General features: G+C 41.4%; 1 protein-coding gene across 1 annotated transcript; it reads right to left on the bottom strand.

The window, feature by feature from the left end:
• Positions 1-27,156: 27,156 nt before the first annotated feature.
• On the bottom strand, positions 27,157-62,072 carry elovl4a (ELOVL fatty acid elongase 4a). The gene is given in 8 exon segments (XM_055636081.1): positions 27,157-29,368; positions 29,370-29,612; positions 32,924-33,051; positions 34,484-34,655; positions 36,122-36,202; positions 42,640-42,827; positions 55,434-55,533; positions 61,709-62,072. Coding segments are annotated over 7 exon segments (921 nt in total). The 5' UTR covers positions 55,501-55,533; positions 61,709-62,072; the 3' UTR covers positions 27,157-29,326.
• Positions 62,073-62,413: the final 341 nt, after the last annotated feature.

Raw genomic sequence — 62,413 nt, 5'->3', positions numbered from 1 at the left:
ACTGACACACAATGAACTGCAGATGTTGGTTTACAAAAAGAGACACAAAGTGCCGGAGTAACTCAGCAGGTCCCTAAACATTCCCCCTCTCACCTTATAGCTATGCCCTCTAATGTTGGACATTTCCACCCTGGGAGAAGGATTCGGACTGTCCACCTTATCTATGACTCTAATAATGTTATATTAGACAAAGACAAAGTGCAGACCCATCTGCAAGATTCCACCACTCACCTGTCCCCCTCAACGCAATATTGCAGCACCAAGCATAACCCCCAACTCAGCAGGCGTGGCTCGTTTCTCCTCATCCCCCAGCACTCACTCCTCCTCCTCTTCACCCTCCCTCTTCATCCCTAGAGAGGGAAGGGGGCTGAGAGGGAAGGGATAGAGAGGGTGGGAGTGAGGATAGATAGGGAGCGGGCATCTCCCTCCTCCATCCCTCCCCATCTCCCTCCTCAACAACCTCCTTCCCCCTCCCATCTCCCTCCATCACCCCATCTCCCTCCTCCTCATTTCCCTCCTTCCCTCACTCCCATTCCCTGCCCCGGGACCTATCCAGGTCAAAGAGCAGCGCCAGGGCCTAGAACTCGGCCTGGTTCTCGTACTCGACCTGGCCCTGACTGTAGACCCCAGCCGTCAGCTGGGCCGCCACCTGGGCTATAGTGCAGGCAAGTTAATCTCCGGGCTTGTCCCTGCTCACGGACCCAGGCTCGTCCTTGGTTCCAGTGGCGGCTTCTTTCTCGGCCTCGTGTCACAGCCCCATCCCAAGCCCCGAGCTCGGCTCTCACTCCAGCTCCAGCACCAGGCTCGGCTCCAGCCAGGGCCCAGCGGCACCATCCTCACCTCCAGATGTCGGGTGCAGGCAGCCGCCGCACGAGCGCTGGAGTGCCGTCCCTCCCGGAGCGTCCCGTCCTGCATTGCAAGTGCATTGTGACATCAGTTGGGGTTTTGTTCCGAAAAGGGTGATTTTTCGGGCTGTTTTTAAAACTTAAAACTTCAGATATATAGGTGGGAATCGCCTCCACGGGAAAAATGTGAGTAGAATATGTGAACGTGGGAAGGCTGTGGCCTAGCGCTTGGAAGAAAATAGGAATTAACCAGATATTGACACACACACACACACACAACCACAAACAAGACTAAGAGTTTTAGTATTATAGAGATATCATGTCTCCCCTCAACCTCCAATGTGGCAGAGAAAACATTCCAAGTGTATCCAACCTCTCCCTGTAGAAACTAAGAACTGCAGATGCTGGTTTAAACCAAACATATACATACAGTGCTGAGTGACCCGACACATCACCTATCCTTTTTCTCCAGAGATGTTGCCTGACCTGCTGAGTTATTCTAATACTTTGTGTCAACCTCCCCCTGTATCTGAAACCCTCTAATCTGATAAATCTCTGCACACCCTCCAAAGCCTCCACACCTTTCCTGTAATGGGGTGACCAAAATTGCAAGTAATACTTCAAATGTGGCTTAACCAAAGGCCTATGGAGCCACATCATGACTTCATGAAGGCAAGTATTCCATATGCCCTCTTAACCACCTTATCTGCCTGTTTCCCTGATTGCAGGAATCATTGCACTTGTACATTGGTCCTTCTGCTCTATTCGGATGCAGGGCTTGATGTATGAAATTTGTTCTCAGTCTGCAAGGAAATGGGAGGTTAATTTGTCAACTTAAAGTCTTGATCCATTGAACCGTATACGTCAGCTCAGAGGGAAAGCCACCTGGCACAACGTACCCCCTCATTTCTTCACAGGACCAATCCAAAAGTAGTGTGCAGAGGTCACCCACTCCTCCCATCCTCCGTCATCCTGCTCCTTTCCCCTCTCCATCGTACACTTAGTATTTTCCATCCAAGTCCCTGTTTAGAATACTACCAGGGGCGCTGCACAATTGGCAGCCCCGCCAACACTCTTGTTTTTTCATCTTTTTTTAAACATTTTTAGTGTGTGTTAAAAGTTTGTGTAAATGTTTTCTGATTTGTTTTATGTGGGGGAAGGGGGAGGGGACAGGGGAAACGTTTTTTCAGGTTCTTACCTTGCCGGAGATGCGATTAATTTTCGGATGGCATTCTCCGGTCGCTCTGCGGCCTACCATCGATGGAGCTGGAGGGCTCCTCAGACTGACTTTTGGGCCTCACCGCGGGGCGTGGACTTACATCGGAGCCAATCCATTGCCTGGGATCGCTCCTGCGGATTGGAGCATCAAGAGCTCGCAGTCTCGGGAGAGGCTAGTCGGGAGCTCCAACGACGCAGAGGTTCGACCAGCCCGGACGCGGGGTCCAATCGTCCGACGCAGGGGAGCTGACATCCCCCCGGATGCAGGAGCTGATCGCCTCCATGCGGAGGGCCCAAACGCAGCGGGCTACTGGAGTCAAGATCGTCCCGTCAACGGAGGGCTCGAGGCCCCTGACCACGAAAGAGCTAAGGAAAGAGATTTGAATTTTTTTTTGCCTTCCATCACAGTGAGGAATGCGAAGGAGGCATTTCATTGTCTCTGTACTGTACACTGACAATGACAATTAAAATTGAATCTGAATCTGAATCTGAATCTGTAGTGGATGTTTATGTTAAAATGTATTTTATGTGTTCCGTTGCTTTTTATTTGAATGACTGACTTGGCAAATGAAATCCCTCGTATATTACAAAACATACTTGGCTAATAAAGGATAATTGTGATTGTGATTGCACAAGTTCATGTGATAGGAGCAGAATTAGGCCATTCGGCGCAGCAAGTCCACTCCGCTATTCAATCATGGCTGATCTATCTCTCCCTCTCCATATAACCATATAACAATTACAGCACGGAAACAGGCCATCTCGGCCCTTCAAGTCTGTGCCGACACTTATTTTCCCCTAGTGCCATCTACCTGCACTCAGCCCATAACCCTCCATTCCTTTCCCATCCATATACCTATCCAATTTATTTTTAAATGATAAAATTGAACCTGCCTCCACCACTTCCACTGGAAGCTCATTCCACACAGCTACCACTCTCTGAGTAAAGAAGTTCCCCCTCTCAACCCCATTCTCCTTATTTCTCCCCATTACCTCTGACGCCCGTACTAATCAAGAACCTGTCAATCTCTGCTTTAGAAATACCCAACAATTTGGCTTCCACAGCCGTCTGTGGCAAAGAACTCTACAGATTCACCATTTCCATTATATCTCTTTCTTTTTCCTCCATCTATATCCCTCTCTATACCCTGTCCCCTTCCACCTATATCCCCAATATCAGAAGTTTCCCTTTCCCGTGACTTTCGGTCTGAAGAAGGGTCTCGATCTAAAACGTTACGCATGCCTTCTCTCCAGAAATGCTGCCTGTCCCTCATAAGTAACTCCAGCATTTTGTGTCTCCCTCCCTCTGACTTTACATTTCACACCTCTTTTCTTATATTTTATTGTTTCCTTTTCACCTCCAGCCTTTGTCATTTAGTCCACCCATCTGCCAAATCAATGCACCACCTCACTGTATGCACCTGCCGCTTGCCAGGCCTTTGTTTCACCCACACCCTATCTGTTCCAGCTTCCTCCCCATTACCACAATCAGTCTGAAGAAATAATCTGTTCAATTTCCCTCCACCGATGCTGCCTGACCTGTTGAGTTCCTCCAGCACTTTGTGTTTTGCTCAAGATTCCAGCATCTGCAATTCCCTGTAGCTCCAGGTAATCCTATCGCTCTTTAGTTGGTAATGAGATTGGCCAGTGGATGTCTCCCTTCTCAAGGAATTAGCGTTAAAGTCCTGCTATTTTACGCGAGGATGATGTTGCAAAGGGAACTCCCCTTTGGTGTAAAGAGGTTTCATATTTTAAAATCCACATTTCATTGGATCTAATTAATCAAAGTCTTAATCATACAATGTGGAAATAGGCCCTTCGGCCCAACTTTCCCAAACCATCTAACATGTCCCATCTACAATAGTCAAACCTGCCTGCGCATGGCCCATATCCCTCAAAACCTATCCTATTCATGTACATCTAAATTCCTCTGAAACATTAGACAATAGATGCAGGGGTAGGCCATTCGGCCCTTTGAGCCAGCTTTGATCATGGCTGATCATCCCCAATCAGTACCCCGCTCCTGCCTTCTCCACATATCCCCTGACTACGCTATCTTTAAGAGCCCTATTTGGCTCTCTCTTGAAAGTATCCCGAGAACCGACCTCCACCGCCCACTGAGGCAGCGAATTCCACAGATTCACAACTCTCTGTGAGAAAAAATGTTTCCTCATCTCCGTTCTAAATGGCTTACCCTTTATTCTTAAACTGTCGCCCCTGGTTCTGAACTCCCCCAACACCGGGAACATGTTTCCTGCCTCTAGTGTGCCCAAACCCTTAATAATCTTATATGTTTCAATAAGATCTCCTCTCATCCTTCTAAATCCCAGAGTATACAAGCCCAGCCGCTCCATTCTCTCAGCATCTGACAGTCCTGCCATCCCGGGAATTAACCTTGTAAACCTATGCTGCACTCCCATTGCGATATTACCTGTCTCAACTACCTCCTCTGGCAGCTCATTCCATACACCCACCACCATTTGTGTAAAAAGGTTACTCCTCAGGTTCCTATTAAATCCTGCGCCCCTCACCTTTCACCTATGTCTTCATATTCCCGTTTCCCTTACTCTGGGCCAAAGACTCTGTGCATCTACCCCATATAGTCCTCTCATGATTTAGTACATCTTTATAAGATCACCCCTCATCCTCCTGTGCACCAAGGAATAAAGTCCTAGCCTGCTCAACCTCTCCCTATAGCTCAGACCATCGAACCCTGGCAACATCCTCGTAAATCTTCTCTGCACCCTTTCCTAACATGATGACCAAATCTGAATACAATATTCTAAATGGGGCCTGGAAATGCCTTCTGGAACTTCACCAATGCCTTATAGAACTTTGATATAACTTAATATTAAGTTAACAATGTTTGATCAGGCATTGATTAGTGGTTTCTACTGATGAACAGAACAAAGACATTATCTATGAAAGTATGTTCCAAAACCAGCAGTATTGCAGCACCAACCCACAGCTCGTTTTATTTATTAATGAAGTCAATTTAGTCAGTTGCATTAATTATTTAGTTTATAAATAATTAGTACTTTCCAACTTCTGGCTGTGTCTAATAGATGATTTAATAGGAGCACTGGTGCATAAACAGAATGAGGTCCTACAAAATGGGATGAGGTCCTACAAAGTGAATTTAGGGAGTTAAGAGATCAATTAAAAAGTAGGACCTCAAAGGTAATAACCTCTGGATCACTACCAGTGCCACGTGCCAATAAGAGTAGAAATGACATGATATTTGGGATGAATACATGGTTTGAGAGATGGTGCAAGGGGGAGGAATTCATATCCCTGGGGCATTGGAACCGGTTCTAGGAGAGGTGGGACCAGACGGTCTTCACTTGGGCTGGACTGGAAACGATGTCGTCGGGGGAGTGTTTGCTAGTGCTGTTGGGAAGAGTTTAAACTAATATGGCAGGGGGATGGGAACCAATGCAGGGAGACAAAGGGCTGGGAAATGAGGGCAGAAACAAAAAGGTAGAAGGGAGAAAAGTAAAAGTGGAAGGCAGAGAGATCAGTGGCAAAAATCACAAAGGGCCACAATACATCATAATTGTATAAGGGCTAAGAATGTTACAACAAACCTGAAAGCTTTGTGCCGTAATGTGAGGAGCATTCGTAATAAGGTGGATGAATTGAATGCACACTTAGTTGTTAACGGATATGATATAGTTGGGACTACGGGGACATGGCTCCAGGGTGACCAAGGCTGGGAGCTAATCATGCAGGAGTGTTCAATATTCAGGAAGGATAGACAGAAAGGAAGAGGAGGTGGGGTGGCATTGCTGGTTAAAGAGGTGATTAATGCAATAGAAAGGAGAGACATTAGCTTGGATGCTGTAGAATCGGTATCGGTAGAACTGAGAAATAGCCAAGAGCGGGAAATGCTTGTTGGAGTTGTGCACAGACCACCAAACAGCAGTGGGGAGGTTGGGAATAGCATCAAGCAGGAAATTTGGGATGCGTGCAGCAAAGGTACAGCAGTTATCAAGGGTGACTTTAATCTACATATAGATTGGGCCAACCAAATTGGTAACAACACTGAGGAGGAGGATTTCCTGGAGTGTATACAGGATGGTTTTCTAAGCTAAAATGTAGAGGAACCAACTAGAGGACAGGCCATCCTGGACTGGGTATTGTATAATGAGGAAGGATTAGTTAGCGATCTTGTTGTGCAAAACCCTTTGGGCAATAGTGACCATAATATGGTGGAATTCTGCATTAGGATGGAGATTAACACAGTTAATTCAGAGACTAGGGTCCTGAACTTAAAGAAAGGAGACTTTGAAGGTGCAAGACGGGAATTGGCTAGGATTGACTAGCAAATTATACTTAAAGGGTTGACGGTGGATATGCAATGGCAAAGATTTAAAGGTTGCATGGATGAATTACAATTGTTCATCCCTGTCTGGCATAAAAATAAAGCAGGGAAGGCGGCTCAACCGTGGCTAATGAGGGAATTAGGGATAGTTCCAAGGAAGAGGCATATAAATTGGCCAGAGGAAGCAGCAAACTGGAGGACTGGGAAAAATTTAGAACTCAAAGAGGAGGATTAATTAAGAGGGGGGGTAAATAGAGCATGAATGAAATCTTGCGGGGAATATAAAAACTGATTGTAAAAGTTTCTATAGATATGTGAAGAGGAAATGAATAGTGAAGCCAAATGTAGATCCATTTCAGCCAGAAACAGGTGAATTTATAACGGGAAACAAGGAAATGGCAGACCAGTTAAACAAGTACTTCGGTTCGGTCTTCACTAAGGAAGACACAAACAATCTCCCAGAAATACTAGGGGGGCAGGGATCTAGTGGGAGGGAGGAACTGAAGGAAATCCACATTAGTCAGTAATTGGTGTTAGGTAAACTGTTGGGACTGAAGGCAATGTTGGGACTGGAGACCTGATTGTCCGCATCCCAGAATACTCAAGGAGGTGGCCCTAGAAATCGTGGATGCATTGGTGATCATTTTCCTATGTTTTTTTCCTATGTTCTATAGACTCTGGATCAATTCCTGTGGACTGGAGGGTAGCTAATGTAACCACACTTTTTAAGAAAGGAGGAAGAGAGAAAACAGGGAATTATGACCAGTTAGCCTTGCATTGGCAGTGGGGAAGATCCTTGAGTAGATTGTTAAAGATGTTATAACAGCACATTTGGAAAGCAGTGACAGGATCGGTCAAAGTCAGTATGGATTTATGAAGGGGAAATCATGTTTGACTAATCTTCTGGAATTTTTTGAAGATGTAACAAGTAGGATAAGGGAGAGCCAGTGGATGTGGTGTATCTGGACTTTCAAAAAGCCTTTGACAATGTCCCACACAAGAGATTAGTGTGCAAAATTAGAGCACATGATATTGGGGGTAGGGTATTGACATGGATAGAGAACTGGTTGGCAGACAGGAAGGAAAGTGTAGGAATTAATGGGTTCTTTTCAAAATGACAGGCAGTGACTAGTGGGATGCCGCAAGACTCAGTGCCGGGACCCCAATTATTTACAATATATATTAATGATTTAGATGAAGGAATTAAATGTAAAATCTCAAAGTTTGCAGATGACACAAAGTTGGGTGGCAATGTGAGCTGTGAGGAGGATGCTATAAGGCTGCAGGATGACTTGGATAGGTTGAGTGAGTGGGCAGATGTATGGCAGATGCAGTATAATGTGGATAATATGAGGTTATCCACTTTGGTGGCAAGAACAGGAAGGCAGATTATTATCTGAATGGTATCAGATTAGGAAAAGGGGAGGTGCAACGAGACCTGGGTGTCCTTGTACATCAGTCACTGAAAGTAAGCGTGCAGGTACAGCAGGCAGTGAAGAAAGCAAATGGCATGTTGGCCTTCAAGGCGACATGATTTGAGTACAGGAGCTAGTACTACTGCAGTTGTACAGGGCCCTGGTGAGACTTCACCTGGTGTATTGTGTGCAGTTTGGGTCTCACAATTTTGCGGGACTGACATATGATTAAATAATAGATCAACTGGGCTTATATTCACTGGAATTTAGAAGGATGAGAAGGGATCATAGAAACATAAAATTCTTATGGGATTGGGCAGGCTAGATGCAGGAAAAATGTTCCCGATGTTGGGGGAGTCCAGAACCAGGGGTCACAGTTTACGAATAAAGGATTGGTCATTTAGAACTGAGTTGAGGAAAAACTTTTTCACCCAGAGAGTTGTGAATCTGTGGAATTCTCTGCCACAGAAGGCAGTGGAAGCCAATTCACTGAATGTATTCAAGACTTAGCTTTAGCTCTTAGGGCTAATGGAACCAAGGGATATGGGGAGAAAGCAGCAACGGGGTACATTTTAGATGATCAGCCATGACCATATTGAATGGTGGTGCTGGCTCGAAGGGTCGAATAGCCTACTCCTGCATCTATTTTTCTATGAAGTAGGGTTTCGGCCCGAAACGTTGCCTATTTCCTTCGCTCCATAGATGCTGCTGCACCCGCTGAGTTTCTCCAGCATTTTTGTGTAACTTCTATTTTTCTACATGAAAATCAAAAAGGGCCACTTTTCACCATAATTGTATAAGGGGTAAGAGTGTTGTAAAAACAAGCCTGAAGACTTTGTGTCTCAATGCAAGTAGCATCGTAATAAGGTGGATGAGTTGAATGTGCAAATAGCTATTAATGACTATGATATAGTTGGGATCACGGAGACATGGCTCCAGGGTGACCAAGGCTGGGAGCTGAACATCCACGGATATTCAATATTCAGGAGGGATAGACAGAAAGGAAAAGGAGGTGGGGTAGCGTTGCTGGTTAGAGAGGAGATTAACGCAATATAAAGGAAGGACATTAGCTTGGAGGATGTGGAATCGATATGGGTAAAGCTGCGAAACACTAAGGGGCAGAAAATGCTAGTGGGAGTTGTGTACAGGCCACCTAACAGTAGTAGTGGAGTTGGGGATGGTATCAAACAGGAAATTAGAAATGCGTGCAACAAAGGTAAAACAGTTATAATGGGTGACTTCAATCTACATATAGATTGGGTGAATCAAATTGGCAGGGGTGCTGAGGAAGAGGATTTCTTGGAATGTATGCGGGATAGTTTTCTAAACCAACATGTAGAGGAACCAACGAGAGAGCAGGCTATTCTAGACTGGGTATTGAGTAATGAGGAAGGGTTAGTTAGCAGTCTTGTTGTGCGTGGCCCCTTGGGCAAGGGCCCATAATATGGTTGAGTTCTTCATTAGGATGGAGAGTGACATTGTTAATTCAGAAACAAGGGTCCTGAACTTAAAGAAAGGTAACTTTGAGGGTATGAGACGTGAATTGGCCAAGATAGACTGGCAATTGATTCTTAAAGGGTTGACGGTGGATATGCAATGGAAGGCATTTAAAGACTGCATGGATGAGCTACAACAATTGTTCATCCCTGTTTGGCAAAAGAATAAATCAGGGAAGGTAGTGCATCCGTGGATAACAAGGGAAATCAGGGATAGTATCAAAACAAAAGATGAAGCATACAAATTAGCCAGAAAAAGCAGCCTACCAGAGGACTGGGAGAAATTCAGTCCAGAAGAGGACAAAGGGCTTAATTAGGAAAGGGAAAATAGATTATGAAAGAAAACTGGCAGGCATCATAAAAACTGACTGCAAAAGTTTTTATAGATAATTGAAGAGAATAAGATTAGTTAAAACAAATGTAGGTCCCTTGCAGTCAGAAACAGGCGAATTGATCATGGGGAACAAGGACATGGCAGACCAATTGAATAATTACTTTGGTTCTGTCTTCACTAAGGAAGACATAAATAATCTGCCAGAAATAGCAGGGGATTGGGGGTCAAATGAGATGGAGGAACTGAGTGAAATCCAGGTTAGCCGGGAAGTGGTGTTAGGTAAATTGAATGGATTAAAGGCCGATAAATCCCCAGGGCCAGATAGGCTGCATCCCAGAGTACTTAAGGAAGTAGCCCCAGAAATAGTGGATGCATTAGTAATAATTTTTCAAAACTCTTTAGATTCTGGAGTAGTTCCTGAGGATTGGAGGGTAGCTAATGTAACCCCACTTTTTAAAAAGGGAGGGAGAGAGGAAACGGGGAATTACAGACCAGTTAGTCTAACATCGGTAGTGGGGAAACTGCTAGAATCAGTTATTAAAGATGGGATAGCAACACATTTGGAAAGTGGTGAAATCATTGGACAAAGTCAGCATGGATTTATGAAAGGTAAATCATGTCTGACGAATCTTATAGAATTTTTCGAGGATGTAACTGGTAGAGTGGATAAGGGAGAACCAGTGGATGTGTTATATCTGGACTTTCAGAAGGCTTTCGACAAGGTCCCACATAAGAGGTTAGTATACAAACTTAAAGCACATGGTATTGGGGGTTTAGTATTGATGTGGATAGAGAACTGGCTGGCAGACAGAAAGCAAAGAGTAGGAGTAAACGGGTCCTTTTCACAATGGCAGGCAGTGACTAGTGGGGTACCGCAAGGCTCAGTGCTGGGACCCCAGCTATTTACAATATATATTAATGATTTGGCCAAGGAATTGAATGCAACATCTCCAAGTTTGCGGATGACACTAAGCTGGGGGGCAGTGTTAGCTGTGAGGAGGATGCTAGGAGGCTGCAAGGTGACCTGGATAGGCTGGGCGAGTGGGCAAATGCATGGCAGATGCAGTACAATGTGGATAAATGTGAGGTTATGCACTTTGGTGGCAAAAACATGAAAGTAGACTATTATCTGAATGGTAGCCGATTAGGACAAGGGGAGATGCAACGAGACCTGGGAGTCATGGTACACCAGTCATTGAAAGTAGGCATGCAGGTGCAGCAGGCAGTGAAGAAAGCGAATGGTATGTTAGCATTCAGAGCAAAAGGATTTGAGTATAGGAGCAGGGAGGTTCTACTGCAGTTGTACAGGGTCTTGGTGAGACCACACTTGGAGTATTGCGTACAGTTTTGATCTCCTAATCTGAGGAAAGACATTTTTGCCATAGAGGGAGTACAGAGAAGGTTCACCAGACTGATTCCTGGGATGTCAGGACTTTCATATGAAGAAAGACTGGATAGACTCGGCTTGTAATCGCTAGAATTTAGAAGATTGAGGGGGGATCTTATAGGAACTTACAAAATTCTTAAGGGGTTGGACAGGCTAGATGCAGGAAGATTGTTCCCAATGTTGGGGAAGTCCAGAACAAGGGGTCACAGTTTAAGGATAAGGGGGAAATCTTTTTGGACCGAGATGAGGAAAATATTTTTCACACAGAGGCAAGTGGTGAATCTCTGGAATTGTCTACCACAGAGGGTAGTCAAGGCCAGTTCATTGGCTATATTTAAGAGGGAGTTAGATATGGCCCTTGTGGCTAAAGGGATCAGGGGGTATGGAGAGAAGGCAGGTACAGGATACTGAGTTGGATGACCAGCCATGATCATATTATATGGCGGTGCAGGCTCGAAGGGCCGAATGGCCTACACCTGCACCTATTTTCTATGTTTCTATGTTTCTATGTTGCTATGTATATGCTATATATGAACTGGCAGCATGATGGGCCACATTGTCTTTCAAACATTCCCTGTTAGAAAGTAAGATAATCCTTGATCTGATTGCAACCTCAACTGCACATTCCTCTCGACCTGTTAATCGAGTATCATCTGCTGTAAAAAATGTTAAAAGATTCTGCTTCCTCTGTGTTTTATCATTGCCTTGTGGGTTTGCAGGTTAATTGGTATCTGTAAATTGCCTCTAGTGTGTAGGGAGTGGATGAGAAAGTGGGATGAGATAGAACTAGTGCGACTGGGTGACGGATAGTCAGCGTGGACTTGGTGAGCCTGAGGGCCTGTTTTCATGCTGCATCATTCAATTAATTAATGCTTCCACAAGTGTGGTCTGTTATGGCTTTGAAAGATTATGAATAATGGTTGTCAGGGAGATTAACATTTAACAAAAAGTCAGCTGTGCCACTTTAACTGGAAATGTTGACATTACTTTAAACCAGTGGTTCCCAACGTGGGGCGTACGCATTGCCCACAGGGGGGCAATTTGATTTTTAAGGGGGGCAATTTCCACCTAATGTTTTTTTCTTTTTTTTTACAATTTTTTAGTAATTTCTTGCTCAGAACTTTAACTATCTTTTGTTTATTTCATTTTTCTTTTTCATGGATGCCATGTTCTTTTGAAGCTTGTTTAAACCAAGGTATTGGCGTTTTAAGCTTCTTCAGCTGAAACGGAGTTCACTTTTTAAATGATAAGAATTATATATCACCACATGGGGGGGGGGGGGGGGGGGGGGGCATCAGGATTTTAGAGGTGATTAGGTGGGGCATGGCCAAAAAAAGGTTTGGAACCACTGCTTTAAACTTTAGAGACATTGCACAGAAATAGTCTCTTCGGCCCACCGCGTCTGCGCCAACCAGCGATCACCCCATAGTCTAACGCTATCCTACACACTAGCGGCAATCTATAATTTTACTGAACCCAATTAACCTACAAACCTGTACGTCATTGGAGTATGGGAGCAAACCGGAGCACCTGGAGAAAACCCACGCAGTCACAGGGAGAATATACAAACTTTGTACAGCCAGCACCCGTAGTCAGGATCGAACCCGGGTCTCAGCAACTTTACTGCTGTGCCACTGTGCTGCCCTGATAAATGTTATTTAGTACAGTCATTCCTAAGCTTGGTTCAGTCATCGATGAAAGACTTTCAGTACTACCTTGTATCATGTCACCAAAACTCTTGGCAGCGACAAATGACAGTTCTCCGCTCATGCCCCTGTAGTGAGACTTGAACTTACAACCTTCTAACACAAAGATAAGAGTGATATCAACTGAGCCACAATTATTGGAATCAACAGGCGAGGGAAAAACAGATTTATTATCCTAAGCAATTGCTAAAATCAAATACAATGAATTCTGCTGATTGATGAAGCCAACTTTTGGCTCAATGGCCTTCATCAGTCAGGGAATTGAATATAGAGGTTGGGACGTTATGTTACACCTGTACAAGATGTTGGTGAGGCCACATTTGGAGTATTGTGTTCAGTTTTGGTTACGCTACAATATGAAAAATGCCATTAAGCTGGAACGGGTGCAGGAAGATGTTACGAAGATGTTGCCAAGACTCGAGTGCCTGAAACTATAGAGAGACGTTGGAAAAGTGAGGATTTTATTCCTTGGAGCACCAGAGGCTGATGGGTGTATAGAGGTGTATAAAATCATGAGCGGAATAGATAGGGTAGATGCACAGAGTCTTTTTTCCCCAAAGTAAAGGAATCAAGAACTAAAGGTTACAGGTTGAGGATAAGTGGGGAAAGATTTAATAGGAACCTGAGGGGCAACTTTTTACTCAGAGGGTGGTGGGTGTATGGAACGAGCTGCTGGAAGAAGTAACTGAGGCAGGTACAATTAAACATTTAAAAGACATTTGGACAGGTACGCAGATAGTAAATGTTCAGAGGGATGTGGGCCTAATGCAGGAAAATGTGAATAGCTTAAATGGATAAGTTGGACAACTGGGGCTGTGTCCCAGCTGTGTGGTTCCTCGGCTCTAACAATTATCTTATTCCATTCATTGATTAGAACTTCATATAAAAAATAATAACTGTGAGTATGTTTACTGTTATTTCCCTCTGTACCAAGATGGAAATAAGTTGTATCTAGAAATGGTCTTGATCCAGTTTTGTGCCCAATGTGAGTACAAAGATAATGCTCTCTGTGCATTTGCAATTTTTCTGGTGTGCATAAACATATTCAAAGGGATTTTTATGATGTCTAAAGGCGCTGTCCCACTGCGGTGACCAAATTGGCGAGTTTAGAAGAGTTTTGGAGAGTTTGAAAAAAATGTCATGTTGAAGACCTCCTTGGACTATGTTGAAGACTAGCTTCGATTAGCTTCGGGTAAATTGGACACCGAATAGTGGAGAGTGAAGACGATCTTCTTCGACCTCCCTTTGACTATGTTGAAGACTATCTATGTCTACCTTCGACTACCTACGATTACCTTTGACTACCCTTGATTACCTATGAATAACATGCCGACCTACTACGACCTACTTGGACTAAACCTACGAGTAAAAAAATAATCGATTTTTTCCATGGCGACCTTTTTTTACTCGCGGGCATTTTTCAGCATGTTGAAAAATACGCCGCGACCTAGCTGAGGCCTCGAGTACGCGGGGACTACTCACGAGCAAGAGGGAGAGTTACAAAGACCTCCTAGGACCTCGTGTCGACCATGCTGTGAGTATGAGTCGAGGGCAAACCCGTCAGAACTCGTGGATTAGTTCGCCCAAGTGGGACAGTCTCTTTACTCTAATGTGATTTATGTCATCAACCTTAAGTCATATGTTTACATAGGCTGTTGTGCTGCTGCAAGTATGAATTTTATTGTTCTATCTGGGATTTACGACAATAAAACGCTCTTGACTTGACTCTTAAGACAAGAATAGCAGGATAGGATTAATTAGTGTTGGTGAAATACCCTGCAGCAATTCTGGTTAAGGTTTGAACCACATGAGACTCACGGTTGCTTTGCAGACGGATGTTCCTTTATAATCATGCACTTCTGGGAAATACATCGATGGAAACAAGGGAGTAGAGAAAGGGGAATGGAATTTGAACAAGCAGATGAAGGAAGGAAAAATACAGCTGATTAAACTGTCACTGCAACATTAAAAATAATATGCAGATGCACTCATGAGCACTCAGAGTTATAGGGTCATGCAGTACGGAAACAGGCCCTTCAGCCCAACTCGTCCACGCCAACCAAGTTGCCCCATCCAAGCTAGTCTCATTTGCTCGTGTTTGGCCCATATCCTTCAAAACCTTTCCTATCCATGTACCTGTAAATGTTGTTATAGTATCCTCCGCAACTACCTCCTCTTGCAGCTCTTTCCATAAACCCACCACCATCTGAGTGAAAAGGTTGTCCCTCAGGTTCCTATTAAATCTTGCCCCCTCTTACCTTAAACTTGATGCCCCTACTCTGGATAAAACTGTACATTCACCCAATCTATTCTCCTCATGATTTTGTATGGAGTTTATCAGATGATAAAGCACATGGTATCACACAACACACAGATGCAGCTTCTCACTATAAACATCACGGATCCTATTGCGTAGCATTCAGCATTTTTGTGTGTTGTGTGAGATAGTGAATGGGTGGATGCCACCTCTTGATGGTGGCAAGCAACTACTGAGATGCATGTCTTGGAGGAGAGTGCTTGAAAGACAGTCTTGACAGAGGCGTAGGACAGGTTTATTTAGGAGGATGTGAGTTGATGAAAAGCCTTGGGGCATAGTCTGGTGCTGCGCAGTGGGAGGATCCCGGCAAGCCGCGATCATACCCGACGGCAGGCCTGGTGTTCCTCCGCGGATTTCGGAGCTCACCCAGAAGACCTGGTGGGCCACGGTCTGTAGAGGAGAAGCCACTCAGCCCGGGCCCTGCTCGTCCCCCAAAGACCAGAGAACCAAAGAGGAGGGAAATTCATTCGGTTGAATTAATGCTTTATTGTCACAGTGAAATTCTTTACTCTTATACCCAGGGTATGCAAATAGTCGACACATAAAGGGCACCAACAAAGTTACGAAATACCCCATTGCCTAGGGTTGCCAACTGTCCTGTATTAGCCGGGACATCCCGTGTTTTGGGCTAAATTGGTGTGTCCCGAACGGGACCGCCCATGTCCCGTATTTGACTGCTACTACTCAGGTCGAGGGGACTGTCGGGTCGGAGCACCGTGTCCGGCCCCGCCTCAACCGTCCCGATGTAGTGCAGCCCATGGAGTGCAGCAGCAGCACGTCGCCTCGTCGGTCGGCAGCCCAGCCAGCTGTTGGACCTTCGGGCCTTCACTTACCACCGACACCACCACCCCTCCTTCTCGTGACCAATGCACGGGCCACAACTCCTCAGCTGCCCCGCCGGCTGGGCTTTGGGAGAGCCTTCTCCTCCCTCCTGGCTGTTGCCCCACGCAAGGTTCTCCATTGTCCTTGCTTTTAAAAATATCCATAGCCTTCTGTGACAAAGAATTCCACAGCTTCACCACCCTCTGACTAAAGAAATTTCTCCTCATCTCCTTCCAAAAAGAACGTCCTTCACTTTCCTGTAATGATATGGAGTGTTACACCTGCCCAGGAGTTCTTTTTTAGCAGACCTGAGCCTTCTTATTTTCTTTCAGATCATGAATCACTTACTGACTTTCCGTCATGTGTTTCAAGTCACACCGTTGAGAAAAGAGGTGATTAGCATCAACATTAAGCCCCAGCATAAATATCTTTACTTGCAGACAGTGACGACTTGCGACAAAACATCCTCCACAATAATACCCAACACCGGTTCCCCACAAGGATGCAGTGGCAGACCCTTGCTATTCTCACTCTACACTCATGACTGTGCAGCTAAAATCTGCTCTAACTACATTTATATGTTTGCAGATAATACAACTGTAGTGGGCCGGATCTCGAACAATAAGATACTTATTGGGGGAAAGATAGAGTTTAGTGAGATGGCGTCAAGACAACAACCTCTCCCTCCATGTCAACAAGAAGATGAGCTACTTATTGACTACAGGAAGCAAGGTGGAGTACATGCCCCAATCAGCAACAATGGTGCCAAAGAGGAGATGGTCAACAGCTTGAAGTTTCTGAGATGTAAATATCACCAACAATTAGTCCTAGACTAACCACATTGAAGCTGCAGCTAAGAACATTCACCAACGCCTCTACCTCCTTTGTTTGGCCTCCAACGACTCTTAAATACGTCAACAATTGCACTGCATAAACGCGTACTACTGGGTTGCATCACTGCTTGGTTTGGCAACAGCTCTGCCCAAGACCACAAGAAATATCAGAGACTTGTAACTGTTAACCCTGTCTACCACAGGACCAGTATCCCCACTGTCGACTCCATCTACATTTCAATTTTACATTTGTAACATTAGGAAATGAGAGAAGCTTAAAAAAAGATTGTGATCACTTCAATCCTAAATTTTGTTTCCATTCTTTCTTCAGAAAAACACCCTATTAACTCTTATACACAACAGTGCTGTGCTTTCAGGGCCTTATCATTCATGAAGTATTCTTAAAGTGTGGTTGCCATTGTATCTAGGAAACTTAATGCAGCGCTTCTCTAGGTCCCCGTCTTGTTTATCTAATGTACTTTAATCCGGCACCTTGCCTCATTTAATTGTTCATATACTCAGTGAAACTACTTTTAATGTTTCTAATTTTACTACAATGTGTTAATGAGAATCTATGAGCTTAACAACACCTGCTGAGCCTCAAGGGCCAACATAATTGGGAAGGAAAACATTTGTTTGGATTGACTGCATTTTTTAAAAATAGGTGGATATTGGATGTCATTCTAATCACAACAATTAAATATTTGGAAAAAGACACAAAGTGCTGGAGTAACTCAATGAGTCAGGCAGCATCTCTGGAGAATGTCGATAGGTGACTTTTCAGGTCAGGGCTGTTCTAGAGAGGCTGAAGAAGGGTCCCGACCTGAAACATCATCCATCCACATTCTCCAGACATGTTGCCGGAGCCTCTGAGTTACTCCAGCACTTTGATTCTTAATTTGTAAACAAGCATCTGCAGTTCCTTGTGTCTACAATTAAACATGTGGATCTGAATCAAATTCACTTGATTCAAATTCAATCCAATTTGTACCTTAGTAATGTTGCAGAAGCAAACAGGAGCAGGAACAATACACAATGAAATGTCTATTTATTTACTAGTCTAACCGACAGGGACACAAAGATTTCCATTGTGATCCAGGTGCAACAAAACCACAAATGAGCTTGAAATGACTGGGTTCCTAGTTCCACCAGACCCATTACACAAGAGGATATCCTCCTATGGGTGGAAAACATCACAACAGATGAGCCGCCCGCAAGTAAAGAGCAGTTGCCTCATCCCTTGAAGTCCTACTTTTCTTATCATCACACATAATCATGGTTGGAGTACCTGTACTGCAATGTTGTTGAGCCAGTTATTTGGTTGGTTGGTTCGAAGCTTACAGGAGTTTATCACATTTCCAGTGAATAAGATTCCATTGCTATTTTATGGTTTATTATTAAAATAAAGCCGATATGTGAATGCACTTTCGAATATTATCTTTTATTCAACATTTCCTTCACACTAGTGGTATCAGACGGCTAGTGAAGATAAACGCCAATTTGTGCTGCAACTGAAACAGATTTCAATTCTTGCCTGCTCAGTGATCTGTGATGGAAATACAAATCGGTTAATATAGGTTTGGAAAAAGTATATAATAAATGTGGAGAGTACATGCACAATTCTCCCATTATACACTTGTTTGTGCCCCAAAAGCAGGTAGGCGATCCTCTGGTGCCTTTGCTTTTTGTCATTTATCTCTTCTTGCCTTTGAAATCCCACCTACAATTTGGGAAAAAAAGATGGCCAAAGAATGGCGTCATTTTGCATGATGCTCTTACAATGGTTAACAGAGTTGTTTATGATCTTGATTAGTACAGATGTCCGGGCTTATGGGGAGAAGGCAAGAGATTGCGTTTAGAGGGGAGAAATGGAATTAGGAGGGAGTGATAGATCAGCCATGATTGAATGGCGGAGTAGACTTGATGGGCCGAATGGCCTAATTGTGCTCCTATCACTTATGATTGCGTCGACCCACCTATCTGTTCCAATGCCGAGAGAGTAATTAGTTCTAGCCATGAAAGTCTCCTGTCAAATGTCGTTATTGCAAAGGAACTTACCATCTTTATTAGACCTAGCGTCACCAGGGGTGTGAGTACTAACAAGGAAACGTCACAATCTTGGCGGGGGGAGGGAGGGGGGGGGGGGGGGGGGGGGGCTCCAGGTGTAGCAGAAACAACGTGGATTTCACCCCCCTATCTCCCCAGTTTACTCTAACATTTGATTACTCAGGAACAACCTGAAGAGTTTAGAGCAAGACTGTTGTTTCAAAAGGGACTGCTGTTTTAAAAGGGACTGGTGTGTTCTTGTTTCACAAACATGGCTCACCTGAGCTTGCTATACAATGTGAAGGTTTCTCTCATTTATCACATGGACTTTAGTTGATTCATATTGGTCACATTTCCTACGTCTTGACCCTCAACCTTGTCACCCCCCAGGATTGAGTGCTAAGTACCTTTGTTCTGTTCCCTATGCATCCATGACTGTGTGGCCAAGTACAACACCAACAGGTGGTAAGGTGGTGCAGCGGTAGAGTTGCTGCCTTACAACGCCAGAGACCTGAGTTCGTTCCTGACTATGGGTGCTGTCTGTACGGAGTTTGCATGTTCGCCCCGTGACGTGTGTGGGGTTTCCAATCCAGTTTTCTCCCACACCAAAGATGTACAATGTTTGAAGGTTAATTGGTTTGGTAAAATTGTCCCTGGCTTGTGTATGATGGTGTTACTGTCCGTGCTGTATCTCTAAACTAAACTAGATTTTTAAGTTCACCAATGCTGTTGTCAGTCAGATCTATAACAATGAGACAATGTACAGGAAAGGGATCGACAACCTGTGTTGTGATTTCTAGACACTAACCTAACCCTTAAATAGCGTTGTTACAAAACCTGCCATCAGGTTTAAATTAAAATGCAGGCTTCTATTGGTTGTCGGAGAGGGATTTCCTCGGGCTGCTAGCTGATGAAGAAAAATCGTTCGCGCTTCCGTTCCCGGGTTTAAAAAAAATTGCTGGACGATTGATTCGCTGCATTGTAGTTAAATGCGCCTTCTAACGCCTTCAACATCACGGATCACAATATCAGGACAAAACAAAAGGTATGTTATGCATTTAGCATTTATCTTGCTTTTTGGTGTGGCTTCATTTTAATCTTATGATGTAAAAAATTTATTCAGGCCCAAATACGAATCGGCCGTGTCTTGCCTGCCGATATGGGCTTAGAATCTATGGTGATGGCAACATTCCAATCAATCACATTCCAGAAACATCCACTCTCAAGATAATCAAATTCTTTTTTTTTTGTACAATCATGTCAAAAGAACATCTAAATCATCTATATTTTGTGTTATTGTCTATACATGATCAATATTTTCATACTAAATATTCACAGTACAGTTTTAGTCAGATGTATTGTCCAAAAAATAACGAATTTGATTACCTTGAGTGGATGTTTCTGGTTTCATTTATGGGAACTAAACACTAAATTCCTTCCATTTGGCATATACATTCATGACAAAGTGAGATTTTAAAATCATGTTATATTGTGAATTCTTGTGTGAATGGGATCAGTTTGTTATTTGGATACTTAGGCTATTACATTTTTTTAGCCTTTTCTTAAGAAATGGATAGATGTTTAGATCTAGTAATTGAATTTAGATTAATTCAATTGATTAGACAGAATTTGATGAATTTTTTGTTGGGTATTTACTATTTGTTTTAGCGTTTAACTTTATCATTTCTATCTTTTTTTCAAAAACTGCTAATAATAACTTGTTTCTGTTAATGCTGTTCAGTGTTTTATTTTTAAACATTTTAAATAGATGTCTCCAATGAAGAAATGCAAAATTGTCAATCCAAATGCCCAGCAAGAGAGACTGATTTAGACAGCATTCACAGAGATGATCCAAATTTGGACTACTCCAAATGTGATGATCTACAGGACATTCTTAATGGGAAAGTAGTGGGCAGAAAGGCATGTCATGTGTGGTTTGAAGAGCAAACATTTGTAGTTTACAATGCCAAAATTGAAAAGTTGAGGAAATACAAGGTGTACAGAGTTGCTTATTGGTTACAATCTGAGGAGTATGATGATGCTACTGATTACAATATGCCAATGTACTAGCTAGCAACTGATCTTCTCCATAAAGACTTGGTCTTTTGCTAGAAATTGTAATTTCTTTACCTGTCCGTTACGGATTTACAGCATATAATACAATAATATTAAAGTTCTGATATTGAGACTATCACATTTTTTAAATTTTCAAGGCAGTCTCGGTGTTTATTACTATTTCCGTCACAACAGTCAATTTTGCAATTAGCTACAATTAGGTAACTAACTAAGAGTGACAGTGCGAGAGAGGGAAAATGCCGGGGGGCCACCTGAAGTGAGAGAAATTAATATTCATACCACTGGGCTGCAAGTTGCCCATGCGAAATATGAGATGCTGTTACTCTAATTTGCGTTTAGCCTCACTCTGACAATGGAGGAGACCGAGGACAGAAAGGTCTGTGTAGGAATGGGAAGGAGAATTAAAGTGTCCAGCAACCGGGAGATCTGGTTGGTTCACGCGGGCTGAACAAAGGTGTTCCGTGAAACGATCGCCCAGTCTATGTCTGTTCTCACTGATGTATAAGAGGCCACATCTTGAACAACGGATACAGTAGATGAGGTTGGTGGAGGTGCAAGTGAACCTCTGCTGAAGCTGAAAGGACTGTCGGGGTCCCTGGACAATAGATGCAGGAGTAGGCCATTTGGCTCTTCGAGCCAGCACCGCCATTCAATGTGATCATAGCTGATCATCCCCAATCAGTACCCTGTTCCTGCCTTCTCCCCATATCCCCTGACTCCGCTATTTTTAAGAGCCCTATCTAGCTCTCTCTTGAAAACATCCAGAGAACCCGCCTCCACCGCCCTCTGAGGCAGAGAATTCCACAGTCGAGGGAGGAGGTATAGCAACAGGTGTTGCTTCTCTTGCGGTTACAGGGGAAGGTACCGGGAGAGGGGGTGGTTTGGGTGGGATGAGTTAACTAGGGAGTTGCGGAGGGAACGGGCTCTGCAGAAGGCGGAAAGGAGGTCTTCTTCTTGCGTATGGCGTGCACAGTCTAAAGTTGTAAGACAACTTGTTCTGTTTGATCTTTTGTTTGTGCACGCCAGGTTGACTGCATTCGTCAAAACAGGGTGGACCACGTGAAGGTTGCAATCACCCACCCCGGAAAGGGGGTGAATGTAACACAGATGCGGTGATCAAGAAAGCACATCAGTGTATTTACTTTCTTACGAGTCTAAAGATTCAACATACCCACGATTCACTTGAACTTCCACAGAAAGTTATCTTAGGGTGGGAAAGAAGGCTTTTGGCATGCAGTCTTCATTATTAGTAAGGGGATTGAGTAGAAAAATGTGGAGGTTATGTTGCAGCTGCACAAGATGTGGGTGAGGCTGCACTTGCAATATTGTGTTCTATGGTACAAGACTCTGGATACTGTATGCAATCCAATCTTTTATTTGAGATAGCATGGTGTTTAAGTTCTTAATAAATTTCAAAGCCAAAATACATGACGCCGTATTTTATTTTTACAACTGCGCAAAACATTTGCTTGCAGAAAAACTGTGTACAATATCATATAAACTATCCATTTCTTGATGTTATAATACTGCACACTTTCAAGTTTTCACATATATGTGGGCTTAAACTTTCAACAATGAAATTCTTCAATCAGTTTACAATTTGATAAAGCAACACAAAAGAGCCATGTTAGTACACAATGTCAAACTTGGCTGTTCATGAAATCATGTACACCATTCAGGATTTTCATTAAGTTTATTCTGTACATTTGATGTGCATATTGCCAAAATGAGAGTGTCAAGTATATAACCACCTTTTTAAATTGTTTACTTTGAGAAAGAACTTCAAAGTGGTAAAGTACAACTTGGTAGATGATAAACCCTGCATCTTATGTAATTGTGTGGTCAGTCAGCTTGTGAGGTTATCCACCTAATGATCCTTGGGTAAGTGGCAGTAAAGCCACAGGCAAGTATATGCACCAATTGCGCTATATCAACAACTTACTTAGACTTACAACACTTAGTCAACTTCCATTTGCATGCAAAATATCATGGAATATGATGTCCCACAAAGTAATAATATCCCATGAAGTAACAATTCTACCCAAGTTTTAAATTTAAAATAGTTCAATAAAGTGTAGTCCTGGAACAAGTATAAATAGTGTCAATAAAGACTGAATTCAAAACTGCCAGCAATTTCATTTATACATTATTAAAACACAAATGCAGTTACATTTATCCAAGGTATTTTAACCAAAACTTGGGTTCAGTTAGAATTTAATTCAAACTTCTTTGTTAAAATCACCCAGAAACTTCTTACGATTTGTTTTGCAAGTTGGCTTAAGCTCTCAGTAAGATTAGGTTATTGCAAAATAAGAAAAACAAAATCAGAAAAAATTAGAAAATCATTGCAAATCAGAAAAAAACTTTTGATCTTTAGTTTATATAATAAATGTAATATTTAAATGTGTTTTTGTATTACTATAACACTTGCCCCTCCACAACAAAGCAAAAATGATCATACAATTCTCCAAGATATATATAAAAATCACTATTAGACCACTGCAGCTCACACTATTTGGACGTGTCTCAATGGTCATGGGGCTTTGCCTCAACCCACTGCCATTTACACTCCAGGATACAATGACATTCCCAAGTAGTTAAGGAAAATAATCCTTTCTACTGGTCTCAGTACATACAACATTTATCACAGGTAAATTTCAGTAGATATAACAAAATCGTAATTAAACCAGGTGATACAATATTGAACAAGAACAATTTGCTCAATGTTGTATCACCTGTTTCAATTATAATTTCCTTGAATGCAGCATCTTGGATATGTACTCTTTTGAATAAATAGATAAAATGTAACATTGTCATCATACATCATTCATAGGAGTCTAACAATCAATGATTGTTGTTCATTCTGTACTTTAACTAAGTGGTAGTAGATGCCACCAATATGTTGAGGAGTTCTGGATTTCCACCTTCATTTTGCTTCTCATTCAACATAGACTAACATTTTCTTTAAATGTAACTAACTAGTAACTTCCTAATCAGGAGGTGACCAGTCAATTTAGATGTTATAGGACAACAAATGCAACAATGAGTTTCCATGCTGTTAGTATTATCAATTATTTCATAGAAAACCGGGTACCGGCGCAGTTACAGGTCAGTTTGAATGAGAAACCCTGCAGTATATGTGATTTTAGTCTTCCATTTGATTTAGATAGCCTCTCGATCTGCACTATATTCCTCCAAACTGTGGAAATATACACTTCCTGACTTTTCCAGAATGCATTCTTCACATCAGAGGTCAGGAGCTTCAATAAATCTGAACCTCAAAACTAATTTGAATACTGAGCCTGAAATCTCAATAATACCTTGAAATAACTCGTACATCAGAAATATTGGATCCATTAGCTCTATTTTTGCTGTGCTTTTATGGTACCAAGAAATTAGATGCACGGGTTAAAAGCAAGATGCAGAGATGAATAATTATTAAGGTATTTAGTTTAGTTTAAAGATACAGCACGAAAATAGGCCCATCGGCCCCCCATGTCCGTGACGACCAGCGATCCCCGCACATTAACACTATCCTACACACACTAGGGACAACTTATAATTATACCAAGCAAATTAACCTACAAATCTGCACGTCTTTGTAGTGTGGGAGGAAACCGGAGATCCTGGGGAAAACCCAAGCAGTCATGGGGAGAACGTACAAACTCCATTCAGACACCACCCGTAATCAGGATCAATCCTGGGTCTCTGGCGCTGTAAGACAGCAACTCTACCGCTGCGCCACCGTCCGTACCGGTGCTATCAAGTAATTCCATATCCTGTCTTTACCAGAAATCATTTATTTAAACATTAACTAACCTAGATTGCTTTGTTTTAATGAATGCAACTAGTAATATTATTCTCCAAAGCATTTACATTATATTTGAGAGGGCACAATGCCTTTAGACAGATTTCACTTAAACAAAAATGGAGTATTGCAGTATTATAATTTTTTTTTCCCAATAACACGCACTTCAATAAATTATTATTACTGATTTTATTACATGGTACTTTTAAATGGCATGTCCAAAACATCAAGAAACAAATCTACTGAAAGGTGCATAGCGTTATTATTACATTTTTATGCATCTTTACTGTTTTTACCTCTTAAAAAATATCAGATTTCCTTCCAACTATTTAAGGAACAAATAACCCACAATCAATATTCATCCCCAAGAGGTATAATCATTTCTTCAGGCTTCTACCTTAATTTTATTGGATTGGAAGCTTTTGTTTAATAAATGTTAATTCAGTGTCTTTAACATCAGTGCTCATTAAGTCATCTTGGCTAGTTATAATAGCCCTGTCCCATTGTACGAGTTCATTCCAAGAGCTCTCCGAGTTTAAAAAAAAATCAAACTCATGGTAAGCACGGAGAATGAACGTAGCGGGTACGTCGGAGCTCGGGGACGTCTCGTAACGCTAATGGCAGGCACTCGGGAAGACTCGCTAACGGCTGGTAAGCTCGGGAAGATTCGTGAAGATTTTTCAACATGTTGAAAAATGTCTATGAGAGCTCCGAGTACCGACATCCAAATGTTAAAATAACCAAAAGATTTGAATAAAAAGTGTGTGGAGCTCTTTGCCAATATAAGTTGTGCTTGACGATGTTATCCAATAGACTTCATAAATAAAACAGTGAGATTGCAGTGCATGGTCCAAGCTTTCAAGTAAGTTGACCATTACCGTAAATCTCCGAGTTCGAATCAGGGCAAACTCGGGAAAGCTCTTGGAATTAACTCGTACCGTGGGAGAGGGCTTTTACTATTCCAAATGTTATCTTGTGATACAAGATCGAAATAATCTCCCAAGTAAACTGCTAATAGAAAATAAAAACATTAATCTGCTATGATTAATTGAATACTCTGCTACACAAGAAATCTTCTAATTAACATGTAATTATGTAGGTGCAACTAATCATATTCTACAATATCCAGGAATTAGAACACTGCATTGTTTTCAAATATTTGAATAGAAAACAGGAATCAACTGTACATAATAAGTCATTTCAGAACTAGTGCTCAAAAGAAAAAACATATTGATTAAATTGATGTCTCCTGACAGTTAAAAATACAATATAATCATCAGCAGCAATGGCCAACAGGAGCATTGGGTTCACATCAGTTAAATCCAAGTAAAACCAATCACATGGCTAAATATTTTAATAGCATTTAATTGTACTAAGAACTAAAATGACAAATGAGTCAAACAAGGAGATTGGAAAATATCCCATCAATTATGTTCTTAAATATATCAGATCCTAATCACAGAGCTTATTCTTATTAAAATATAAACAAAAAGTCTCTGAATGAATCTAGTTCTAACCCCAGAACGAGGTTTTGAATGCCAGTTCATGTTTTTCTAGCATGACCCAGATATGAAAGTCTAAAGGTATTAGCAGTAAGACTGGCCTTCCACGACTCAGTAGAATGACATGCTGATGCCAAATAGGATTTCATCAACGTAATCACCAGTAAAATTAACTGTAGGCAAGTTGCTCAGTCTTAACTGCATCAGCAACTATTGAATTAAGGAACGTAATGAAACATAATCCTGTTCAGCCAACCCCCAACAATGCAGACAATTTAACATTAATAGGAACAAAATAAATATGACTACTCTGCAACTCACATTAAAGTCATCCTAAATGTCTGAATAGTCACACAAATCACAAGCATGTTTTAAATGTTATACAAATTTAATGAGGTTCTGTACTCATTACATATCAATAAGACGACTCAACTGGTGAGAAATTTTGAAAACAACTTCTTGTTTTAGTAACAATACTGCAAAGGTACTAACTATTTAGAAAAGGTGTTATTTCATCAGAGCAGACTTTTACTTTGTTTTTTTAAACAAGTCAGCAAACAGAAATCATTTTGTATAAAAATTCAAGGTTACAATGTAGCCCTTAATCATATTGTTGGATGTGCCCACAAAATATATTGGTCAAATGTTACAGTGTAGCCTTATCTGGTAGTAAGCCAATTTCTTTTCCTGCAGCTTAAGTTCGTGTTTGCATTTACTCCACACACATGACATGACATTGACACCAGATTGGATCATTTAGTTGATTGGAATATCACTTTCAGTCTTATTGTGAAATAAATCTGAAATGTCATCCCAATGGCCTTCATTCACAGGAATGCCACTTTAAGATGTAGGAGGTAAAGGACCTCCAGCAACAAAAAGCATCTGTGAAAATATGATAAAATGGCCCCCATGCCAGAAAATAAGACTGAAAAAACAAATCATGCATATACAAACACTTGATCTACTGTGCTAATCATGAGGGAATATTTTGTCTTTGTGCTATAATTAATAAAGCTATGAAACATTTTTGTTGACAACATTTTATCAAACAGAGAACAATTTGCATCATGAGTGTGCTTATTCAGGCAATACAGTAAATCGTCCCCAAGAAGGAGCACTTTGCTTGAAACTAGGTTGTTCCATTCTTGATTAAATAGGTATTGGCTCAGCTTAACTGTTAGAACATGTTTTAAATCTGTGTAACAACTTGAATTATAATTGTATAACCAGTCTTTCATGCTGTTCCATTACAATTTTCCTTTACACAATAAATTGAAACATTTTTAAACAATAACTTTCTTCTTTTACACAGTTAAAGACTCTTACATTATAGTAGTCTGTTGTAATGTCATCATACAGATCGATTTTATTTGCTCCAAATTCCACTTCTCGGCAAATCCAAATTATGGATAACTTTACTAATTTAAACTTAGAAACACAAGTCTTGTGACAGCACAACCCTTTGTATTTCCATTGTATGATTTTATTATTTAATTTTTTTATTTAGTAATGAAATGTATTACTTGTTGCAATAAACAAATGCCAATACCAAATAAAAATTTCTAATTGCACACAGTAACAGGTTTTGTTGAATAATTGAAAATATTTTTCAGTTTAAAACATGCACTTTTTCTGATACAAACCACGGTTTCTGTAAGAGTAGCAGTGAACACAATGCACAATTCACTCTTCATATTCATACTTCATACCCTGAAAACATGCAAAAAGACAATTCAATTTCATTGTCCTGACATAAATGGTGTGAGATTTGGTGATTTTCATCATAAAGGTATATCCTCTACCTGTTGATTGGTAGATTAATGCAAGCTGATACCAAGTGATAGTGACAGAAAAGTCCAGTTTCGCTGACTAAGTTTGAATTGACTAGGATCAACCAGCGAGACCATGAGAGAACTACATCTGGTTTTAGTCAACTTTGAGTGAAAGGATGTCACTCCGGATTCCTATCTCTGAGTGTCCTCAAGAGAGCAATGGGAGCACGAACAGGGAATCACCATCAAACAATTCCCCTTGTAAAGGAGAAACTGGTAAACAATATTTAATATCTAGGATCAGATTAAAAAATACATGTTGTGCTAGGTTGTTTACATATCCGATCACAAACCTACACCGCAGTATCATCCACTGACAAGGGAAGCAAATTAAAGGAAGGGATAGAGCAGTGGGTATGTTTAGTTTTTTTAGTTTAGTTTAGAGATACAGCGCGGAAACAGGCCCTTTGGCACACTGAGTCCGCACCGACCAGCGTCCCTGCACATTTTCACTATCCTACACATACCAAGGACGATTTACATTAACACCAAGCCAATTAACCTACTAACCTGTACGTCTTTGGAGTGTGGGAGGAAACCAAAGATCTCGGAGAAAACCCACGCAGGTCACGGGGAGAACGTACAAACTCCATACAGACAAGCACCCTTAGTCAGGAGCGAACCCGGTCTCTGGCGCTGTAAGGCAGTAGCTCTACCGCTACTCCACCGAGCCACCCTTGCCTGACCGTTTGTATTACTCTCTAATGTACCATTTTGCTTGAAATTAGCAGAATAATATTTTGATCTTGCTGAAAAGAAATGCAAGATATGTAGTGAAGTTGTGAATTAAAATTTTATGTTACTACAACAAATACTGTCTTTTTAAAAAAGAACCAGACACTGATCAACACTTCCAACATTGACAGACAACTCTATGTTAAGATCATCAGTAGAATGATAAACATTAAAACCAATAAATATATTTCCTTGACTATCCTATGGATCCGTCAACATGAACTGAAAACAAGGGATAAATCTAAACTTCTCTATATAATAGAAAAATGTAGCTATGAGAAAGCAGCATTATAACTGAGGTAGAATTAAAGGAAAAGGCTATTTAGCAGGGTCCAGTAAAACAGCAAACTTAACAATAAAAATAAATTTAAATTGGGGTTTAGATTTGGAAAAGGGAAAAATTCATGTTCTTCTTTCAGTGCAATTCATTAAAGGTGAATATCCTGTCTGTATTAATCTCAATACCAATGTATTGATAATAAATTTCAATCAAGGTAAATATCATAAATTACAAAGATAGCAACGGGTACAATAGACTTGTTCAAAGCCAGCTGGAAATGCATACAGCTATCTTTTGCTGACAATTTGCAAACACATTTTTTTTACTTTAACCTTTGTCAGTATGTCTTATTCACGTTTGGCTTTTCCTTTTTTTTTCTTTTTCCCATTTTTCTGTCACTAGCTTGTTTTCTGACTTGATTATTCCGTTAGCCATTGCACTGCCATTCACAACCACCTTTCCAGTCTTGATGTGGTCTTTCTTTGGACCCCTGTAGGTCTGGTAATAGAAGTTGGCGAAGAGGAAAATGAAGGAAATGGCATAAGCGATCAATGCCCAGTGCATCCATCTTGGAAAAGGGCAATCAATGTAGAGGGAGTACGCAGTATGACCTATAGTCACATGAAACTGTACCTGTTAAGAGACAGTAATATTTATAATGAGTAAATAATGCTGTTAGATATTGTGTCAAATTAATTATTTCATGCTTGGTATTAACTTATTCTCGCCCACATCTTTCTCCACCAGATTTTTTAATTTATTCAATTATTTTTATAACTGATCTTCTGCACTACATGAAAATCCAAATATTTGTAGATTTAAGTTAGTATTTTAAATGATTATAAAAAGAATACTGTAATAATTATGCATATTTTTACTATCTGTTTTTTACTATGGCAAAAATATTCAAATGCATTACACCTGCCTTTCTTTAAAAATAAAATACCCAAGATAAAAGCGATAATTAGGTGACTCCAAGCTCATGTTAACTTGCCAAAATATTTAAAACATATGGATGGAGGGAAAATGCAGTAATGAGTTGTCCACTGATGATGAAGAACAATAGTAAATTTGTGTAGATTCACAACTTAAATTTAACTACACAGTAGTAACTACACATATGATTCCAATGAGGATAAGGTATGGATGCTAAACCAATGGAATATGCATAAGATGACAAATTGTAAATTATTTGATATTAAATATTCATGTTTAGATATGAAAACTCCAATCAAATCATCAAATCTTGAACTGCCTTATCGAGGGGGAAATAAAAATCAGTTAATCGCATGTTACTTTTCAATTGTGGCAAAAAAATGTTTTAACTATAAATGTCTGGGTACTGCCTTGAAATTCTTCTCCCAATGGTGGAGAATACACTGAATACTAGCATCAACGCATTATATTTTGGCACTTATTAGGGATGAACTTCAAAATCAACATTACATCATTGTATTCTACAAATATTTTTTCTCAATTTTGATTTAAAATATTATAATTTTTCTTCTGAATTGTGCAGCAGTAATAATTTCCCACCATGCCGACAGTCATGTGCTCACTTTTATGTATTCCTGTGAATGTGTATTTTTTGGAATAAACAACATTGCAGTTTCTCTGTAAGGCTTATGTATGGTTTCTCGTGGCGAGAAATATTTATTGTACAAAATATTTATTGTAAGCATATTGGCTGTATCATAACTCCTTGACCCACGGCTGCCAAGTGTATCTCAAACCAGACTTCATTCAGTGGGTAGACACAAAATGCTGGAGTAACTCAGCGGATCAGGCAGCATCTCTGGATAAAAGGATTTGGTGATGTTTCGGGTCGAAACCCTTCCTCAACCCAAAATGTCACCTATTCATTTTCTCTAGAGAAGCTGCCTGACCTGCTGAGTTACTCCAGCATTTTGTGTCTATCTATGGCGTAAATCAGCATCTTCAGTCATAGGCAAGGATGTCTTGCTCGATAACACTGTCAACAACACCATCGACCCACGGCAATAATTCCAGATTCAGATTCAATCAACAAAACAACCAATTGTCATATGTCAGGCTGTACAGCACATAGACAACAAATGCATTTAGCATCTCCCTTTAAGTAACTGTTACATAGCAACACCATTTCCGTGCAGAAAAAAAATAATGAGTGTTAGGGGGGGGGGGGGGGGGGGGGGGGGGGGGGGTGGATGATTGGCAGTCACCGAGGTACGTTGTTGAGTAGAGTGACAGCCGCCAGAAAGAAGTGTTCCTAAACCTGCTGTTCGGCAACTGCCTGTAGCGCCTCCCGGATGGTACAGGGTAAACAGTCCATGGTATCAATCAGAGCAGTCCTTGGCGATGCTGAGCGCCCTCCGCACAAAAGAAAATGCTTTTAACAGTTTCATATACCAGTTTGTAAGTGGTCAAGTGATCGCTTCCACCAATTTTCACCACCCTCTGCAATGCCTTCCGGTCGCTGCAAAGCAGTAGCCATACATACTGTGATGGATGATAGGATGCTATGAGCTCCAAAAAAAGCTGAAATATCAAAATGAAACCATTAGAGAGAAATACATTCTTCAAACTTTATAATTTATCATAACTAATCTACAAGATGAAAATTGATTTTAATCATGGAACTAATATTTTCAGGGCACATGATCAATTGTCAGGTGAAATCAATTGTTATAATAGTTTATATATCATTCATAGTTTATAGATGCTTTACATGCACATGACCTCCCAGGAACCTGAAAGCTAGAAATAAAACTGCTTAATGCATATGCACCCTGATAGGCTTTGCATAATAAGCACACAGAGCTTGCGATGTTGAACACAGTAAGGCATTAATTGATACCTCCGTCCCGTTAATGTGGATGGGGTTGTGCGTGCCGCCTCTGGACTTCCTGAAGTCTACAATGAGCTCCTTGGTCTTCTTATGGAGTTAAGGGCCAGGTTGTTGTCAGCGCACCATGCTGCTAAGTGCTGGACCTCCTCCCTGTAGGCCAGCTCATCGTTGTTGCTGATGAGGTCAATCACAGCCTTGTATCATCTGCATACTTGATGATGGTTCTTAGTACCATGTACAGGTGTGCAGTCATAGGTGAAGAGGGAGTAGAGGCTGGGGCTCAGCACACAGCCCTGGGGAAGGCGGGTGTTCAGGGTGAGGGTTGAAGAGGTGTGTTTGTCTAACCTCACAGACTGGGGTCTGTTGGTTAGAAAGTCCATTATCCAGTTGCAGAGGGAGGGGGTCGATGCCCAGGTTTACCGAGTTTGGTGATCAGTTTTGATGGAATAATGGTGTTGAATGCTGAGCTGTAATCGATGAACCGCATTCTTACATAAGTGTCTCTGTGTTGTCGAGGTGGGAGAGGGCGGAGTGAGATGGCATCCTCCGTACTTCTGTTCTTGCGGTAGGCAAACTGATAGGGATCCAGTGTGGGGGGTAGGCAGCTTTTGAGGTGTGCCAGGACCAGCCTCTCGAAGCAGTTGGTGATGATGGGGGTAAGTGCAACTGTTAGTACCATGTACAGGTGTGCAGTCATGGGTGAAGAGGGAGTAGAGGAGGGGGCTCAGCACACAGCCCTGAGGAACGCCGGTGTTCAGGGTGAGGGTTGAAGAGGTGTGCTCAACAAATCAACAAACCAACCAATTTGTGCATATTTTAGGCTGTCATTTATAAACAGCAAACATGTTTAACATATTGGTTTATGTAACTGTTAATAACAACACCATTTCCGTGCAGAAATAAAGGTAAATGAGCATTAGATGATGTGGGATTATTTGGGTCAGTAGTTGGATTATTTTGACATAAGATCTTTACGATTAGTCAGTGGTGTATAAAACTATCTGTCTGACTGCCTTTGAACCAAGTTACAGGAAATTGTTTTGATATCAATCAATGCCCTCTAATATATGAAGATTTACTCTCACAAAAGAAAATGCATTTAAATTGTTTAATATACCAGTTGTAAGATGGTCAAGTATCGCTTCCACCAGAGATATTTCTGAAACTGAGGGCCACACGCTGCAAGTCCATAGTACAAGTACATAATAATATGGATGATAGCATTCATATGAGCTCCAAAAAAAGCTGAAATATCAAAATGAAACCATTAGAGAGAAATACATTCTTCAAACTTTATAATTTATCATAACTAATCTACAAGATGAAAATTGATTTTAATCATGGAACTAATATTTTCAGGGCACATGATCAATTGTCAGGTGAAATCAATTGTTATAATAGTTTATATATCATTCATAGTTTATAAATATCACAACAAAAAATGCTATTACATGCACATGACCTGTTACATTCCCGAAGCACACAGAGCTTGCGAGGTTGACAAGACTCGTTGCGCAATGCATAATTGATACCTCACCTATAAAACTGCTTAATGCATATGCAACTAACATGTTTTGCATGGAGGACACACACAGGAAATTACTCAGAACAGTAAGAATAATTATTTCCCTCGGGCTATTTGAAGCCATAATGTAGCTGTAGCCAGAATGTTATCTGATCTTGTAGCCTTTGCTATATGCAGAGCTAATAGCCATTCCTTGACAACATGTTGATTGAATTGAATCGACAGAAGACAAGATTTTATGGTGATGGATATCTCAGGAAATAGAAAGATAGCTCATCCACTTGGCACTTCTGGCTGAATGCTGCCGCAAATGCTTCAGCCTCGTATTAGGCACTCGTATGCTGGGCCTTCTCGAGGACCGGGGTTATTATTGCAGCCATCTCCATTTCGGCATTTAATTATGCACCAGTGTTCAAGACTAGATGTCTTGGATTTAATCCATTTATTAGGATTGCTTAGCTGTCTATTGCATGTTACAGTTTTGTAAAGATGATCTTCATGTTTTGATGTCCTAAGCTGCTTTGGTCATTTCACATTTCTACTACTGTAAACTATATTATTATTTCTTTCATTTTCATACAACATAGGAGAGAATCCAGTCCATAGACCAGGCATATTAAGGTATTCTCCATTAAACTATTCTCCCACACACTGCTCCTGCACCTGACTGTTCCCATCTTCCCACTATTGGGTCACGATTTACTGTAGCCAAGTTAGTGGGAGTAACCAGCACATCTTTGGGATGTGGGAAGAAACCAAGGCGTCCACAAAAACCCCATGTAGTTGCAGGAGGACCATGCAAACTCTTAGCAGGCAGCACCAGAGGCCAAGCCCGAGTATGCTGAAACAGCTGGCACCATCTGTAATGCCACTATGCATCCATAGTCCACAGTGCCTTCCTGATACTCATTTTTGTCAGGTCTGTCCAAGGCTCTGCCCTTCCTTCAGTACTATGGTAGTTCCACAGAACACCGTGGAATGTTTCCTTAATGAGACGTCTAGTACAATCTGCTTTATTAATCTAAATCCATAAATTAAATGGTCTTTAATCCTCAGCAAAGTTTTATATTTTAAAATAGTTTAGCTGTAGATTTAAACCCCTTGATGAGCTGGCATCAATGACGATGTCTCATAATTCCACTTTGTACTTACATTGTCCTCCTGCGACCCATTTGATTCCAATCCACCACAGGGTAAACATTGTGAAGTGATGATAGACATGTAGGAAGCTGATCTGGTTAAATTTCTTCCTCAGTATAAAAAATACTGTGTCCATGTATTCAACCCCTTTTGAGACATAATACCACCACAAGGCCGAAGCTATCTGTGGTGGCCAGTTGTAATTAATATGACAACTTTAAAAATTACAAAAAAAATGAAATTTCCAAATGATATACTATAAACAATGTTAAAGAAAAACTCCAAGAAGCTGACCAGTGAATGAAAGAGGCAATACTTCCACTCAGTGGGATACCATCAAAGTTGCTTTTGATTACAGAAATGATAAGATTTTAGATTGTCATAATGAAAAATCTAGCTGGCTCACAAGTAGCCTCCAGGAAAGGAAATCCTCGTTCAGCCTAAATGTAACTTAGATTCAATACCTCTGCATTTTATTCCTAACTATCCTCTGGGTGTCAAGCAAATCACGATAGCAGTAATTAGAGTCATAGAGTGATACAGTCTGGAAACCGGCCCTTCGGCCCAACTTGCCCACACCGGCCAACTTGTCCCAGCCACATTATTCCCACCTGCCTGTGCTTGGTCCATATCCCTCCAAACGTCCTATCCATGTACCTGTCCAACTGTGTCTTAAACTTTGGGAGTCCCAGCCTCAACTACCTCCTCTGGCAGCTTGTTCCATACACCCACCACCCTTTGTGTGAAAAGGCTACCCCTCAGGTTCCTATTAAATTTAATCCCCTTCACCTTGAACCTATGTCCTCTGGTCCACGATTCCCCTACTCTGGGCAAGAGATTCTATGCATCTACCCAATCTATTCCTCTCGTGATTTTATACACCTCTATAAGATCACCCCTCATCCTCGTGTGCTCCAAGGAATAAACACCCTACTCAACCTCTCCCTATGACTCAGACCCTCTAGTCCTGGCAACATCCTCGTAAATCTTCTCTGAACCCTTTCAAGCTTGACAATATATTTTCTATAACATGGTGCCTAGAGCTGAACACAATAATCTAAACATGGTTTTACCAATGTCTTATGCAACTGCAACATAATCTCCCAACTTCTATACTCAATATTCTGACTGAATTCAAGGTTGCTGCTCACCATCATTCTCCATGTGACACTCAAATATCAAAGGTGGCATGCAAAAAATAACCCATAATTTCAAGACTGCAAGCTGTGTAGTGTATTGTATTTTAATAAAGGAAAGAGTGGAAGAATGGATGGAAAACTTGAAGATGAGAAAGTAAAAAAGTTATCTTTTATGGAAACTTGTTAACCGTGCCTTGTACGTCCTCATCAAAATCATACAAATGAAGATGAATTATTTTTCAATTTCCAGCTAATATACAAGTATATTCCTGCTTAATGTTTAGCGATACAGCTCTGAAACACGCCCTTTGACCCACTGAGTCCCCGCTGACCAGCGATCTCCGCACATTACCAAAATACTCTGAAGAAGAGTCTCGACCTGAAACATCACCCATTCTTTCTCTCCAGAGATGCTGCCTGTCCCTTTGAGTTACACCAGCATTCTGTGTCTACCTTAACAAATGTTCATACATTTTAAACAAAATCAAGAAACTACAATGAAATTACCTACCCGCACTTCATTGACATCATCTGTGTATTTGACAGTCTGACAGATATAACTATATCCTGCTGCTCTTGCAGCAAAAAAGAGCTGTAAAGGAAAATAATGGTCATTGTGTTAGCAGTATAAAATCACAGATAGCTCTGTAAGTTAGACTGTCTGTAACTTCAGTACACCGTGAAAATATATAAGGAAAGGATTTCATGTGTTGAATGGTCCTCTCTAGTGCTGTGGCCAAATTTGGCCTGAGAATAGCATTATATAAAAACAATTTTCTTTCCAAATTTACAAAAAAATCTTAGATTTTATCATTTATTATTTGACAAATGGGAGCCCCACATGAAGTATTAGTGTTGTGGGACTATTTAGCACCAATGACCATTCTATATTTTAAATCTATCATTGAATAACGAGAAAGGTTTAACTGATGCTCTGGTGGTTTAGGGACTTTTAGGGGCATAATGATCGTAAGATTATAAAATTGTTATGCAAAGACTGGAAGACAGATGAACTGATCCTCCAAGGTGACAACAATGCCAGGATAACAAAGTATAAAAACATCTGGAAAGATATCAAAAATCTGAAAAATTAAAGATGCCGAAAAACTGAAATGAAACAATAATGTTGTGAATTCTGTGCAGGTCAATCAGCATAAAGAGAGTAGAAAACAGTTAATGATCCAAGTCTCCATTGGTGTTCCCTCACTTGCTGAATTTTTCTAACCTTCATCTGGAAAATAATAATTGGAGGAAAGGTGCACAATCAAAACCCTATTTAATCAGAGGGACAATTACAAGACCTCGTGATAACATCCTTGATTTAACTTCAGTGTCATAGAGTCATTCAGTCGGGGAATATGCCCTTCAGGTCAACTCATCCATGCCAGCCAAGATACCCAATTCCATGCTATTTACCTGCATTTAACTATATCCCTCAAAACCTTTCCTATCCATGTACCTGTCCAAATGTCTCTTCCATGTTATAGTACCTTCCTCACCTACTTCCTCCGCCAGCTTGTTCCACATACCCACCAACATCTCTGTGAAAAGGTTGCATTGCACGCTGGTTTCTTTTAAATCTTTCCTTTCTCACCCTAAACCTATGCTCTCTTGTTCGTGATTCCCCTACCCTGGGAAAAAGATGATGAGTTTTAAGTGATACAACAAGATTCCTGGAACATGCACACTATTCCAGAGCTCCGACATGGCAAGCGATTTCCAGAAGGACTGAGAAATGACTGATGCACTGTCAATACTTTCTTGAAAATAAGTGTACTATCCTCTGGTCTCTCCAAGTGAAGGTGCATCTGAGAAGGCACCGATCACCTTTAGGTATCTTTAGTAGAAGCAAGCAGAGACAAGCAAAAACTGCAGAAGGAATTCAGAAACGCCCAACTATCTCACCCACCTTGCCCATTGAGCAACATCTTCCCCACTTGTGGCAGAGTGTGTAAATCCCAAATGTTCATTATCAGCAATATCAAAAGCAATAGAACTAGAATAAAAGTAATTTGTGACCCCAAGAGACTATCTACGATTGAAGTGTGCAATAATGTGTTTATTGGAAAGGAAACATGTTTATGAGTGGTTAAAATAAATAACTTGCTGCGATAATGCATAGAGATGCCTACACAAATGCATTTTAGTGGAAGATTTATAAGTACATTAAAGAGAATAACCGAGCGGCGGACTGGCTTGCGAAGCAAAAAGGGCTGTTGAGCCAAAACCAAAGAGGCCAACGTCAGGCAACGCCATTGTAGTGGGAGACTCCATTGTGAGAGGTACGGACAGGGGTTTCTGCGGCAACAGACGGGATTCGAGGATGGTGTGCTGCCTTCCTGGTGCCAGGATCCAGGATGTCATGGGCAGAGTGCAGAAAATCCTCAAGGGCAAAGGTGAACAGCCAGAAGTGGTAGTGCATGTCGGCACAAACGATATCGGGATGAATATTCTGCAGCGTGACTTCAGAGAGCATGGAAAAATGCTGAAAAACAGGACCTCCAGGATTGTTATCTCCAGGTTGCTTCCAGTTCCTCGTGCTGGCGAGAGCAGGAACAGGGAGATACGGGACCTGAATTTGTGGCTGAGGAACTGGTGCACGGGGCAGGGATTTAGTTTCTTAGATCACTGGGATCTGTTTTTTGAGCATTCGTAATAAGGTGGATGAGTTGAATGTGCAGAGAGCTAATAATGACTATGATATAGTTGGGATCACGGAGACATGGCTCCAGGGTGACCAAGGCTGGGAGCTGAACATCCAGGGATATTCAATATTCAGGAGGGATAGACAAAAAAGGAAAGGGAGGTGGGGTAGCATTGCTGGTTAGAGAGGAGATTAACGCAATAGAAAGGAAGGACTTTAGCTTGGAGGATGTGGAATCGATATGGGTAGAGCTGTGAAACAGCAAGGGGCAGAAAACGCTAGTGGGTGTTGTGTACAGGCCACCTAACAGTTGTAGTGGAGTTGGGGATGGCATCAAACAGGAAATTAGAAATGCGTGCAACAAAGGTAAAACAGTTATAATGGGTGACTTCAATCTACCTATAGATTGGGTGAATCAAATTGGCAAGGGTGCTGAGGAAGAGGATTTTTTGGAATGTATGCGGGATAGTTTTCTAAACCAACATGTAGAGGGACCAACGAGAGAGCAGGCTATTCTAGACTGGGTATTGAGTAATGAGGAAGGGTTAGTTAGCAGTCTTGTTGTGCGTGGCCCCTTGGGCAAGAGTGACCATAATATGGTTGAGTTCTTCATTAGGATGGAGAGGGACATTGTTAATTCAGAAACCAGGGTCTTAAAATTAAGAAAGGTAACTTTGAAGGAAAAGGAGATGGGGTAGCATTGCTGCCAAGATAGACTGGCAATTGATTCCTAAAGGGTTGACGGTGGATATGCAATGGAAGGCATTTAAAGACTGCATGGATGAGCTACAACAATTGTTCATCCCAGTTTGGCAAAAGAATACATCAGGGAAGGTAGTGCATCCGTGGATAACAAGGGAAATCAGGGATAGTATCAAAACAAAAGATGAAGCGTACAAATTAGCCAGAAAAAGCAGCCTACCAGATGACTGGGGGAAATTCAGAGTCCAGCAGAGGAGGACAAAGGGCTTAATTAGGAAAGGGAAAATAGATTATGAAAGAAAACTGGTAGGGAACATAAAAACTGACTGCAAAAGTTTTTATAGATAATTGAAGAGAATAAGATTAGTTAAAACAAATGTAGGTCCCTTGCAGTCAGAAACAGGCAAATTGTATTGTATTGTATTGTATTCAATTTATTGTCATTGTCTCAATTTGAGACAACGAAATGAATTTTCCTTACAGGCAGTATCATTAAAAAAAAAACAAAAAACTAGAAAGGCTATTAAAGATAATAATATTGAGTAATGAAAACAATTAAAAATAAAATTTGTGCGTGGCCCCTTGGAATTAAGAACACAACCATAAAATGGTTGAGTTCTTCATTAGAAGAGTGTCCCACAATTCACAACCAGGGTCTTGAAATTAAGAAAGGTAACGGTGAGGACGGCACCATAGTCCAAACCAGCCTCCCCTCCGTGTTCATCCGTGGACGGGGCCTATCGCCGCCCCGGGTGGCCCGATGTTCAGGCCCTCACGTGAACGCCGAACCCCGATGGTGAGCAGCCTCCTCCTCAGCGGCCCGGACCTCCTGATCAGCCGCCTGGCTGCCGGATTCTGCAGCTCCCGAGTCCGCAGGTCGAGCCGGGCAGAGTCACAGGACCCCGCGCGTTGATTAGTGGCCGCCCGCGTTTAAAGCTCTGCAAACCGCAGCTACCGTGATGTTCATGCAGCAGGTCCAAAACTCCGAGCTCCAAACGGCGACCATTCGTAAGGCATAACCAGCCCCGCGATGTTCCAGCGCTGTCCCAAAACCGCTGCTGGTGCTCCGGTCGATCCCGGCAGAAAAAGGCCGCGCCAATCCAGGTAGGTAAGGCCGCTGTGGAGGGGGGGGGGAGGACGCGACTCGAATAATAGTCGCGTCCTCACCAGGAAGCGGCTGAAGGACGGTATCCCCCGCACCGTGCCCTCTTCCCCCACATAAAAACACAAAAAAACCCACAAAAAAACACACTTTTACATAACTAAATAAACAAAAAAACAAAATGATACCGGGCTGTAGGTGGAGGCTGCTGGCACCAGCGCCACCGGAAGTACAATGAATTGATCATGGGGAACAAGGACATGGCAGACCAATTGAATAATTACTTTGGTTCTGTCTTCACTAAGGAAGACATAAATAATCTGCCGGAAATAGCAGGGGACCGGGGGTCAAATGAGATGGAGGAACTGAGTGAAATCCAGGTTAGCCGGGAAGTGGTGTTAGGTAAATTGAATGGATTAAAGGCCGATAAATCCCCAGGGCCAGATAGGCTGCATCCCAGAGTACGTAAGGAAGTAGCCCCAGAAATAGTGGATGCATTAGTGATAATTTTTCAAAACTCTTTAGATTCTGGAGTAGTTCCTGAGGATTGGAGGGTAGCTAATGTAACCCCACTTTTTAAAAAGGGAGGGAGAGAGAAAACGGGGAATTACAGACCAATTAGTCTAACATCGGTAGTGGGGAAACTGCTAGAATCAGTTATTAAAGATGGGATAGCAGCACATTTGGAAAGTGGTGAAATCATTGGACAAAGTCAGCATGGACTTATGAAAGGTAAATCATGTCTGACGAATCTTATAGAATTTTTCAAGTATGTAACTAGTAGCGTGGATAGGGGAGAACCAGTGGATGTGGTGTACCTGGACTTTCAGAAGGCTTTCGACAAGGTCCCACATAAGAGATTAGTATACAAACTTAAAGCACACGGTATTGGGGGTTTAGTATTGACGTGGATAGAGAACTGGCCAGCAGACAGGAAGCAAAGAGTAGGAGTAAACGGGTCCTTTTCACAATGGCAGGCAGTGACTAGTGGGGTACCGCAAGGGTCAGTGCTGGGACCTCAGCTATTTACAAAATATATTAATGATTTGGACGAGGGAATTGAATGCAACATCTCCAAGTTTGCGGATGACACAAAGCTGGGGGGCAGTGTTAGCTGTGAGGAGGATGCTAGGAGGTTGCAAGGTGACTTGGATAGGCTGGGTGAGTGGGCAAATGCATGGCAGATGCAGTATAATGTGGATAAACGTGAGGTTATGCACTTTGGTGGCAAAAACAGGAAAGTAGACTATTATCTGAATGGTGGCCGATTAGGAAAAGGGGAGATGCAACGAGACCTGGCTGTCATGGTACACCAGTCATTAAAAGTAGGCAGCAGGCAGTGAAGAAAGCGAATCGTATGTTAGCATTCATGGCAAAAGGATTTAAGTATAGGGGCAGGGAGGTTCCACTGCAGTTGTACTTGGTGAGACCACAACTGGAGTATTGCGTACAGTTTTGGTCTCCTAATCTGAGGAAAGACATTCTTGCCATAGAGGGAGTACAGAGAAGGTTCACCAGACTGATTCCTGGGATGTCAGGACTTTCATATGAAGAAAGACTGGATAGACTCGGCTTGTAGTCGCTAGAATTTAGAAGATTGAGGGGGATCCTATAGAAACTTACAAAATTCTTAAGGGGTTGGACAGGCTAGATGCAGGAAGATTGTTCCCGTTGTTGGGGAAGTCCAGAACAAGGGGTCACACAGTTTAAGGATAAGGGGGAAATCTTTTAGGACCGAGATGAGGAAAACATTTTTCACACAGAGAGTGGTGAATGTCTGGAATTCTGTCACAGAAGGTAGTTGAGGCCAGTTCATTGGCTATATTTAAGAGTTAGATGTGGCCCTTGTGGTTAAAGGGATCAGGGGGTATGGAGAGAAGGCAGGTACAGGATACTGAGTTGGATGATCAGCAGGCTCGAAGGGCCGAATGGCCTACTCCTGCACCTAGTTTCTATGTTTCTAATATACTCAAAGGTCATGTTGCTGGTCTGACATGAAATAAGGTGGCGGGAGGCTTGTCTGGAACATACAAAATGAAGATGTGACTGAGCTGGAGACGGAGTAGCTATTTACACAAACATTACTTATTTTAGAAAATTGCAACTAATAAGACTAGCTTGGGTAAGCTGTGGAAAACTGAGGAGAGATTCAGTGGAGATATATAAAATTATGATGGACATAGAAAGTATATTTCCTTTGGCAGACGGGTCAAAAACACATGGGCATAGATTTAAACAATTAGCAGATGTTTTGTGAGGAAATGAGAAAAACTCCGAGATTTAAAGGTGCTTGGGAACTAGATGCATAAAAGCTTAATAAAAACAAGAACCCTCATTACACTTAAACAATACATGGATATTTACTTGAAGAGTTGTATTGACAAGGCTACAAATCCTTTGCTCGGAGGCAGGACTAGACCAAAGAGTTTCCATTATATCACTAGACTGTTTGTGATACACGTCCAATATAACATTTTCTTCAATTCAAATTTGCACGTATTTACAAACCTAAAAAAACAAAAACCTGTCACGCCCAAAAGATGTAATTTAACTTGATTGTACAATTATAAAAATGGCTAACCTCCTTAAAGATGTAGAAATTTAGTATAACCATTCCAAAGTTGTAGAAAATAAGCAGAGATCGTAACTGAAAAGGCTCCCTGTTCTTCATCCATTTTGGACCCAGCCAAACAAAGAGAAGGTAAAGACTGCTCACTGCCAGCGTAAGCAAGGGAGACTGCATCAAAGTCCAATTTTCCACCCGTTTGTCTGTTAAAATAATAAAGTGGTTATAAGTGTGTTTTTAAATATATATGTACAAAAATAAAACAGTTGCAAGCAACAAACAGTAGTTATCAATTCAAACCGTTTTTATTTTGGTACTGTCTAATTGAGAATCTGGAAAAGCAGCATCTGTGTGCACGGTCTATAGTTTGCAGTGCTAATACTGATTCCATTATCTCATCAGCAGAATTTAACACCCATGGGTCCAAAAGACTATTTTTATAAGGAAGTCTGATTAAGCCATGTGAATATTCGGAAATTACACAGATGCTGGTCTTCTGGAATCAAAACTTAAACAGTCCCGGCATGAAAATCATTGTTTGTGCTTTTTTGGTTCTACGCTCTTTAATTCTCTCCTCCTTTTCCTCATCATAGGTGGTACAACATATCTATAGTATCCATTGTTCTTATTTTTTTAATTGGCTGCACATTACTAAAGTGATTCCGCTATTTCAATTATTCAGAGTACCATACAAACTGAAACAGTAATGAAAGGTTACAAATGTACCTAGGTCATAATTGAATTTGAGAGAATCCCATTAGTTAGTTGTTTCAGAAGGAACTGCAGATGCTGGAAAATCGAAGGTAGACAAAAATGCTGGAGAAACTCAGCGGGTGAGCGAAGGAAATAGGCAACGTTTCGGGTCAAAACCCTCCTTCAGACCATTAGTTAGTTAATGTTACGTAAGTCCAATGCTCCATTTCCAAAGTAAACATTATAAAAATGGTAACCATTTGCTTCACATCCCACAATCTTTAGTAATGCGAGACAGATGATTCTTGAATGACAAAATAATCGTTAATGTTCCTGAAAGCTTCATTCTTTGGTGCTTGCATATAGATAAATGGATCCTTTATTGTCATATAACACTTCACTCAATTCAGACAAAGCAATTTATCACATACTTCAGGTGGCAGTTATGCAGCTGGTGGAGCTGCTCCCCCTCAACTCCAGCAACCCAGGATCAATCTTGATCTCTATTTCCATCAGATCACAGTTTATTGTCATATATATCAGTGAAATTCCTTATTCATATGAAGCTCATAGAGCAAATTGTGTACATGGTAATGATATATACAACGATCCAATGACAAGTGCAAAACAGCAGAATGGTGCAAAGATTGTACTGCAATCTGAAGTGGTGCAAACAAAATACTAAAATGCAAGAATGGAATAACTGAACGAGGTAGATGCAATAGTAGCAGAACATCACAGCACCTCCAGAAAGTGAGCGTGAAAGAGTTGCTTGGCTGATGAGTCTCAAGAAGCTGTTCTAAAGTCTGGACATCTCAGCTTTCAAGTTCCTGTGCCTTCTCTCAGAAGGTAGAAAAGGGAAAGGGGCATGATGAGGGCGGCAGACATCTTTGAAGATATTCCCAGCCTTCTTGATGTCATGCACTATGAAGGTGGACAGGATGAAGGAGGTGAAGAGCCTGTAATGGACTGTGCTGTGTACAGCACGCTTAAAATTCTAGAGAATCATCATGTACATACATCTAAGATACTTAAGTAATTACATTGATGCACCCTTTTGATCACATCAGTATGAAGGGATGAGGCTAGGCTGCTCGTGATATGGATGCCTAGGAACTTGAAGCTGTCAATCATCTCTTTAGCAGCTCCATTGATGAGGACAGGGTTCTGTTAACCCCACCCACCTGTTTCTTAGGGTCAACATGCAACTCTTTCGTCTTACTGATGTTGAGACTAGGTGCTGTTTCAACGCCATGACACAAGGATCTCAATCTCTTCCTATACTTTGTTTCATTGTGGTTGATCCAGCAGACAACTATGGTATCATCAGCACATTTAAAGATTGAAGATAGACACAAAATGCTGGAGAAATGATGTTCATACCAGCGGGTCAGGCAGCATCTCTGGAGAAAAGGAATAGGTAACATTTCGGGTCAAGACTCGAGTCTGAAGAGAGATCTTGACCTAAAACGTCACCTATTCCTTTTCTCCAGAGATGCTGCCTGACCCGCTGAGCTACTCTAGCATTTTGTGTCATTGTTCGGTGTAAATCAGCATCTGCAGTTCCTTCCTACACAATTTAAAGATTGAGTTGGCATTGCACTTATTCAGTCATAGGTGTACAGGGAATAGACCTAGGGACTGAGCATATAATGCTGAGATGCACTGGCATTGAGGGTTAGGGTGGAGAAAATGTTACGACCAATTCTAACCGACTGTGGTCTTTGTGGAGTTTGCGCTTTCTCCGGTGCACGGATTCATCCTATTTCCAAAAGGTATGGAATTTGGTAGCTTAATTGTCTGCTGTGAATTCTTGTGGGAATATTATAAATGGGATGCTTGATGGTGGTGCAGACGCAGTGGGGCCAATAAATTATTGAATCATTGCCGCCTGGTAGAAAACAATTTTTTTTGCCAGGTTCAAAGTCTTGATTTTCAAATACCCTTTTCCACATTTGAGCTAAACGACATTGGCACGATAAAAATTCTTAGAAATAATGGAAACGATATCAGTGTCCCTGCCAAAACCAACATCCCAAGCATCAAGCCCTGGTTACCCTGGGTTTGCTGCATGGCATAGACCAGACCAGAAGAATAGATTCACAACATTCCCACTGATCCCTGGGAACTTCTGGCCCATAGTCACTCGGGTTGCATGAAGAATCTATGATACATTAAGAATGTATGCTATAAAGGCACACAAAAGAGCAGCAGAATTAGCAGACCTAGCATTACCTATCCGACAGCCTGTCGACCTCATAGAGCACTGCCAGGGCAGCTTTGCCCCATTTGTGGAACAGTCTGCTGTTACCATGGTGTCCTTATTGGCCACCTCAGAACACACAAAACTGAAGTGGAAGGAAGTCATCCTTAATTCTCAGGGAACGCCTAAGAAGGATTTCAAAATTACTTTCGCAGTTGCTCGCAGAAATAGTATGTAGCCATTTCAATTACATCAAAAGATTTGGTGTTTGTGATAAGGCTGAATTAAGTTAAAAATATAAGAATATATTAAATTGGTTCCTGGGCTAGTTTACAGCTTATATTTAGTCTCAAATTAGGCTTTTCTCCAGTAGATTAATACAGAAAGGCAAGTCTAGGCTTGCCTCAGGTTGCAGTGTATTGAGATAATGAATGACTAACATTTGTCTACCATTTGACGAGGGAGGAAGTTAGATTGATCTCAGTAACGGGCATTGACAAATGGCTGATGTCTTTAATATGTAAAATACCTTGCACCAAATGTCCGATGTCTGTGAGGTGGAAAGTGACGAGAGACGAAGCTAGATTGATCTAAGGGTTATTGACAAATGGCCAATGTCTTTAATATGTAAGATATCTTGTACCATATGACAAGATGCCTTTGATGCGACGCATTCTGTAGAAACCTTTATTTCCTGTACCTCGGACTAATGTTTGTGGAATGTGCTAAGGTGACAAAAAAAACACTATATATGATGTCATTCTGTTGTTCGGGGAAGTGGAATAAGGACAGTGAAGTGTCTGTATTGTTCACTTGACTGGGGTTCCCGCCACTTCCATCAGCCGATAATAAGTAAAGTTTTGAACTGGTCTACCAAACGTTTGTGAGTTATCTGTTTATTAAGAAGCAAACCTGTTTAGTTGTTATAAAATAAACTTTTTCATTTGTTCCCTGTTAAACATTTCCATCTAATGAGCCAATCTGATTATATTTTTTCTCCAGAACTGCAGATAATGGTTCAAATACTGGTGTGAGAAAGTCCGACAATTATTTGGTCAAAGAATAATATTATTTTTCTGCTTTCCATTCCAGTCTGATGCTTTTGAGAGAGCAGTTATAATATATTTGTGAATGGACACAATAAGAAACATAATAAATAGTAAGCTAAACAGATCTTCTGTTCTCTTTGCCCGTCTAATTTTAGTTCCCCCTTCCCCCCCCCCCTCAGAATCTTTTGTAATAAACCTGGTTCTCACTCATTCTAACAACCTGAAATTCAATACAAAGCCTTTTTTTAGCTCCATCTTCCATTTTTCTCTCTTTTGTCATCCAGAGCTAGATTTCTTTGTTCTTCCTTTGTCTTTCATGGCAAAGTGCCTCTATGGTAACTGAGCCATCTCTTTCTTTAATGCAGCCCATTGTTTTGTTAGAGCATAGCCTGTTAACTTTTGGTTTCAATTTACCTGGGCATAATCCACATGTTGCTGAAGTCAGCTTTCCTCTAATTAGTTCAGCAACTCGAAAGCCCAGGAACAAAGAAGATTGCAAAATGTGGTAAATATTGCTCAGTCTATTACGGATATTGACCTCCTCACCATCAAAGAGATCTACAATAGTCGCTGCCTAAAAAAAGCAGCCAGCATCATCAGAGACCCACACCATCCTGGCTACACTTTTATTATAGGAGCCAAAACTGTAAAGTCCAGGTTCAGAAGCAGCTTCTTCCCTACAACTATCAGGCTATTAAACACTACCTCCAAATAAGCTCCGAACTACCATATATGGGGGGGTGGGGCATTGTTTTTTGTGTGCTGATACAAGTAAGAATTTGATTGCTCCGTTTCAGGACATATGACAATAAAACACTCTTGATTCTTGACTAGTTTCTGACTATTTGCTGATACCTTGAGGGAATTTATGCTTGGAATCAGAGGATTTGGGGCGGGTATTAATCAACTGCTTTGTATCAGTATTCACTAGGAAGGACATTGTCGATAGTGAAATCAAAGTAGGATATACTAATATACTGGGGCATTTTGAGATCAAAGGATATTGTGCTGTTGCGTCTCTTGAAGACCATTAAAGTGGATAAATCCCCAGTGGCTGATGGGATATATCCTTCTAAACTATTTTCAGCTTCATTCATTTTCTAAAATACTTCCATAAGTGCATACTAAGGGAAGGAAACAAAACTGTTTTATACTGTGCAATTCATGTAAGATCTTACATTTGCTATTGTGTCCATTATTATTTAATTCATAAAACAGAACAATTTCAAGTACACCCAGGAGCAAATTACTGTGCAGAAGAGGAACGTAATCCTTATTCATGGGAAGTCTGTTCTAATGCTTGGAAGAAATAATGAAATAAAGTAGCTCTTGGTGGGCAAAAAAGAAATGGTGGAGACAAATATCCTATTTACATAGTTTCAATAAAAAGACTTCAGAGTTCAACAAATTGCACACGTGATAGGGAATGGAAATAAATTAGAAGACATTTGATCCAAACTCTGTAAATGAAGAAGCAGCAGATAATGTTGCAACAAAAGCAATTGAACATCAGACATTTTATGTTGCTGCCACTGTCCACATTTCCCCTCAACCCCCTTTGAATTGTATCAATGTTATTCTGCTGTGATACTTTCACACAATGCCGTGAAGAGAAATCCGAGGTGTAACTGCCAAGCTGTTTCTAATTTCAAATTTTATAACCAAGGCACTGTATTTCTATATTAATTGATAAAATGGTTGCATCTTGGGATTTGCGGGATCTGGTGTATTTATTTTTTTTCAAACACGTGACCACAGTAAAAGTCCAATAATCTGAACAATCAGAAAACCCAATGGCTTGGCATCTGGTTCGCCAGGCTCCCTGTGCTTTATTTAACAACGAGTTCATTGTAAAATATATTATAATACCGTGTAATATCGTAAAACAGTGAATTTAAAGTGTTTGGTGGTTTAATTGGAAAAACATCCAATAGTCCAGATAATAGGTGGAAGGGTACATGGGGGAGGGGAGAGAGATGGGAAAAAAGTGAAATGGAGGGACTCGGGGATGGGAGACGAGTATATGGACGAGTGGAAAGGAATAGGGTAACAGGGGTGGGGGAGAGGTAGTAGGAGCAATGGATGTGTACTAGCGTGGGGCACATGAGAGAGGGGATAGGAAGGTGTTCCTTGAAACTGCACAATTCAATGTTCATAACATTGGTCTGTAAGCTACCCAAAGGAAATATGAGGTATTGTTCCTCCAGTTTGCACGTGACCTCACTCTGGCAATGGAGGAGGCCAAAGACAGAAAGATCAGGTGGACACAAAATGCTGGAGTAACTCAGCGGGTGAGGCAGCATCTCTGGTGAGAAGGAATGGCCGATGTTTTGGGTCGACCCGAAACGTCGCCCATTCCTTCTCTCCAGAGATGCTGCCTTACCCGCTGAGTTATTCCAGCATTTGGAGTCTACCTTTAAACCTGCATCTGCAGTACTTTCTTAGACAGAAAGACCAGCATAGGAATGGGAATTTCTCCCATTCTCTCCTGCCCCACAAGTCTCCTTGGTACATTCTCCCTTTTCATACACTCATCTCCGATCCGTCACTTGTTTCCATTTTATCCTCTCACTCTTCCCTCCCTCCTGTTCCTGTCCACCTGAATCCCTTCAACTGGCATTACATTCCACTCCTCCTCTTTCCTTATCCAAAGCCCTTTTATTTCCTCTGTCACTTTCTCCACCCATCTGCCAATCAGCCCCCCCCCCCCCCCCCCCCCCCCCCCCCCCACTTCACCTTATTTTTAAGAAGTGGATAGATGTTTAGATCTAGTAATTGAATTTTGTAATTAGCAACAATTAGGTAACTAACTAATTATATGCTTTAATTTCAAGTCATCTAAGTAAGATTGTTTCATATTTGTTTCAGAATGCTTCAATCTCTAATAACTGAACATTTATTTCAGTTCTCTTAAATTTTAAGAAAGTTATCAGCTTTTAAATGTTCTAGATCACAACTTTGTGTTAAGTCAATGAAAAAGCAATAGGGAACAAGATGCCAATTTCCGAGTATGAAAATGGCCATACCTTTTTTTAATACTGAAGATATGAAAGTGAATTAGGTGTCAAATTAAACTTCTTTTTATGCTTTATCTGATGGGATAAATTAAAGACTATTTTTTAAATCTCAAAATTTTGTGACATTGCTACTAATAGCGATTTTTGAAATACTCCAAGAATTACAGCTTACCAACTTGAAAATGATGCTGAGTGGAATTACAATACCAATTCAATTCCCACAACATCCCATTAGCATAATTAAATTATTAATGCTAAGTACTGAAGCTGAAAACTCCAAATTGTGTTTTTCTCAATAATGCCAATATAACACAAGCATGGTTACAACATGTCAGCAAGACATTTATTGAAAAATTGCTATTAAAATGCATTTCTAAATCGTAAACTTCAGAAATTGCCTTCATGAAATATAGCAATTTGCATTTATATAACATTTTCACAGGGCAAAACATCCTGAAGTGTTTCTGATGAAATTTATTCCCTAAATTCTCTATTTACCATTTGCCCTCTCAGAGGTAGTTTTGTCCACTTGACTCATTTTTTTGCTCACCAGTCATTTCCCCTCCCTAACTCGCACACATTAGCAGTTACTTTTAACAATTCCCCACTTACTTTCTTGTCACAACCAATCTAGATACTAACAGGATTTATGATTTAATCACATTATGTTATTTATCTACATTATCTGAGGTGCAAAGTTAGTTTATTGTATATGTTAAGAAGAGCCATATTTCTTTCTCTCTCATACACTCACCATCAATTCTCCAACACTTGAGCTCCTTCTGAACTGTCAGAATCCTTGGTAGGATATGCAGTAATGGATGTGGAAATTTCATCCAAGTAAATATTTAGAAGATTAGAGTTGCTGCCTTACGGTGCTTACAGCGCTAGACTCGGATTCGATCCTGGTTATGGGTGCTTGGCTGTACGGAGTTTGTACGTTCTCCCCGTGACCTGCGTAGGTTTCCTCTAACAAATTCAGTTTCCTCCCACACTCTAAAGAAGTATAGGTTTATAGGTTAATTGGATTGATATAAATGTAAAAAGTGTCCCTAGTGTAGGACAGTGTTAATGGGCAGGAATCACTGGTTGGTGCCGAAGAGCCTGTTTCCGCACGGTATCTCTAAAACTAAACTAAAGATTGAAACTATTCTCTTCAGTCCCCACCCAAAGATTCCAAATCCCAGCTACCAATTCCATCCCATTCCCTGATAATTCATTGTCAAACAATACCATTCAGAACATATCTGACTCTGTGAAGAGTTTTCAACTGTATATTTGTGCTCAGCGTATATGTGAGAACCAATGCTACTCCTTTGGATGATGCTAGTAAATGTTTATCTGTCTGTACTGATAACTGTGAAAACTTGGGGGGGGGGGGGGGGGGGGGAGAAATATTGAATTCAACATGATCCAGTTTCCTGCACCAGCCAGTGGCACAATTGGTTACTATCACTAAAGTGAATTAAATAGCTGCTTCCACAAATCAAAATTCAATAAAGGTAAGAGGTATAATCAAAGTTTAGAGTTTGGAGCACATTTTACTTTATTGGAATTCCATTGATTCAACACACAAACAACAGCTTGAGCAAATAAACTTATCGGCTTGAATTCAACTGACAGGTGGTGATCTGCTTATTCACTGCTGTCCTCTGTAGCATTATATTACTGCCTCCACTGATGGATTTCTTTAACATGTTTCCAGAACTTAAATAGTCAGCATAAAATAGCAACATGCAGTGAACATAAATGAAGTGCCAAATATCACTGTCTCCCAATGCCCATTTAAAATTGGAAGTGTGCCTCCAGATTCAGGGACACTTTCTTCCTAGCTGTTATCATCCTATCAACAACTACAGTGAGGTCCTGGGCTACTATCCACATCACTGGGGACCCTCAGAGTATCTTTAATCGGGCTTTATCTTTCACTAAACAATATTCCCTATATCGTGTATCTATACATGTGGATGGCTCGGTTGTAATCATACATAGTCTTTCCGCTGATTGGTTAGCACACAACAAAAGCTTTTCACTGTACCCTGGACACATGATAATAAACTAAACAAAACTCAAGAAGGGGACTCAAACCTGCCAACTGTGTTCAACTCTTTGGAGGGTTGCAGAGCAAATTGTGAACTGAAATTCTTCAAGTATTCAGAGGCACTTACAATGTCAAATAATTTTTAATTGAATCTTTGATCTTTACCGTTACAGTTCAGTCATGCTAACTTATTAAAGAGGTTAGGGGTTTATTAAATATATATTTTTAAAATTGCTTGAATATTATTCTCTCACGGCATTTTAAGAATGACAAGGCAGATTTACAAATTTACAGAGTAAGAAGAAATAAAAATGCAAAAACCCTTTTTACAAAAACAATAGGCCTAACACCTTTGCAATTCTGGGATCTAATAATAAATTTTATTTTCAGGCGCCTTTCAAACCTCAAGGACACCTTACAAAGATTAACAGAAGAGAAAAAAACATATACAGGTAGTTGGAGAAAAATAAATAATAAGGACATCGTCAATATACCATTTAAAGATAGAAATCGCTCCAAAGACACAAAATCAAAAAACACAATGTGAAGAGAGAGCAGCAGCAGCTAAAGTGCGCCAGCGTCCACTCTCCCTTCCGACAGCCATCTTGGGGACAGACTAACATAGTAACTACATACAAAAAAATCATTCCCCCCACAGTGGTTACCACTGTGGGGGAAGGCAGAGAGTCCAGTCCCCAACCCCAGTTCTCCCAAAAGTCAGGCCTATTGAGGCCTCCGCTATTGCCTCTATGGAGGCCCGATGTTCCTGGCCGTTCTGGCCGGGTGGTCTTGCCCCGGCGTCGGGAGAGTCCTCACAGTGGCTGGGCCACCTGGAACGGCCGCTTCCTAGCAGGGGATTGTCGGCTTCCGAAGCCGACAGGGACGCACTGGGTTGGAGCTCCCAGGCTCCCGATGTTAAAGTCGGCGCCGCCCGCTCCGCAGACCCGCAGGTGTTGAACACGACGGTCACACCTCACCGGAGCTCCAACTCGTCGATCCAGCGCAGCGACCCAGGCAAGGCATCGCCCGCTCCGCTCCACGATAGCGCTCCAGCCAACAAAGCCGAGGTGCTGGGCGGTCCCCGCCAGGAAACGGCGCTCTAAGCCCGCTGGTAGGCCACGAGGACGGGTTGACGGGCAGCCCGGAGAAAAAGCTGCCTCACCGACCAGGTAGGGACCTAGAAGTAAGATTACCTCCTTCCCCCCACATTAAGAAGTCCATTTCTCCTACAAACGAAAAACAAGACTTACTAAAAAACTGGGGGGAAAATGGATTAAACGGACGGCTGCTGGTTAGCAGCCGTTCCCCAAGATGGCTCCTCCTCCCTGCACCTGGCAACAAGTTCCAAAGTGTTCAGAGACAGTTTACAGGATAATGCCAGAGATTATGTAATTACAGTGCCCTCCATTATGTTTGGGACAAAGACCATCATTTATTTATTTATTTGCCTCTGTACTCCACAAATTGAGATTTGTCATAGAAAAAAAAAAGAAAAAAAAGAAAATAACATGGGGTTAAAGTGCACATTGTCAGATTTTATTAAAGGGTATTTTAATACATTTTGGTTTCACCATGTAGAAATTACAGCTGTGCTTATACATAGTCCGCCCCATATTTAAGGGCATCATAATGTTTGGGACACATGGCTTCACAGGTGTTTGTAATTGCTCAGGCGTGTTTAAATGCCTCCTTAATGCTGGTATAAGAGAACTCTCTGCATAGTCTTTCCATCACCGTTGGAAACTTTTATTGCTGTTTATCAACATAAGGACCACAATTGTGCCAATGAAAGTCAAAGAAGCCATTATGAGACGGAGAAACAAGAATAAAAGAGTTGTTGGCGTCATGCCCAACTTCCCAAGCCTTCCAACATTTACTGTATACGGTCATTTTAACAGCATCAACTAGGCTGTCTCAATTACTCCTTTACCCAACTACTTGCCCTAGGACTACTTAAAAAAAAGTATCCAGAAAAATTATCACCATAAAAAGAATAAGTGGCAAGCCATTTAGAACAGAGAGAAGGAAACACTTTTTTACACAGAGAGTTGGGAGTCTGCGGAATTCTCTGCCTCAGAGGGTGGTGGAGGCCGGTTCTCTGGATACCTTCAAGAGAGAGCTTGATAGGGCTCTTAAAGATAGCGGAGTCAGTGGACATGGGGAGAAGGCAGGAGCGGGGTACTGATTGTGGATGATCAGCCAAGATCACATTGAATGCTGGCCTGAAGGGTTGAATGGCCTACTCCAGCACCTATTGTCTATTGTTTTGTGTCAAATTTACAGCCCCACATGGGCCATTGTTCAGCAGATATTTTCAGTTTCCTCAAACCTTTGTTTTGGAACTACAAACATCAACCTCATTGCAAAAACATATTTAGCTACTGTTCTCTAACGTCTCCTTCCTTTCAAGTCTTTGCATAACTCACAATCCCAACAGTTCCAGTAGAACGTATCCTGACCGTCACTTCTGTTTTAAGTTTGTTCATTCCAGTATTCATCATACCCTTTTTGCTGGGCACAAAATATATCACTCATATTTTGATGAATGCGCTATTGTTACAAACTTTCCTTGATATCGTAAACCATTCAACATAATTAACCTTTTTAATCTCAGCCGCTATACACTGTGGTGTACCTTTGTGGCACTGCGTAAATTTTGTTTCATTCCAACTAGTCTCAAAAATGTCAGGATAAATCAACCCTTAATCCCGATTCTTTTACAATTTTGACGCCTTGCAAATACAAAATCCCCCACTATGAACTCAGTAAAAGGATTAAAGGACATTATTCCTTCTCTCTGGAATGCTTTCTCTAAATATTCCACCAGGGGCGGCGTACGATGGGAGCTCTGCGACAGTTGGTTCAATTTTTTTTTTTTTTTTTAATTTTTAGTGTTTGTTAAAAGTTTGTTTTAATGTTCTCCAGTTTGTCTTATGTGGGGGAAGGGGGAGAGGATCGGGGGAAAACTTTTTTTCAGGTTCTTACCTTGCCGAAGATGCGATTGACCAGCCTCTGCGGCCTTCCATCAATGGAGCTGGAGGCCTCCTCGGACTGTCGTGAGCCCCACTGCGGGGTGCGGACTTAACATGCCTAATCCCATGCTCCTGTGGACTTACCATCAAGAGCTCAGTCTCGGGAGAGGCTGAGTCGGGAGCTCCAATGTCAAGGAAGGCTCGACCAGCCCCAATGCGAGGTTCGATCGTCCAGCCCGGGGGAGCCGACATCCCTCCGATGCAGGAGCTGATCGCCTCAACGTGGAGGGCCCAAATGCCGAGAGCTACGGGAGTCACAGTGAGGAATGTGTAGGAGTCACTGTGGTGGATGTTCATGTTAAAATATGTTTTGGGTGATCTGTTGCTTTTTATTTGTATGTTGACTTGACAAATGAAATTCCTTGTATGTTGCAAACCATACTTGGCAAATAAAGTACTATTCTGATTCTATTCTGATTCTGAAATAATTCCAGTCTGCTGCTTCTTCCTACTTTCAAAAGCCGCACTAATCTTTGTTTTAGTCAGTTTTCTTAACTACTCAAAGCAATGTGGTTCCCATTGTTACATGTTATATTTTGTGTCAGAACAGTGGCAGACCAAAGCTTGCTGATATGATTGTACAACACATTTAGCACCACTCTTCAGGCATGAATGTATGGGAAATTTGTTTAATAAAAGACTGGAAAGATTTATTCAAACCAGTTACATCAGCTTAATATAAAAACAATTAATGTAAACATATCCACATGACAAATAATTGTTGCATTGAATACAGAAGCATCATACTAATCTAAAATTATCATGAATAATTACCTGCAATGGTGAGACTCCATCGATAGAATTCCAAGGAGTCATTAATGAGGTGTACAACTGCATCCATAATTTCACACGGGAATAATTATCTCCACACAACCTATGAAAAATAAAAACACAATTTTGATTTATAAATTAATCTATTTAAATTGCTTAGACTTCAAATCTGTACTATACCACAAATAAAACACAGGACCTTTTGTAGTTTCTAGGATCCTCACAATAACTTTTTTTAAATCCTTCCTTCTTGAAGGAATTACTTTCAACCTTACTTTAGCCAAGTTTTAAGTCGACCCTCCTTGGATCTTCTTCAGCTCAGTACTAATTTTTTTTTTAAAATAGGTTTCCAAGTGATAGCTTGGGATAGTTTCCTAAATTAGTTGTGGGAAAGTTGTTCAGAAAATTCTTAGAGACAGAATCTACCTGCACTTAGATAGGCACAGTGCAAATACGAGTAGTCAGTATTGCTTTGCAGTTGGAAAATCATGTCTTCAAATCTGATAGAGTTTTTTTTTTTAAAGAGATCACCAAGAGGAATGATAAGGACAGTGCAGTGGGCATTGTCTACATGGACTCTCTCAAAGCTCTTGACAAGGACCCACGTGGTAAGTTAGTCTGGAAGGTTAGATTGCATGGAATCTAAGATGAGCTAACCAATTGGTTTTAAAATTGTCTTGGAGGAAAGAATCAATGGATAATTATGGAGGATTTTTTTGATGAGAGGCCTGTAACTAGTGGTGTGCCACAAGAGTCAGTACTGAGTCCCTGGGTGTTTATTATAGACATTAATGATGTGGATAATAATGTAGTTAACATTGTTAGTAAATATGCAGATTACACCAAAATTGGTAGTATAGTAGAATGTGAGGCAGGATATCCAAGTTCACAGTATGTACACGTTTACAATATGTGTATATCTGGAATTCTCTGGCAACAATTAGCAAAAATTATTGATTGTTATCTATATTACTAAAAGTCTCATCTTGACCACTTCCTGTTGCACAGTATATTGATTTTAGAAAAAAAACGCTGCCACTTACGGCTGTGATTTTTGGCCATCTTACTCAGAGTCCCCCTCCGCTGCACAGGACAAGAGTTTTTACTGTTTAAAAAATGTTGAGATTCTTTCTCCTGAAGGCCACGCCCATTCCGGAGGGACTATAAAACCCAGAAGTGCAGAGGTGCCTCAGTTCTCTGCAAGATGGGGGAGCGAGAGCTTGCAATTCTCAGTCTGAGCTGTAAATAACACTGAACACATGTTTACTAAACTGTGAGTGATTTTACTGACCTGTCAGTGGCCTTAATGTGGTTTGAAAATGTAGTTTGAAAATGCAAAAGTGTGTTTTGGTTTGAAAATGCTAAAGCTGTGTTGCCTTTGGTTTGAAAGTGCTAAAGCTATATTGCCTTTGGTTTGAAAGTACTAAAGCAGTGTTGCCTTTTGTTTGAAAGTGCTAAAGCTGCCTTGCCTAATTAAAGCTGCCTTGCCTAATTAAAGCTGCCTTGCCTAATTAAAGCTGCCTTGCCTAATTAAAGCTGCCTTGCCTTCTATATAATTACCGCTATAGGATCTTTGCTCTCTACCCGTCACAGGGGACGATCGCTCCAGGGGGGTGGCCTGAGACGTCAGGACCAACGGGACCCGACTGCAAGCACGGAGATCCCGGAGACTCACAGCCAGCAGCAACTCTAGCCCAGCCCCGTTCGAACTCCAGAAGAACCCGGGTTGCGGATGAGGGGGCGCAGCTCGGGCTGTGGGCGAACTGCCACTTGTCGCTGTAGCGGCGCATCGGGGAGTGGGTTCCTGTTGGTCCTGACGTCTCCGGCCACCCCCCTGGACAGGAGCCGAGACTGGGAACTGTACCGCCCTTGCCCCCTCCCTCTGCAACTGCAAACAACCCCACTTTCCTGCAAGGGCGGTACAGTTCCCAGTCTCAGCTCCTGTACAGGGGGGTGGCCGGAGACGTCAGGACCACCAGAAGCCGCTCCCCGATGGGCCGCTTCGGCGACAAGTGGCAGTTTGCCCACAGCCAGAGCTGCGCCCCCTCATTGGGACACCGACCCCCAGGCCCACTGCAAGCACGGAGATCCCAGATCAGCAACTCCAGCCCAGCCCCGCTCCAACTCCAGAGGAACACGCTCCCCGTAGGGGCAGAAGCTGATGGTGTGCAAGGTACGTCTTGTTCTTGGGGTGGCGCAGCTCGGGCTGTGGGCGAACTGCCACTTGTCGCCGTAGCGGCCCATCGGGGAGCGGATTCCTCTGGAGTTGGAGGGACAGGGAGACACAGCGGCTTTTGAGAATGGTGGGCAATCACTTCCAAAGTTCTGCCCACACAGTCAGTACACCTCTCCTATACTTGTCTCCCGCACTAAGATTATCTCGCAGAGAATGATCCCAGCCTAACCCTCCCTATTCTCTCCTATTCTGCAAGAAAAAACTACATTGAAGACTCAAACTCGCGATCGAGTAACTGCCAGGATCGAGGCGCAAATTCGCGACCTTGCGGATATGAGCCGAGCACTCTACCACTGAGCCAGCCGTTAAAATCTACGCTAAAAATCTTCCAATCCGAAAGCCGAAAAATTCCGAATTACGAAAAGTGTCTGGTCCCAAGGCTTTCGGATAAAAGGTTGTGCACCTGTATAACCAAAATCCGTTATAAAGAGGTCTGTAATAATGAGGGTAGAATGTGAAAGAGTGTGTGTGTGTGTGTGTGTGTGTGTATATATATATATTTGTGGTGGGTGGGGGAGAGGGGAGAGCTGGCGGTGGTTTACTTATTTCCCATTTTTTTTCTTTGTGCTTTGCAAAACATCTTTCCTCTTATCCTATTTTTCTACAGTGTTCCAATCACCATTATGAAATGCACTTAAGGAGTTGAATGTCTTCAGCTTTCACTCTTCTGATTACCCAGAATCTCATGTGTCCGAGGCAGCCAGGATACGACATCCACGCATGCACTTCCAGCAAGGTCACAGGCTATCAGCCAGAAACAAGTAATGCCGATTAAGCTTCCTCCCTGTAAGCAATGGGATTAAGGTTGATTCTTCTAGCACCACAGCAAGCATGCAATTTATGGTGGATTATGCTTGGAAATTTCCATACTGCAGTAGCTCATTGAATGAAGTTCCTCAGAAAGAAACCCTCTGTTTTCCCAATTCAGCATCATCTGTACAATATAATTATTGACATCATTGTGTTCATTAGCAGGTCAGGCTTCTGAATTATTTGGAAAATAGACACAAAAAAAATTTGAGGAACTCAGCGGGACAGGCAGCATCTCTGAAGAGAAAGAATGGGTGAGGTTTTGGGTCGAGAGCCTTCTCTGATCTTCTTAATTATTTGGATAGTTTCAGTTTAATTGACTGTGCCAATGTTTCCAATCTGAGTTTAGTTTCCTCTCTCATAAACAACATATACACACAATAAAACCAGCATAAAGTCAGAATATGCAGACTTTTCAAATTGTCACTTATTGGGAATTGAAATTATGAGGGAACTGAACAACAACTGTTTTTCAGCCACTAGGGTGACACACTCGGACACACAAACACACCCAATCTGACATAATACAAATGCTGTAGGAAGGAACTGCAGATGGTGGTTTAAACCGAAGATAGACACAAAATACTGGAGTAACTCAGCCAGACAAGCAGCATCTCTCTCGAAGGGTCCCGACCCAAAATGTCACCCATTTCTTCTCTTCAGAGATGCTGCCTATCCCACTGAGTTACTCCAGCATTTTGTGTCTATAATACAAATGCTTTCAGATGAACTTAACTGCCCCTTCAGAAATTCTCAAAATTGTTCCTGGTGAAATATCAACAACATTTTTTCTGCAACAATAAAATCAGCTCCAATCCCAAGGAGTACGTAATATTATTCCAAAATATAATAAAATCTCAAAAATAGATTTTTTTAAATCACAGAATTCAATGAAAAAGAATATTAGTGTTGACAATTATTTTTTTCAATGCCCCCAAATTCTCAACCTTAAGTTAATGCTACATTCTCAACTCCACACTCTCTCCCCACCCTCAAAAATCATAACCATTTTCATTAAAATACAACTCAAAAATGAGAAGAATGTCCCATGAGAAATTGCAGGAGAATGGGATTGAGAGGGAAAGATAGACCAGCCATGATTGAATGGCAGAGTTGACCAGATGGGCTAATTGTGCTCCTAAAACATGAACATTCTGCTTTTGTTTCTGAATCTTGAAGAAAAGTCTGTCATCAGTCAAAGATAAAATGTAACTTTTTAAATGAGATCTACAATGTCATGTATGTGGCTGGAATGGTGGCTGGAACATGACAGAAGGAGAGAGAAAACTTAAAAATGGGTCTCCCCTTAAATAAAAACATTCCCCTTCTAAGTTAAATATCAAATTGTGTAGATTGTAATATTGATACAGTAGTTAGTGCTTTCAAAGAATAATGTGTTAAATTTTTTTTTTTTTTTTTAACCCATTACTTCTTCAAACCCTATTACAAGTCTGGCGCCTTGTTTGCATTGACTTAGCAATAATAACATGCTGAAAGTGGCCAGTCATAATTTGATGACCATAATATGACTTCATTCCAAGTCACTGGATTGATGTTACTCCCTCTGAGAATTCTATTGTCCATCCACTGGAAGCATTTAAATCCTAAAACTGTCCTCAGATTCACTGCGTGGATTCTCAATTCCAATTGTTAACCAGGATCCATTGCAAAAAAAAGCATTTAAAAAGCCAGTTCAGAGCATGCTACTTTGTAAACTATGCATTGACATTCACTGTCCTTTGACCAAGTGGTCCATCCTTTGGTAAACTGGGTTATTTTTTCTGATTATGCTACATAAAGGTCATATTGGATGTTTTTCATTGTAATGTTGTTCTCCAAATAGAATTTATTGTTATTGTCTGGTCTCACATGTGAAGCATAAGTTGCAGGAGGGTTGCCAATGCCCATGGAACTATGCTGCAGCATGAGTCAGTATATACAGAAGGTTATAGATTGATTAGATAAAAGAGGAGAAATTACACCAAAAATGTTAGCAAGCATACCAAATATAGTTCAGGATATTTTTGACTATAGGTTACTCATGGAAGCAGATGACAATATTAAAAACTGCACTGACATTTATTTTTATGACATTTTCAAATTTAATTGATGTCTACTCTAATTGCAGAAATGATGAGCTGCTGTAAACGCATTTTGAACAATCAAAACTGCTTAAGATTTTTTAAGACGTTACCATGAAAGTAAATTTAAACTGAATCAATATTTGTGGATTATGCAAATTCACTATAAAAGGTATATATTTACGTGCAGTAATTAGTTTAATTTCTAGAATGTTGGTTCCTTTGAGATGCAATCTTACTAGTGGTGTACATCATCTCATGTGCACAGGTAACTGTATCTACATTTTAACAGCATTTTGTAACAATAAATCATCCATATATTTTTTAATCATACGATATGTTGTTCAAAGACAACTATCAGGTAGCTAGAATGTTCCGTCTAGTTAAGTCCTGAAAACTAATATTTACAAAATAATCGTTTGTACCTCAGCAATAAAAATCGTCTTAGTCATGTGAGAACAATACTAAAATCAATTTCTGTCCCGAAAGATCGAATTTAGCTAGACAGAATGCGAAGGCTTATTTATAAATGTCACACAGACCATCAAAATTTGCGATATTACAATTACTAACTGCTTGTGATACCACCCCAATTCCAACACAGTCGGTTTAAAATAAATATCGGGAGTTCACAAAATTATTCCTAACAGATAAAAACGCAAATGTCTGGAGCGTGAAATAAAAGCAGAACGAGTAGATCCAGCTTATTATTCTGTACTGGTTAGAATTCTTTTTTCTTGGTACAAATAAAATATTTATTTAAATCCCCATCCAATAAACGCCATTCCTATTAGCAAAACCCGCTCTGGTTCCTTCAAAACGTTATCAAGTGAGCTTCCCTGTCATTCATCTTACTGCATTGCCTCAATCCACGATTTCTGCAACTATTCGTTATTAATTTAACGTTGATGAACCAAGATCATTCGTAAACTGGACACATTTCACGAAAAACACCTTCAGGAAACGTGCATATGTCTATACATTTTAAATCGCAATTTAAGAGGACGGAATATTTAATTCGGTAATGGTGTCTGCAAATAGATATATGTTTATTGCACAGATTATTGTTGCTAATTGCAAATCCTCCGCCGTCTCGTCAATCGCACAATAATTCGGGGGCTATATAAAAATAAAAGCCTGGCCAAACTAACCGGTGCTGTAACTCCTGAGATGGACACCGGGTAACAGGAGAGGTGGAGACGCCGGTAAATGCTCGGATCCTTCCTTCTCTCGGACGCGATGCTTTTAATTTTTGCAGCTCGCTCCCTTCTTGAGCAAGAAGGGGGGTGTTATTCCTGGAGCGCGTTCGCTGCAAGGTCAGCGCGTCCCCGGGCCCCGTTCCAAGCGCGCCGCCGCCCGGTCCGCGTGCACGCGCGCCCCAGGGGAGGCGACGCTCAACGTTTGCCTAACGGTCGGAGACCGGCGACGATACCAGACAACCCGAGGCTGACGGCGACCTCCCGCGGCTCTCTCTTAATCCACCGCCTTTCAGTGTCCGTCTCTCTCCCTCCCTCCCTCGCCCTCTCACTCACCCCCTTTAAACCAGGGACGGTCCTCCCCCTCACGACGACGACGACGACGACCTGCTGCGCTCTTCCATCACTCGCCGCTGTCAGCCCGGCAGACTTGGCACCCACTGCGCATGCGATCAACCCGGCGCCGCATCCCGCGCGCTCCGACATCCCGCGCGCGCCCACACCCCGCAGAGCAACAACGGTGCAAAACTAGTGCTGTCGGGGGAAGAATTGTCGCAACATAAACATTACATTGCCTGCAACAACAGCTTATCAAAGAAAAGAATCAGGCTGCAATCTTAAAATGACCCCGAACCGATAGTTTTGAACACAAGAAGGACA

Source organism: Leucoraja erinacea, chromosome 5 (assembly GCF_028641065.1).
Source record: "Leucoraja erinacea ecotype New England chromosome 5, Leri_hhj_1, whole genome shotgun sequence".
In the NCBI taxonomy this organism is placed as follows: Eukaryota; Metazoa; Chordata; class Chondrichthyes; order Rajiformes; family Rajidae; genus Leucoraja; species Leucoraja erinaceus.
The sequence above is the reverse complement of the archived record's forward strand: the minus strand, read 5'-3'. Positions and strand labels throughout refer to the sequence as shown.